The following is a 72,089-nucleotide window of genomic DNA, read 5'->3' as shown; positions in this document are numbered from 1 at the left end:
GGCATTAAAACCGTCTTGTTAAGCTACTGTGACCTCCACGTCTCTTCTGAGGGGCATTAAAACCGTCTTGTTAAGCTACTCTGACCTCCACCACTTTTCCAAGGGGCATTAAAACCGTCTTGTTAAGCTTCTGCGACCTCCACCACTTTACCAAGGGGCATTAAAACCGTCTTGTTAAGCTACTGTGACCTCCACGTCTCTTCCGAGGGGCATTAAAACCGTTTTGTTAAGCTACTGTGACCTCCACGTCTCTTCCGAGGGCATTAAAATCGTCTTGTTAAGCTACTGTGACCTCCACGTCTCTTCCGAGGGGCATTAAAACCGTCTTGTTAAGCTACTGTGACCTCCACGTCTCTTCCGAGGGGCATTAAAACCGTCTTGTTAAGCTACTGTGACCTCCACGTCTCTTCCGAGGGGCATTAAAACCGTCTTGTTAAGCTACTGTGACCTCCACGTCTCTTCCGAGGGGCATTAAAACCGTCTTGTTAAGCTACTGTGACCTCCACGTCTATTTTGAGGGGCATTAAAGCCGTCTTGTTAAGCTACTGTGACCTCCACGTCTCTTCCGAAGGGCATTAAAAACGTCTTGTTAAGCTACTGTGACCTCCACGTCTCTTCCAAGGGGCATTAAAACCATCTTGTTAGACTACTGTGACCTCCACGTCTCTTCTGAGGGGCATTAAAACCATCTTGTTAAGCTACTGTGTCCTCCACGTCTCTTCCGAGGGGCATTAAAACCGTCTTGTTAAGCTACTGTGACCTCCATGTCTCTTCTGAGCGGCATTAAAACCGTCTTGTTAAGCTACTGTGACCTCCACCACCTTTCCAAGGGGCATTAAAACCGTCTTGTTAAGCTTATGCGACCTCCACCACTTTACCAAGGGGCATTAAAACAGTCTTGTTAAGCTACTGTGACCTCCACGTCTCTTCCGAGGGGCATTAAAACCGTTTTATTAAGCTACTGTGACCTCCACGTCTCTTCCGAGGGGCATTAAAATCGTTTTGCTAAGCTACTGTGACCTCCACGTCTCTTCCGAGGGGCAGTAAAACCGTCTTGTTAAGCTACTGTGACCTACACGTCTATTTTGAGGGGCATTAAAGCCGTCTTCTTAAGCTACTGTGACCTCCACGTCTCTTCCGAGGGGCATTAAAACCGTCTTGTTAAGCTACTGTGACCTTCACGTCTCTTCTGAGGGGCATTAAAACCGTCTTGTTAAGCTACTGTGACCTCCACCACTTTTCCAAGGGGCATTAAAAGCATCTTGTTAAGCTTCTGCGACCTCCACCACTTTACCAAGGGGCGTTAAAACCGTCTTGTTAAGCTACTGTGACCTCCACGTCTCTTCCGAGGGGCATTAAAACCGTTTTATTAAGCTACTGTGACCTCCACGTCTCTTCCGAGGGGCGTTAAAATCGTCTTGTTAAGCTACTGTGACCTCCACGTCTCTTCCGAGGGGCATTAAAACCGTCTTGTTAAGCTACTGTGACCTCCACATCTCTTCCGAGGGGCATTAAAACCGTCTTGTTAAGCTACTGTGACTTCCACGTCTCTTCTTAGGGGCATTAAAACCGTCTTGTTAAGCTACTGTGACCTCCACGTCTCTTCCAAGGGGCATTAAAACCATCTTGTTTAACTACTGTGACCTACATGTCTCTTCTGAGGGGCATTAAAACCATCTTGTTAAGCTACTGTGTCCTCCACGTCTCTTTCGAGGGGAATTAAAACCATATTGTTAAGCTACTGTGACCTCCACCACTTTTCAAAGGGGCATTAAAACCATCTTGTTAAGCTTCTGTGACCTCCACGTCTCTTCCGAGGGGCATTAAAACCGTCTTGTTAAGCTACTGTGACCTCCACGTCTCTTCCGAGGGGCATTAAAACCGTCCTGTTAAGCTACTGTGACCTCTACGTCTCTTTCGAGGGGAATTAAACCATCTTGTTAAGCTACTGTGACCTCCACCACTTTTCCAAGGGGCATTAAAACCATCTTGTTAAGCTACTGTGACCTCCACGTCTCTTCCGAGGGGCATTAAAACCGTCTTGTTAAGCTACTGTGACCACCACGTCTCTTCCGAGGGGAATTAAAACCATCTTGTTAAGCTACTGTGACCGCCACGTCTCTTCCGAGGGGCATTAAAACCGTCTTGTTAAGCTACTGTCACCTCCACGTCTCTTTCGAGGGGCATTAAAACCGTCTTGTTAAGCTACTGTGACCACCACTTTTCCAAGCGGCATTAAAACCGTCTTGTTAAGCTACTGTGACCTCCACGTCTCTTCCGAGGGGCACTAAAACCGTCCTGTTAAGCTACTGTGACCTCCACGTCTCTTTCGAGGGGAATTAAAACCGTCTTGTTAAGCTACTGTGACCTCCACCACTTTTCCAAGGAGCATTAAAATAGTCTTGTTAAGCTACTGTGACCTCCACGTCTCTTCCCAGGGGCATTAAAACCGTCTTGTTAAGCTACTGTGACCTTCACGTCTCTTCCGAGGGGTATTAAAACCATCTTGTTAAGCTACTGTGACCGCCACGTCTCTTCCGAGGGGCATTAAAACCGTCTTGTTAAGCTACTGTGACCTCCACGTCTCTTTCGAGGTGCATTAAAACCGTCTTGTTAAGCTACTGTGACCACCACTTTTCCAAGGGGCATTAAAACCGTCTTGTTAAGCTACTGGGACCTCCAAGTTTCTTCCGAGGGGCATTAAAACTGTCTTGTTAAGCTACTGTGACCTCCACCACTTTTCCGAGGGGCATTAAAACCGTCTTGTTAAGCTTCTGCGACCTCCACCTCTTTACCAAGGGGCATTAAGACTGTCTTTTTAAGCTACTGTGACCTCCACGTCTCTTCCGAGGGGCATTAAAACCGTTTTGTTATCTACTGTGACCTCCACGTCTCTTCGGAGGGGTATTAAAACCGACTTGTTAAGCTACTTTGACCTCCACGTCTCTTCCGAGGGGCATTAAAACCGTCTTGTTAAGCTACTGTGACCTTCATGTCTCTTTTGAGGGGCATTAAAACCATCTTGTTAAGCTACTGTGACCTCCACGTCTCTTCCGAGGGGCATTAAAAGCATCTTGTTAAGCTACTGTGACCTCCATGTCTCTTCCAAGGGGCACTAAAACCGTCCTGTTAAGTTACTGTGACCTCCACGTCTCTTTCGAGGGGAATTAAAACTGTCTTGTTAAGCTACTGTGACCTCCATGTCTCTTCCAAGGGGCACTAAAACCGTCCTGTTAAGCTACTGTGACCTCCACGTCTCTTCCGAGGGGCATTAAAACCATCTTGTTAAGCTACTGTCACCTCCACGTCTCTTTCGAGGGGCATTAAAACCGTCTTGTTAAGCTACTGTGACCACCACTTTTCCAAGGGGCATTAAAACCGTCTTGTTAAGCTACTGTGACCTCCACGTCGCTTCCGAGGGGCACTAAAACCGTACTGTTAAGCTACTGTGACCTCCACGTCTCTTTCGAGGGGAATTAAAACCGTCTTGTTAAGCTACTGTGACCTCCACCACTTTTCCAAGGAGCATTAAAATCGTCTTGTTAAGCTACTGTGACCTCCACGTCTCTTCCGAGGGGCATTAAAACCGTCTTTTTAAGCTACTGTGACCTCCACGTCTCTTCCGAGGGGCATTAAAACTGTCTTGTTAAGCTACAGTGACCTCCACGTCTCTTCCGAGGGGACTTAAAACCGTCTTGTTAAGCTACTGTGACCTCCACGTCTCTTCCGAAGGGCATGAAAACCATCTTGTTAAGCTACTGTGACCTCCACGTCTCTTCCGAGGGGCATTAAAACCGTCTTGTTAATCTACTGTGTCCTCCACATCTCTTTCGAAGGGCATTAAAACAGTCTTGATAAGATACTGTGACCTCTACCACTTTTCCAACGGGCATGAAAACCGTCTTGTTAAGCTTCTGTGACCTCCACCACTTTACCAAGGGGCATTAAAACCGTCTTGTTAAGCTACTGTGACCTCCACGTCTCTTCCGAGGGGCATTAAAACCGTCTTGTTAAGCTACTTTGACCTCCACATCTCTTCCGAGGGGCATTAAAACCGTCTTGTTAAGCTACTGTGACCTCCACGTCTCTTCCGAGGGGTATTAAAACTGTCTTGTTAAGCTACTGTGACCTCCACGTCTCTTCCAAGGGGCATTGAAAGCATCTTGTTAAACTACTGTGAACTCCACGTCTCTTCTGAGGGGCATTAAAACCATCTTGTTAAGCTACTGTGTCCTCCACGTATCTTTCGAGGGGAATTAAAACCGTCGTGTTAAGCTACTGTGACCTCCACCACTTTTCCAAGGGGCATTAAAACCATCTTGTTAAGCTACTGTGACCTCCTCGTCTCTTCCGAGGGGCATTAAAACCGTTTTGTTAAGCTAGTGTCCTCCACATCTCTTTCGAGGGGCATTAAAACAGTCTTGTTAAGCTACTGTGACCTCTACCACTTTTCCAAGGGGTATTAAAAGCGTCTTGTTAAGCTTCTGCGACCTCCACCACTTTACCAAGGGGCATTAAAACCATCTTGTTAAGCTACTGTGACCTCCACGTCTCTTCTGAGGGGCATTAAAACCGTCTTGTTAAGCTTCTGTGACCTCCACATCTCTTCCGAGGGGCATTAAAACCGTCTTGTTAAGCTACTGTGACCTCCACGTCTCTTCCGAGGGGCATTAAAACCGTCTTGTTAAGCTACTGTGACCTCCACGTCTATTTTGAGGGGCATTAAAGCCGTCTTGTTAAGCTACTGTGACCTCCACGTCTCTTCCGAAGGGCATTAAAAACGTCTTGTTAAGCTACTGTGACCTCCACGTCTCTTCCAAGGGGCATTAAAACCATCTTGTTAGACTACTGTGACCTCCACGTCTCTTCTGAGGGGCATTAAAACCATCTTGTTAAGCTACTGTGTCCTCCACGTCTCTTCCGAGGGGCATTAAAACCGTCTTGTTAAGCTACTGTGACCTCCATGTCTCTTCTGAGCGGCATTAAAACCGTCTTGTTAAGCTACTGTGACCTCCACCACCTTTCCAAGGGGCATTAAAACCGTCTTGTTAAGCTTATGCGACCTCCACCACTTTACCAAGGGGCATTAAAACAGTCTTGTTAAGCTACTGTGACCTCCAAGTCTCTTCCGAGGGGCATTAAAATCGTTTTGCTAAGCTACTGTGACCTCCACGTCTCTTCCGAGGCGCAGTAAAACCGTCTTGTTAAGCTACTGTGACCTACACGTCTATTTTGAGGGGCATTAAAGCCGTCTTCTTAAGCTACTGTGACCTCCACGTCTCTTCCGAGGGGCATTAAAACCGTCTTGTTAAGCTACTGTGACCTCCACGTCTCTTCTGAGGGGCATTAAAACCGTCTTGTTAAGCTACTGTGACCTCCACCACTTTTCCAAGGGGCATTAAAAGCATCTTGTTAAGCTTCTGCGACCTCCACCACTTTACCAAGGGGCGTTAAAACCGTCTTGTTAAGCTACTGTGACCTCCACGTCTCTTCCGAGGGGCATTAAAACCGTTTTATTAAGCTACTGTGACCTCCACGTCTCTTCCGAGGGGCGTTAAAATCGTCTTGTTAAGCTACTGTGACCTCCACGTCTCTTCCGAGGGGCATTAAAACCGTCTTGTTAAGCTACTGTGACCTCCACATCTCTTCCGAGGGGCATTAAAACCGTCTTGTTAAGCTACTGTGACTTCCACGTCTCTTCTTAGGGGCATTAAAACCGTCTTGTTAAGCTACTGTGACCTCCACGTCTCTTCCAAGGGGCATTAAAACCATCTTGTTTAACTACTGTGACCTACATGTCTCTTCTGAGGGGCATTAAAACCATCTTGTTAAGCTACTGTGTCCTCCACGTCTCTTTCGAGGGGAATTAAAACCATATTGTAAGCTACTGTGACCTCCACCACTTTTCAAAGGGGCATTAAAACCATCTTGTTAAGCTTCTGTGACCTCCACGTCTCTTCCGAGGGGCATTAAAACCGTCTTGTTAAGCTAATGTGACCTCCACGTCTCTTCCGAGGGGCATTAAAACCGTCCTGTTAAGCTACTGTGACCTCTACGTCTCTTTCGAGGGGAATTAAACCATCTTGTTAAGCTACTGTGACCTCCACCACTTTTCCAAGGGGCATTAAAACCATCTTGTTAAGCTACTGTGACCTCCACGTCTCTTCCGAGGGGCATTAAAACCGTCTTGTTAAGCTACTGTGACCTCCACGTCTCTTCCGAGGGGAATTAAAACCATCTTGTTAAGCTACTGTGACCGCCACGTCTCTTCCGAGGGGCATTAAAACCGTCTTGTTAAGCTACTGTCACCTCCACGTCTCTTTCGAGGGGCATTAAAACCGTCTTGTTAAGCTACTGTGACCACCACTTTTCCAAGCGGCATTAAAACCGTCTTGTTAAGCTACTGTGACCTCCACGTCTCTTCCGAGGGGCACTAAAACCGTCCTGTTAAGCTACTGTGACCTCCACGTCTCTTTCGAGGGGAATTAAAACCGTCTTGTTAAGCTACTGTGACCTCCACCACTTTTCCAAGGAGCATTAAAATAGTCTTGTTAAGCTACTGTGACCTCCACGTCTCTTCCCAAGGGCATTAAAACCGTCTTGTTAAGCTACTGTGACCTTCACGTCTCTTCCGAGGGGTATTAAAACCATCTTGTTAAGCTACTGTGACCGCCACGTCTCTTCCGAGGGGCATTAAAACCGTCTTGTTAAGCTACTGTGACCTCCACGTCTCTTTCGAGGTGCATTAAAACCGTCTTGTTAAGCTACTGTGACCACCACTTTTCCAAGGGGCATTAAAACCGTCTTGTTAAGCTACTGGGACCTCCAAGTTTCTTCCGAGGGGCATTAAAACTGTCTTGTTAAGCTACTGTGACCTCCACCACTTTTCCGAGGGGCATTAAAACCGTCTTGTTAAGCTTCTGCGACCTCCACCTCTTTACCAAGGGGCATTAAGACTGTCTTTTTAAGCTACTGTGACCTCCACGTCTCTTCCGAGGGGCATTAAAACCGTTTTGTTAATCTACTGTGACCTCCACGTCTCTTCAGAGGGGTATTAAAACCGACTTGTTAAGCTACTTTGACCTCCACGTCTCTTCCGAGGGGCATTAAAACCGTCTTGTTAAGCTACTGTGACCTCCATGTCTCTTTTGAGGGGCATTAAAACCATCTTGTTAAGCTACTGTGACCTCCACGTCTCTTCCGAGGGGCATTAAAAGCATCTTGTTAAGCTACTGTGACCTCCATGTCTCTTCCAAGGGGCACTAAAACCGTCCTGTTAAGTTACTGTGACCTCCACGTCTCTTTCGAGGGGAATTAAAACTGTCTTGTTAAGCTACTGTGACCTCCATGTCTCTTCCAAGGGGCACTAAAACCGTCCTGTTAAGCTACTGTGACCTCCACGTCTCTTCCGAGGGGCATTAAAACCATCTTGTTAAGCTACTGTCACCTCCACGTCTCTTTCGAGGGGCATTAAAACCGTCTTGTTAAGCTACTGTGACCACCACTTTTCCAAGGGGCATTAAAACCGTCTTGTTAAGCTACTGTGACCTCCACGTCGCTTCCGAGGGGCACTAAAACCGTACTGTTAAGCTACTGTGACCTCCACGTCTCTTTCGAGGGGAATTAAAACCGTCTTGTTAAGCTACTGTGACCTCCACCACTTTTCCAAGGAGCATTAAAATCGTCTTGTTAAGCTACTGTGACCTCCACGTCTTTTCCGAGGGGCATTAAAACCGTCTTTTTAAGCTACTGTGACCTCCACGTCTCTTCCGAGGGGCATTAAAACTGTCTTGTTAAGCTACAGTGACCTCCACGTCTCTTCCGAGGGGACTTAAAACCGTCTTGTTAAGCTACTGTGACCTCCACGTCTCTTCCGAAGGGCATGAAAACCATCTTGTTAAGCTACTGTGACCTCCACGTCTCTTCCGAGGGGCATTAAAACCGTCTTGTTAATCTACTGTGTCCTCCACATCTCTTTCGAAGGGCATTAAAACAGTCTTGATAAGATACTGTGACCTCTACCACTTTTCCAACGGGCATGAAAACCGTCTTGTTAAGCTTCTGTGACCTCCACCACTTTACCAAGGGGCATTAAAACCGTCTTGTTAAGCTACTGTGACCTCCACGTCTCTTCCGAGGGGCATTAAAACCGTCTTGTTAAGCTACTTTGACCTCCACATCTCTTCCGAGGGGCATTAAAACCGTCTTGTTAAGCTACTGTGACCTCCACGTCTCTTCCGAGGGGTATTAAAACTGTCTTGTTAAGCTACTGTGACCTCCACGTCTCTTCCAAGGGGCATTGAAAGCATCTTGTTAAACTACTGTGAACTCCACGTCTCTTCTGAGGGGCATTAAAACCATCTTGTTAAGCTACTGTGTCCTCCACGTATCTTTCGAGGGGAATTAAAACCGTCGTGTTAAGCTACTGTGACCTCCACCACTTTTCCAAGGGGCATTAAAACCATCTTGTTAAGCTACTGTGACCTCCTCGTCTCTTCCGAGGGGCATTAAAACCGTCTTGTTAAGCTAGTGTCCTCCACATCTCTTTCGAGGGGCATTAAAACAGTCTTGTTAAGCTACTGTGACCTCTACCACTTTTCCAAGGGGTATTAAAAGCGTCTTGTTAAGCTTCTGCGACCTCCACCACTTTACCAAGGGGCATTAAAACCGTCTTGTTAAGCTACTGTGACCTCCACGTCTCTTCTGAGGGGCATTAAAACCGTCTTGTTAAGCTACTGTGACCTCCACATCTCTTCCGAGGGGCATTAAAACCGTCTTGTTAAGCTACTGTGACCTCCACGTCTCTTCCGAGGGGCATTAAAACCGTCTTGTTAAGCTACTGTGACCTCCACGTCTCTTCCAAGGGGCATTAAAACCATCTTGTTAAACGACTGTTACCTCCACGTCTCTTCTGAGGGGCAATAAAACCATCTTGTTAAGCTACTGTGTCCTCCACGTCTCTTTCGAGGGGAATTAAAACCGTCTTGTTAAGCTACTGTGACCTCCACGTCTCTTCCGAGGCTCATTAGAACCGTCTTGTTAAGCTACTGTGATCTCCACGTCTCTTCTGAGGGGCATTAAAACCATCTTGTTAAGCTACTGTGACCTCCACCACTTTTCCAAGGGGCATTAAAACCGTCTTGTTAAGCTTCTGTGACCTCCACCACTTTTCCAAGGGGCATTAAAACCATCTTGTTAAGCTACTGTGACCTCCACGTCTCTTCCCAGGGGCATTAAAATCGTCTTGTTAAGCTACTGTGACCTCCACGTCTCTTCCGAGGGGCATTAAAACCGTCTTGTTAAGCTACTGTGACCTCCACGTCTCTTCCGAGTGGCATTAAAATCGTCTTGTTAAGCTACTGTGACCTCCACGTCTCTTCCGAGGGGCATTAAAACCGTCTTGTTAAGCTACTGTGACCTCCACGTCTCTTCCGAGGGACATTAAAACTGTCTTGTTAAGCTACTGTGACCTCCACGTCTATTTTGAGGGGCATTAAAGAAGTCTTGTCAAGCTACTGTGACCTCCACGTCTCTTCCGAGGGGCATTAAAACCGTCTTGTTAAGCTACTGTGACCTCCACGTCTCTTTCGAGGGGCATTAAAACAGTCTTGTTAAGCTACTGTGACCTCTACCACTTTTCCAAGGGCATTAAAACCGTCTTGTTAAGCTTCTGCGACCACCACCACTTTACCAAGGGTCATTAAAACCGTCTTGTTAAGCTACTGTGACCTCCACGTCTCTTCCGAGGGGCATTAAAACCGTCTTCTTAAGCTACTGTGAGCTCCACATCTCTTCCGAGGGGCATTAAAACCGTCTTGTTAAGCTACTGTGACCTCCACGTCTCTTCCGAGGGGCATTAAAAGCGTCTTGTTAAGCTACTGTGACCTCCATGTCTCTTCCAAGGGGCATTAAAACCGTCCTGTTAAGTTACTGTGACCTCCACGTCTCTTTCGAGGGGAATTAAAACTGTCTTGTTAAGCTACTGTGAACTCCACCACTTTTCCAAGGGGCATTAAAACCGTCTTGTTAAGCTTCTGTGACCTCCACCACTTTTCCAAGGGGCATTAAAACCATCTTGTTAAGCTACTGTGACCTACATGTCTCTTCTGAGGGGCATTAAAACCATCTTGTTAAGCTACTGTGTCCTCCACGTCTCTTTCGAGGGGAATTAAAACCGTCTTGTTAAGCTACTGTGACCTCCACGTCTCTTCCGAGGCTCATTAGAACCGTCTTGTTAAGCTACTGTGATCTCCACGTCTCTTCTGAGGGGCATTAAAACCATCTTGTTAAGCTACTTGTGACCTCCACCACTTTTCCAAGGGGCATTAAAACCGTCTTGTTAAGCTTCTGTGACCTCCACCACTTTTCCAAGGGGCATTAAAACCATCTTGTTAAGCTACTGTGACCTCCACGTCTCTTCCCAGGGGCATTAAAATCGTCTTGTTAAGCTACTGTGACCTCCACGTCTCTTCCGAGGGGCATTAAAACCGTCTTGTTAAGCTACTGTGACCTCCACGTCTCTTCCGAGTGGCATTAAAATCGTCTTGTTAAGCTACTGTGACCTCCACGTCTCTTCCGAGGGACATTAAAACTGTCTTGTTAAGCTACTGTGACCTCCACGTCTATTTTGAGGGGCATTAAAGAAGTCTTGTTAAGCTACTGTGACCTCCACGTCTCTTCCGAGGGGCATTAAAACCGTCTTGTTAAGCTACTGTGACCTCCACGTCTCTTTCGAGGGGCATTAAAACAGTCTTGTTAAGCTACTGTGACCTCTACCACTTTTCCAAGGGCATTAAAACCGTCTTGTTAAGCTTCTGCGACCACCACCACTTTACCAAGGGTCATTTAAACCGTCTTGTTAAGCTACTGTGACCTCCACGTCTCTTCCGAGGGGCATTAAAACCGTCAGCTTAAGCTACTGTGAGCTCCACATCTCTTCCGAGGGGCATTAAAACCGTCTTGTTAAGCTACTGTGACCTCCACGTCTCTTCCGAGGGACATTAAAACTGTCTTGTTAAGCTACTGTGACCTCCACGTCTATTTTGAGGGGCATTAAAGAAGTCTTGTCAAGCTACTGTGACCTCCACGTCTCTTCCGAGGGGCATTAAAACCGTCTTGTTAAGCTACTGTGACCTCCACGTCTCTTTCGAGGGGCATTAAAACAGTCTTGTTAAGCTACTGTGACCTCTACCACTTTTCCAAGGGCATTAAAACCGTCTTGTTAAGCTTCTGCGACCACCACCACTTTACCAAGGGTCATTAAAACCGTCTTGTTAAGCTACTGTGACCTCCACGTCTCTTCCGAGGGGCATTAAAACCGTCTTCTTAAGCTACTGTGAGCTCCACATCTCTTCCGAGGGGCATTAAAACCGTCTTGTTAAGCTACTGTGACCTCCACGTCTCTTCCGAGGGGCATTAAAAGCGTCTTGTTAAGCTACTGTGACCTCCATGTCTCTTCCAAGGGGCATTAAAACCGTCCTGTTAAGTTACTGTGACCTCCACGTCTCTTTCGAGGGGAATTAAAACTGTCTTGTTAAGCTACTGTGAACTCCACCACTTTTCCAAGGGGCATTAAAACCGTCTTGTTAAGCTTCTGTGACCTCCACCACTTTTCCAAGGGGCATTAAAACCATCTTGTTAAGCTACTGTGACCTACATGTCTCTTCTGAGGGGCATTAAAACCATCTTGTTAAGCTACTGTGTCCTCCACGTCTCTTTCGAGGGGAATTAAAACCGTCTTGTTAAGCTACTGTGACCTCCACGTCTCTTCCGAGGCTCATTAGAACCGTCTTGTTAAGCTACTGTGATCTCCACGTCTCTTCTGAGGGGCATTAAAACCATCTTGTTAAGCTACTTGTGACCTCCACCACTTTTCCAAGGGGCATTAAAACCGTCTTGTTAAGCTTCTGTGACCTCCACCACTTTTCCAAGGGGCATTAAAACCATCTTGTTAAGCTACTGTGACCTCCACGTCTCTTCCCAGGGGCATTAAAATCGTCTTGTTAAGCTACTGTGACCTCCACGTCTCTTCCGAGGGGCATTAAAACCGTCTTGTTAAGCTACTGTGACCTCCACGTCTCTTCCGAGTGGCATTAAAATCGTCTTGTTAAGCTACTGTGACCTCCACGTCTCTTCCGAGGGACATTAAAACTGTCTTGTTAAGCTACTGTGACCTCCACGTCTATTTTGAGGGGCATTAAAGAAGTCTTGTTAAGCTACTGTGACCTCCACGTCTCTTCCGAGGGGCATTAAAACCGTCTTGTTAAGCTACTGTGACCTCCACGTCTCTTTCGAGGGGCATTAAAACAGTCTTGTTAAGCTACTGTGACCTCTACCACTTTTCCAAGGGCATTAAAACCGTCTTGTTAAGCTTCTGCGACCACCACCACTTTACCAAGGGTCATTTAAACCGTCTTGTTAAGCTACTGTGACCTCCACGTCTCTTCCGAGGGGCATTAAAACCGTCAGCTTAAGCTACTGTGAGCTCCACATCTCTTCCGAGGGGCATTAAAACCGTCTTGTTAAGCTACTGTGACCTCCACGTCTCTTCCGAGGGGCATTAAAAGCGTCTTGTTAAGCTACTGTGACCTCCATGTCTCTTCCAAGGGGCATTAAAACCGTCCTGTTAAGTTACTGTGACCTCCACGTCTCTTTCGAGGGGAATTAAAACTGTCTTGTTAAGCTACTGTGAACTCCACCACTTTTCCAAGGGGCATTAAAATCATCTTGTTAAGCTACTGTGACCTCCACGTCTCTTCCGAGGGGCATTAAAACCGTCTTGTTAAGCTACTGTGACCTCGACATCTCTTCCGAGGGGCATTAAAACCGTCTTGTTAAGCTACTGTGACTTCCACGTCTCTTCTTAGGGGCATTAAAACCGTCTTGTTAAGCTACTGTGACCTCCACGTCTCTTCCAAGGGGCATTAAAACCATCTTGTTTAACTACTGTGACCTACATGTCTCTTCTGAGGGGCATTAAAACCATCTTGTTAAGCTACTGTGTCCTCCACGTCTCTTTCGAGGGGAATTAAAACCATATTGTTAAGCTACTGTGACCTCCACCACTTTTCAAAGGGGCATTAAAACCATCTTGTTAAGCTTCTGTGACCTCCACGTCTCTTCCGAGGGGCATTAAAACCGTCTTGTTAAGCTACTGTGACCTCCACGTCTCTTCCGAGGGGCATTAAAACCGTCCTGTTAAGCTACTGTGACCTCTACGTCTCTTTCGAGGGGAATTAAACCATCTTGTTAAGCTACTGTGACCTCCACCACTTTTCCAAGGGGCATTAAAACCATCTTGTTAAGCTACTGTGACCTCCACGTCTCTTCCGAGGGGCATTAAAACCGTCCTGTTAAGCTACTGTGACCTCTACGTCTCTTTCGAGGGGAATTAAACCATCTTGTTAAGCTACTGTGACCTCCACCACTTTTCCAAGGGGCATTAAAACCATCTTGTTAAGCTACTGTGACCTCCACGTCTCTTCCGAGGGGCATTAAAACCGTCTTGTTAAGCTACTGTGACCTCCACGTCGCTTCCGAGGGGCACAAAAACCGTCCTGTTAAGCTACTGTGACCTCCACGTCTCTTTCGAGGGGAATTAAAACCGTCTTGTTAAGCTACTGTGACCTCCACCACTTTTCCAAGGAGCATTAAAATCGTCTTGTTAAGCTACTGTGACCTCCACGTCTCTTCCGAGGGGCATTAAAACCGTCTTTTTAAGCTACTGTGACCTCCACGTCTCTTCCGAGGGGCATTAAAACTGTCTTGTTAAGCTACAGTGACCTCCACGTCTCTTCCGAGGGGACTTAAAACCGTCTTGTTAAGGTACTGTGACCTCCACGTCTCTTCCGAGGGGCATGAAAACCGTCTTGTTAAGCTACTGTGACCTCCACGTCTCTTCCGAGGGGCATTAAAACCGTCTTGTTAATCTACTGTGTCCTCCACATCTCTTTCGAAGGGCATTAAAACAGTCTTGATAAGATACTGTGACCTCTACCACTTTTCCAACGGGCATGAAAACCGTCTTGTTAAGCTTCTGTGACCTCCACCACTTTACCAAGGGGCATTAAAACCGTCTTGTTAAGCTACTGTGACCTCCACGTCTCTTCCGAGGGGCATTAAAACCGTCTTGTTAAGCTACTTTGACCTCCACATCTCTTCCGAGGGGCATTAAAACCGTCTTGTTAAGCTACTGTGACCTCCACGTCTCTTCCGAGGGGCATGAAAACCATCTTGTTAAGCTACTGTGACCTCCACGTCTCTTCCGAGGGGCATTAAAACCGTCTTGTTAATCTACTGTGTCCTCCACATCTCTTTCGAAGGGCATTAAAACAGTCTTGTTAAGCTTCTGTGACCTCCACCACTTTACCAAGGGGCATTAAAACCGTCTTGTTAAGCTACTGTGACCTCCACGTCTCTTCCGAGGGGCATTAAAACCGTCTTGTTAAGCTACTTTGACCTCCACATCTCTTCCGAGGGGCATTAAAACCGTCTTGTTAAGCTACTGTGACCTCCACGTCTCTTCCGAGGGGTATTAAAACTGTCTTGTTAAGCTACTGTGACCTCCACGTCTCTTCCAAGGGGCATTGAAAGCATCTTATTAAACTACTGTGAACTCCACGTCTCTTCTGAGGGGCATTAAAACCATCTTGTTAAGCTACTGTGTCCTCCACGTATCTTTCGAGGGGAATTAAAACCGTCGTGTTAAGCTACTGTGACCTCCACCACTTTTCCAAGGGGCATTAAAACCATCTTGTTAAGCTACTGTGACCTCCTCGTCTCTTCCGAGGGGCATTAAAACCGTCTTGTTAAGCTAGTGTCCTCCACATCTCTTTCGAGGGGCATTAAAACAGTCTTGTTAAGCTACTGTGACCTCTACCACTTTTCCAAGGGGTATTAAAAGCGTCTTGTTAAGCTTCTGCGACCTCCACCACTTTACCAAGGGGCATTAAAACCGTCTTGTTAAGCTACTGTGACCTCCACGTCTCTTCTGAGGGGCATTAAAACCGTCTTGTTAAGCTACTGTGACCTCCACATCTCTTCCGAGGGGCATTAAAACCGTCTTGTTAAGCTACTGTGACCTCCACGTCTCTTCCGAGGGGCATTAAAACCGTCTTGTTAAGCTACTGTGACCTCCACGTCTCTTCCAAGGGGCATTAAAACCATCTTGTTAAACTACTGTTACCTCCACGTCTCTTCTGAGGGGCAATAAAACCATCTTGTTAAGCTACTGTGTCCTCCACGTCTCTTTCGAGGGGAATTAAAACCGTCTTGTTAAGCTACTGTGACCTCCACGTCTCTTCCGAGGCTCATTAGAACCGTCTTGTTAAGCTACTGTGATCTCCACGTCTCTTCTGAGGGGCATTAAAACCATCTTGTTAAGCTACTGTGACCTCCACCACTTTTCCAAGGGGCATTAAAACCGTCTTGTTAAGCTTCTGTGACCTCCACCACTTTTCCAAGGGGCATTAAAACCATCTTGTTAAGCTACTGTGACCTCCACGTCTCTTCCCAGGGGCATTAAAATCGTCTTGTTAAGCTACTGTGACCTCCACGTCTCTTCCGAGGGGCATTAAAACCGTCTTGTTAAGCTACTGTGACCTCCACGTCTCTTCCGAGTGGCATTAAAATCGTCTTGTTAAGCTACTGTGACCTCCACGTCTCTTCCGAGGGGCATTAAAACCGTCTTGTTAAGCTACTGTGACCTCCACGTCTCTTCCGAGGGACATTAAAACTGTCTTGTTAAGCTACTGTGACCTCCACGTCGCTTCCGAGGGGCACTAAAACCGTACTGTTAAGCTACTGTGACCTCCACGTCTCTTTCGAGGGGAATTAAAACCGTCTTGTTAAGCTACTGTGACCTCCACCACTTTTCCAAGGAGCATTAAAATCGTCTTGTTAAGCTACTGTGACCTCCACGTCTCTTCCGAGGGGCATTAAAACCGTCTTTTTAAGCTACTGTGACCTCCACGTCTCTTCCGAGGGGCATTAAAACTGTCTTGTTAAGCTACAGTGACCTCCACGTCTCTTCCGAGGGGACTTAAAACCGTCTTGTTAAGCTACTGTGACCTCCACGTCTCTTCCGAGGGGCATGAAAACCATCTTGTTAAGCTACTGTGACCTCCACGTCTCTTCCGAGGGGCATTAAAACCGTCTTGTTAAGCTACTGTGACCACCACTTTTCCAAGGGGCATTAAAACCGTCTTGTTAAGCTACTGTGACCTCCACGTCGCTTCCGAGGGGCACTAAAACCGTACTGTTAAGCTACTGTGACCTCCACGTCTCTTTCGAGGGGAATTAAAACCGTCTTGTTAAGCTACTGTGACCTCCACCACTTTTCCAAGGAGCATTAAAATCGTCTTGTTAAGCTACTGTGACCTCCACGTCTCTTCCGAGGGGCATTAAAACCGTCTTTTTAAGCTACTGTGACCTCCACGTCTCTTCCGAGGGGCATTAAAACTGTCTTGTTAAGCTACAGTGACCTCCACGTCTCTTCCGAGGGGACTTAAAACCGTCTTGTTAAGCTACTGTGACCTCCACGTCTCTTCCGAGGGGCATGAAAACCATCTTGTTAAGCTACTGTGACCTCCACGTCTCTTCCGAGGGGCATTAAAACCGTCTTGTTAATCTACTGTGTCCTCCACATCTCTTTCGAAGGGCATTAAAACAGTCTTGATAAGATACTGTGACCTCTACCACTTTTCCAACGGGCATGAAAACCGTCTTCTTAAGCTTCTGTGACCTCCACCACTTTACCAAGGGGCATTAAAACCGTCTTGTTAAGCTACTGTGACCTCCACGTCTCTTCCGAGGGGCATTAAAACCGTCTTGTTAAGCTACTTTGACCTCCACATCTCTTCCGAGGGGCATTAAAACCGTCTTGTTAAGCTACTGTGACCTCCACGTCTCTTCCGAGGGGTATTAAAACTGTCTTGTTAAGCTACTGTGACCTCCACGTCTCTTCCAAGGGGCATTGAAAGCATCTTGTTAAACTACTGTGAACTCCACGTCTCTTCTGAGGGGCATTAAAACCATCTTGTTAAGCTACTGTGTCCTCCACGTATCTTTCGAGGGGAATTAAAACCGTCGTGTTAAGCTACTGTGACCTCCACCACTTTTCCAAGGGGCATTAAAACCATCTTGTTAAGCTACTGTGACCTCCTCGTCTCTTCCGAGGGGCATTAAAACCGTCTTGTTAAGCTAGTGTCCTCCACATCTCTTTCGAGGGGCATTAAAACAGTCTTGTTAAGCTACTGTGACCTCTACCACTTTTCCAAGGGGTATTAAAAGCGTCTTGTTAAGCTTCTGCGACCTCCACCACTTTACCAAGGGGCATTAAAACCGTCTTGTTAAGCTACTGTGACCTCCACGTCTCTTCTGAGGGGCATTAAAACCGTCTTGTTAAGCTACTGTGACCTCCACATCTCTTCCGAGGGGCATTAAAACCGTCTTGTTAAGCTACTGTGACCTCCACGTCTCTTCCGAGGGGCATTAAAACCGTCTTGTTAAGCTACTGTGACCTCCACGTCTCTTCCAAGGGGCATTAAAACCATCTTGTTAAACTACTGTTACCTCCACGTCTCTTCTGAGGGGCAATAAAACCATCTTGTTAAGCTACTGTGTCCTCCACGTCTCTTTCGAGGGGAATTAAAACCGTCTTGTTAAGCTACTGTGACCTCCACGTCTCTTCCGAGGCTCAATAGAACCGTCTTGTTAAGCTACTGTGATCTCCACGTCTCTTCTGAGGGGCATTAAAACCATCTTGTTAAGCTACTGTGACCTCCACCACTTTTCCAAGGGGCATTAAAACCGTCTTGTTAAGCTTCTGTGACCTCCACCACTTTTCCAAGGGGCATTAAAACCATCTTGTTAAGCTACTGTGACCTCCACGTCTCTTCCCAGGGGCATTAAAATCGTCTTGTTAAGCTACTGTGACCTCCACGTCTCTTCCGAGGGGCATTAAAACCGTCTTGTTAAGCTACTGTGACCTCCACGTCTCTTCCGAGTGGCATTAAAATCGTCTTGTTAAGCTACTGTGACCTCCACGTCTCTTCCGAGGGGCATTAAAACCGTCTTGTTAAGCTACTGTGACCTCCACGTCTCTTCCGAGGGACATTAAAACTGTCTTGTTAAGCTACTGTGACCTCCACGTCTATTTTGAGGGGCATTAAAGAAGTCTTGTCAAGCTACTGTGACCTCCACGTCTCTTCCGAGGGGCATTAAAACCGTCTTGTTAAGCTACTGTGACCTCCACGTCTCTTTCGAGGGGCATTAAAACAGTCTTGTTAAGCTACTGTGACCTCTACCACTTTTCCAAGGGCATTAAAACCGTCTTGTTAAGCTTCTGCGACCACCACCACTTTACCAAGGGTCATTAAAACCGTCTTGTTAAGCTACTGTGACCTCCACGTCTCTTCCGAGGGGCATTAAAACCGTCTTCTTAAGCTACTGTGAGCTCCACATCTCTTCCGAGGGGCATTAAAACCGTCTTGTTAAGCTACTGTGACCTCCACGTCTCTTCCGAGGGGCATTAAAAGCGTCTTGTTAAGCTACTGTGACCTCCATGTCTCTTCCAAGGGGCATTAAAACCGTCCTGTTAAGTTACTGTGACCTCCACGTCTCTTTCGAGGGGAATTAAAACTGTCTTGTTAAGCTACTGTGAACTCCACCACTTTTCCAAGGGGCATTAAAATCATCTTGTTAAGCTACTGTGACCTCCACGTCTCTTCCGAGGGGCATTAAAACCGTCTTGTTAAGCTACTGTGACTTCCACGTCTCTTCTTAGGGGCATTAAAACCGTCTTGTTAAGCTACTGTGACCTCCACGTCTCTTCCAAGGGGCATTAAAACCATCTTGTTTAACTACTGTGACCTACATGTCTCTTCTGAGGGGCATTAAAACCATCTTGTTAAGCTACTGTGTCCTCCACGTCTCTTTCGAGGGGAATTAAAACCGTCTTGTTAAGCTACTGTGACCTCCACGTCTCTTCCGAGGCTCATTAGAACCGTCTTGTTAAGCTACTGTGATCTCCACGTCTCTTCTGAGGGGCATTAAAACCATCTTGTTAAGCTACTGTGACCTCCACCACTTTTCCAAGGGGCATTAAAACCGTCTTGTTAAGCTTCTGTGACCTCCACCACTTTTCCAAGGGGCATTAAAACCATCTTGTTAAGCTACTGTGACCTCCACGTCTCTTCCCAGGGGCATTAAAATCGTCTTGTTAAGCTACTGTGACCTCCACGTCTCTTCCGAGGGGCATTAAAACCGTCTTGTTAAGCTACTGTGACCTCCACGTCTCTTCCGAGTGGCATTAAAATCGTCTTGTTAAGCTACTGTGACCTCCACGTCTCTTCCGAGGGACATTAAAACTGTCTTGTTAAGCTACTGTGACCTCCACGTCTATTTTGAGGGGCATTAAAGAAGTCTTGTTAAGCTACTGTGACCTCCACGTCTCTTCCGAGGGGCATTAAAACCGTCTTGTTAAGCTACTGTGACCTCCACGTCTCTTTCGAGGGGCATTAAAACAGTCTTGTTAAGCTACTGTGACCTCTACCACTGTTCCAAGGGCATTAAAACCGTCTTGTTAAGCTTCTGCGACCACCACCACTTTACCAAGGGTCATTTAAACCGTCTTGTTAAGCTACTGTGACCTCCACGTCTCTTCCGAGGGGCATTAAAACCGTCTTCTTAAGCTACTGTGAGCTCCACATCTCTTCCGAGGGGCATTAAAACCGTCTTGTTAAGCTACTGTGACCTCCACGTCTCTTCCGAGGGGCATTAAAAGCGTCTTGTTAAGCTACTGTGACCTCCATGTCTCTTCCAAGGGGCATTAAAACCGTCCTGTTAAGTTACTGTGACCTCCACGTCTCTTTCGAGGGGAATTAAAACTGTCTTGTTAAGCTACTGTGAACTCCACCACTTTTCCAAGGGGTATTAAAATCATCTTGTTAAGCTACTGTGACCTCCACGTCTCTTCCGAGGGGCATTAAAACCGTCTTGTTAAGCTACTGTGACCTCGACATCTCTTCCGAGGGGCATTAAAACCGTCTTGTTAAGCTACTGTGACTTCCACGTCTCTTCTTAGGGGCATTAAAACCGTCTTGTTAAGCTACTGTGACCTCCACGTCTCTTCCAAGGGGCATTAAAACCATCTTGTTTAACTACTGTGACCTACATGTCTCTTCTGAGGGGCATTAAAACCATCTTGTTAAGCTACTGTGTCCTCCACGTCTCTTTCGAGGGGAATTAAAACCATATTGTTAAGCTACTGTGACCTCCACCACTTTTCAAAGGGGCATTAAAACCATCTTGTTAAGCTTCTGTGACCTCCACGTCTCTTCCGAGGGGCATTAAAACCGTCTTGTTTAGCTACTGTGACCTCCACGTCTCTTCCGAGGGGCATTAAAACCGTCCTGTTAAGCTACTGTGACCTCTACGTCTCTTTCGAGGGGAATTAAACCATCTTGTTAAGCTACTGTGACCTCCACCACTTTTCCAAGGGGCATTAAAACCATCTTGTTAAGCTACTGTGACCTCCACGTCTCTTCCGAGGGGCATTAAAACCGTCCTGTTAAGCTACTGTGACCTCTACGTCTCTTTCGAGGGGAATTAAACCATCTTGTTAAGCTACTGTGACCTCCACCACTTTTCCAAGGGGCATTAAAACCATCTTGTTAAGCTACTGTGACCTCCACGTCTCTTCCGAGGGGCATTAAAACCGTCTTGTTAAGCTACTGTGACCTCCACGTCGCTTCCGAGGGGCACTAAAACCGTCCTGTTAAGCTACTGTGACCTCCACGTCTCTTTCGAGGGGAATTAAAACCGTCTTGTTAAGCTACTGTGACCTCCACCACTTTTCCAAGGAGCATTAAAATCATCTTGTTAAGCTACTGTGACCTCCACGTCTCTTCCGAGGGGCATTAAAACCGTCTTTTTAAGCTACTGTGACCTCCACGTCTCTTCCGAGGGGCATTAAAACTGTCTTGTTAAGCTACAGTGACCTCCACGTCTCTTCCGAGGGGACTTAAAACCGTCTTGTTAAGCTACTGTGACCTCCACGTCTCTTCCGAGGGGCATGAAAACCGTCTTGTTAAGCTACTGTGACCTCCACGTCTCTTCCGAGGGGCATTAAAACCGTCTTGTTAATCTACTGTGTCCTCCACATCTCTTTCGAAGGGCATTAAAACAGTCTTGATAAGATACTGTGACCTCTACCACTTTTCCAACGGGCATGAAAACCGTCTTGTTAAGCTTCTGTGACCTCCACCACTTTACCAAGGGGCATTAAAACCGTCTTGTTAAGCTACTGTGACCTCCACGTCTCTTCCGAGGGGCATTTAAACCGTCTTGTTAAGCTACTTTGACCTCCACATCTCTTCCGAGGGGCATTAAAACCGTCTTGTTAAGCTACTGTGACCTCCATGTCTCTTCCGAGGGGTATTAAAACTGTCTTGTTAAGCTACTGTGACCTCCACGTCTCTTCCAAGGGGCATTGAAAGCATCTTGTTAAACTACTGTGAACTCCACGTCTCTTCTGAGGGGCATTAAAACCATCTTGTTAAGCTACTGTGTCCTCCACGTATCTTTCGAGGGGAATTAAAACCGTCGTGTTAAGCTACTGTGACCTCCACCACTTTTCCAAGGGGCATTAAAACCATCTTGTAAAGCTACTGTGACCTCCTCGTCTCTTCCGAGGGGCATTAAAACCGTCTTGTTAAGCTAGTGTCCTCCACATCTCTTTCGAGGGGCATTAAAACAGTCTTGTTAAGCTACTGTGACCTCTACCACTTTTCCAAGGGGTATTAAAAGCGTCTTGTTAAGCTTCTGCGACCTCCACCACTTTACCAAGGGACATTAAAACCGTCTTGTTAAGCTACTGTGACCTCCACGTCTCTTCTGAGGGGCATTAAAACCGTCTTGTTAAGCTACTGTGACCTCCACATCTCTTCCGAGGGGCATTAAAACCGTCTTGTTAAGCTACTGTGACCTCCACGTCTCTTCCGAGGGGCATTAAAACCGTCTTGTTAAGCTACTGTGACCTCCACGTCTCTTCCAAGGGGCATTAAAACCATCTTGTTAAACTACTGTTACCTCCACGTCTCTTCTGAGGGGCAATAAAACCATCTTGTTAAGCTACTGTGTCCTCCACGTCTCTTTCGAGGGGAATTAAAACCGTCTTGTTAAGCTACTGTGACCTCCACGTCTCTTCCGAGGCTCATTAGAACCGTCATGTTAAGCTACTGTGATCTCCACGTCTCTTCTGAGGGGCATTAAAACCATCTTGTTAAGCTACTGTGACTCCACCACTTTTCCAAGGGGCATTAAAACCGTCTTGTTAAGCTTCTGTGACCTCCACCACTTTTCCAAGGGGCATTAAAACCATCTTGTTAAGCTACTGTGACCTCCACGTCTCTTCCCAGGGGCATTAAAATCGTCTTGTTAAGCTACTGTGACCTCCACGTCTCTTCCGAGGGGCATTAAAACCGTCTTGTTAAGCTACTGTGACCTCCACGTCTCTTCCGAGGGACATTAAAACTGTCTTGTTAAGCTACTGTGACCTCCACGTCTATTTTGAGGGGCATTAAAGAAGTCTTGTTAAGCTACTGTGACCTCCACGTCTCTTCCGAGGGGCATTAAAACCGTCTTGTTAAGCTACTGTGACCTCCACGTCTCTTTCGAGGGGCATTAAAACAGTCTTGTTAAGCTACTGTGACCTCTACCACTTTTCCAAGGGCATTAAAACCGTCTTGTTAAGCTTCTGCGACCACCACCACTTTACCAAGGGTCATTAAAACCGTCTTGTTAAGCTACTGTGACCTCCACGTCTCTTCCGAGGGGCATTAAAACCGTCCTGTTAAGCTACTGTGATCTCCACGTCTCTTCTGAGGGGCATTAAAACCATCTTGTTAAGCTACTGTGACCTCCACTACTTTTCCAAGGGGCATTAAAACCGTCTTGTTAAGCTTCTGTGACCTCCACCACTTTTCCAAGGGGCATTAAAACCATCTTGTTAAGCTACTGTGACCTCCACGTCTCTTCCCAGGGGCATTAAAATCGTCTTGTTAAGCTACTGTGACCTCCACGTCTCTTCCGAGGGACATTAAAACTGTCTTGTTAACCTACTGTGACCTCCACGTCTATTTTGAGGGGCATTAAAGAAGTCTTGTTAAGCTACTGTGACCTCCACGTCTCTTCCGAGGGGCATTAAAACCGTCTTGTTAAGCTACTGTGACCTCCACGTCTCTTTCGAGGGGCATTAAAACAGTCTTGTTAAGCTACTGTGACCTCTACCACTGTTCCAAGGGCATTAAAACCGTCTTGTTAAGCTTCTGCGACCACCACCACTTTACCAAGGGTCATTTAAACCGTCTTGTTAAGCTACTGTGACCTCCACGTCTCTTCCGAGGGGCATTAAAACCGTCTTCTTAAGCTACTGTGAGCTCCACATCTCTTCCGAGGGGCATTAAAACCGTCTTGTTAAGCTACTGTGACCTCCACGTCTCTTCCGAGGGGCATTAAAAGCGTCTTGTTAAGCTACTGTGACCTCCATGTCTCTTCCAAGGGGCATTAAAACCGTCCTGTTAAGTTACTGTGACCTCCACGTCTCTTTCGAGGGGAATTAAAACTGTCTTGTTAAGCTACTGTGAACTCCACCACTTTTCCAAGGGGTATTAAAATCATCTTGTTAAGCTACTGTGACCTCCACGTCTCTTCCGAGGGGCATTAAAACCGTCTTGTTAAGCTACTGTGACCTCGACATCTCTTCCGAGGGGCATTAAAACCGTCTTGTTAAGCTACTGTGACTTCCACGTCTCTTCTTAGGGGCATTAAAACCGTCTTGTTAAGCTACTGTGACCTCCACGTCTCTTCCAAGGGGCATTAAAACCATCTTGTTTAACTACTGTGACCTACATGTCTCTTCTGAGGGGCATTAAAACCATCTTGTTAAGCTACTGTGTCCTCCACGTCTCTTTCGAGGGGAATTAAAACCATATTGTTAAGCTACTGTGACCTCCACCACTTTTCAAAGGGGCATTAAAACCATCTTGTTAAGCTTCTGTGACCTCCACGTCTCTTCCGAGGGGCATTAAAACCGTCTTGTTTAGCTACTGTGACCTCCACGTCTCTTCCGAGGGGCATTAAAACCGTCCTGTTAAGCTACTGTGACCTCTACGTCTCTTTCGAGGGGAATTAAACCATCTTGTTAAGCTACTGTGACCTCCACCACTTTTCCAAGGGGCATTAAAACCATCTTGTTAAGCTACTGTGACCTCCACGTCTCTTCCGAGGGGCATTAAAACCGTCCTGTTAAGCTACTGTGACCTCTACGTCTCTTTCGAGGGGAATTAAACCATCTTGTTAAGCTACTGTGACCTCCACCACTTTTCCAAGGGGCATTAAAACCATCTTGTTAAGCTACTGTGACCTCCACGTCTCTTCCGAGGGGCATTAAAACCGTCTTGTTAAGCTACTGTGACCTCCACGTCGCTTCCGAGGGGCACTAAAACCGTCCTGTTAAGCTACTGTGACCTCCACGTCTCTTTCGAGGGGAATTAAAACCGTCTTGTTAAGCTACTGTGACCTCCACCACTTTTCCAAGGAGCATTAAAATCGTCTTGTTAAGCTACTGTGACCTCCACGTCTCTTCCGAGGGGCATTAAAACCGTCTTTTTAAGCTACTGTGACCTCCACGTCTCTTCCGAGGGGCATTAAAACTGTCTTGTTAAGCTACAGTGACCTCCACGTCTCTTCCGAGGGGACTTAAAACCGTCTTGTTAAGCTACTGTGACCTCCACGTCTCTTCCGAGGGGCATGAAAACCGTCTTGTTAAGCTACTGTGACCTCCACGTCTCTTCCGAGGGGCATTAAAACCGTCTTGTTAATCTACTGTGTCCTCCACATCTCTTTCGAAGGGCATTAAAACAGTCTTGATAAGATACTGTGACCTATACCACTTTTCCAACGGGCATGAAAACCGTCTTGTTAAGCTTCTGTGACCTCCACCACTTTACCAAGGGGCATTAAAACCGTCTTGTTAAGCTACTGTGACCTCCACGTCTCTTCCGAGGGGCATTTAAACCGTCTTGTTAAGCTACTTTGACCTCCACATCTCTTCCGAGGGGCATTAAAACCGTCTTGTTAAGCTACTGTGACCTCCATGTCTCTTCCGAGGGGTATTAAAACTGTCTTGTTAAGCTACTGTGACCTCCACGTCTCTTCCAAGGGGCATTGAAAGCATCTTGTTAAACTACTGTGAACTCCACGTCTCTTCTGAGGGGCATTAAAACCATCTTGTTAAGCTACTGTGTCCTCCACGTATCTTTCGAGGGGAATTAAAACCGTCGTGTTAAGCTACTGTGACCTCCACCACTTTTCCAAGGGGCATTAAAACCATCTTGTAAAGCTACTGTGACCTCCTCGTCTCTTCCGAGGGGCATTAAAACCGTCTTGTTAAGCTAGTGTCCTCCACATCTCTTTCGAGGGGCATTAAAACAGTCTTGTTAAGCTACTGTGACCTCTACCACTTTTCCAAGGGGTAATAAAAGCGTCTTGTTAAGCTTCTGCGACCTCCACCACTTTACCAAGGGACATTAAAACCGTCTTGTTAAGCTACTGTGACCTCCACGTCTCTTCTGAGGGGCATTAAAACCGTCTTGTTAAGCTACTGTGACCTCCACATCTCTTCCGAGGGGCATTAAAACCGTCTTGTTAAGCTACTGTGACCTCCACGTCTCTTCCGAGGGGCATTAAAACCGTCTTGTTAAGCTACTGTGACCTCCACGTCTCTTCCAAGGGGCATTAAAACCATCTTGTTAAACTACTGTTACCTCCACGTCTCTTCTGAGGGGCAATAAAACCATCTTGTTAAGCTACTGTGTCCTCCACGTCTCTTTCGAGGGGAATTAAAACCGTCTTGTTAAGCTACTGTGACCTCCACGTCTCTTCCGAGGCTCATTAGAACCGTCATGTTAAGCTACTGTGATCTCCACGTCTCTTCTGAGGGGCATTAAAACCATCTTGTTAAGCTACTGTGACTCCACCACTTTTCCAAGGGGCATTAAAACCGTCTTGTTAAGCTTCTGTGACCTCCACCACTTTTCCAAGGGGCATTAAAACCATCTTGTTAAGCTACTGTGACCTCCACGTCTCTTCCCAGGGGCATTAAAATCGTCTTGTTAAGCTACTGTGACCTCCACGTCTCTTCCGAGGGGCATTAAAACCGTCTTGTTAAGCTACTGTGACCTCCACGTCTCTTCCGAGGGACATTAAAACTGTCTTGTTAAGCTACTGTGACCTCCACGTCTATTTTGAGGGGCATTAAAGAAGTCTTGTTAAGCTACTGTGACCTCCACGTCTCTTCCGAGGGGCATTAAAACCGTCTTGTTAAGCTACTGTGACCTCCACGTCTCTTTCGAGGGGCATTAAAACAGTCTTGTTAAGCTACTGTGACCTCTACCACTTTTCCAAGGGCATTAAAACCGTCTTGTTAAGCTTCTGCGACCACCACCACTTTACCAAGGGTCATTAAAACCGTCTTGTTAAGCTACTGTGACCTCCACGTCTCTTCCGAGGGGCATTATAACCGTCCTGTTAAGCTACTGTGACCTCTACGTCTCTTTCGAGGGGAATTAAACCATCTTGTTAAGCTACTGTGACCTCCACCACTTTTCCAAGGGGCATTAAAACCATCTTGTTAAGCTACTGTGACCTCCACGTCTCTTCCGAGGGGCATTAATACCGTCTTGTTAAGCTACTGTGACCTCCACGTCGCTTCCGAGGGGCACTAAAACCGTCCTGTTAAGCTACTGTGACCTCCACGTCTCTTTCGAGGGGAATTAAAACCGTCTTGTTAAGCTACTGTGACCTCCACCACTTTTCCAAGGAGCATTAAAATCGTCTTGTTAAGCTACTGTGACCTCCACGTCTCTTCCGAGGGGCATTAAAACCGTCTTTTTAAGCTACTGTGACCTCCACGTCTCTTCCGAGTGGCATTAAAATCGTCTTGTTAAGCTACTGTGACATCCACGTTTCTTCCGAGGGGCATTAAAACCGTCTTGTTAAGCTACTGTGACCTCCACGTCTCTTCCGAGGGACATTAAAACTGTCTTGTTAAGCTACTGTGACCTCCACGTCTATTTTGAGGGGCATTAAAGAAGTCTTGTTAAGCTACTGTGACCTCCACGTCTCTTCCGAGGGGCATTAAAACCGTCTTGTTAAGCTACTGTGACCTCCACGTCTCTTTCGAGGGGCATTAAAACAGTCTTGTTAAGCTACTGTGACCTCTACCACTTTTCCAAGGGCATTAAAACCGTCTTGCTAAGCTTCTGCGACCACCACCACTTTACCAAGGGTCATTAAAACCGTCTTGTTAAGCTACTGTGACCTCCACGTCTCTTCCGAGGGGCATTAAAACCGTCTTCTTAAGCTACTGTGAGCTCCACATCTCTTCCGAGGGGCATTAAAACCGTCTTGTTAAGCTACTGTGACCTCCACGTCTCTTCCGAGGGGCATTAAAAGCGTCTTGTTATGCTACTGTGACCTCCATGTCTCTTCCAAGGGGCATTAAAACCGTCCGTTCAGTTACTGTGACCTCCACGTCTCTTTCGAGGGGAATTAAAACTGTCTTGTTAAGCTACTGTGAACTCCACCACTTTTCCAAGGGGCATTAAAATCATCTTGTTAAGCTACTGTGACCTCCACGTCTCTTCCGAGGGGCATTAAAACCGTCTTGTTAAGCTACTGTGACCTCCACATCTCTTCCGAGGGGCATTAAAACCGTCTTGTTAAGCTACTGTGACTTCCACGTCTCTTCTTAGGGGCATTAAAACCGTCTTGTTAAGCTACTGTGACCTCCACGTCTCTTTCGAGGGGAATTAAAACCATATTGTTAAGCTACTGTGACCTCCACCACTTTTCAAAGGGGCATTAAAACCATCTTGTTAAGCTTCTGTGACCTCCACGTCTTTTCCGAGGGGCATTAAAACCGTCTTGTTAAGCTACTGTGACCTCCACGTCTCTTCCGAGGGGCATTAAAACCGTCCTGTTAAGCTACTGTGACCTCTACGTCTCTTTCGAGGGGAATTAAACCATCTTGTTAAGCTACTGTGACCTCCACCACTTTTCCAAGGGGCATTAAAACCATCTTGTTAAGCTACTGTGACCTCCACGTCTCTTCCGAGGGGCATTAAAACCGTCCTGTTAAGCTACTGTGACCTCTACGTCTCTTTCGAGGGGAATTAAACCATCTTGTTAAGCTACTGTGACCTCCACCACTTTTCCAAGGGGCATTAAAACCATCTTGTTAAGCTACTGTGACCTCCACGTCTCTTCCGAGGGGCATTAAAACCGTCTTGTTAAGCTACTGTGACCTCCACGTCGCTTCCGAGGGGCACTAAAACCGTCCTGTTAAGCTACTGTGACCTCCACGTCTCTTTCGAGGGGAATTAAAACCGTCTTGTTAAGCTACTGTGACCTCCACCACTTTTCCAAGGAGCATTAAAATCGTCTTGTTAAGCTACTGTGACCTCCACGTCTCTTCCGAGGGGCATTAAAACCGTCTTTTTAAGCTGCTGTGACCTCCACGTCTCTTCCGAGGGGCATTAAAACTGTCTTGTTAAGCTACAGTGACCTCCACGTCTCTTCCGAGGGGACTTAAAACCGTCTTGTTAAGCTACTGTGACCTCCACGTCTCTTCCGAGGGGCATGAAAACCGTCTTGTTAAGCTACTGTGACCTCCACGTCTCTTCCGAGGGGCATTAAAACCGTCTTGTTAATCTACTGTGTCCTCCACATCTCTTTCGAAGGGCATTAAAACAGTCTTGATAAGATACTGTGACCTCTACCACTTTTCCAACGGGTATGAAAACCGTCTTGTTAAGCTTCTGTGACCTCCACCACTTTACCAAGGGGCATTAAAACCGTCTTGTTAAGCTACTGTGACCTCCACGTCTCTTCCGAGGGGCATTAAAACCGTCTTGTTAAGCTACTTTGACCTCCACATCTCTTCCGAGGGGCATTAAAACCGTCTTGTTAAGCTACTGTGACCTCCACGTCTCTTCCGAGGGGTATTAAAACTGTCTTGTTAAGCTACTGTGACCTCCACGTCTCTTCCAAGGGGCATTGAAAGCATCTTGTTAAACTACTGTGAACTCCACGTCTCTTCTGAGGGGCATTAAAACCATCTTGTTAAGCTACTGTGTCCTCCACGTATCTTTCGAAGGGAATTAAAACCGTCGTGTTAAGCTACTGTGACCTCCACCACTTTTCCAAGGGGCATTAAAACCATCTTGTTAAGCTACTGTGACCTCCTCGTCTCTTCCGAGGGGCATTAAAACCGTCTTGTTAAGCTAGTGTCCTCCACATCTCTTTCGAGGGGCATTAAAACAGTCTTGTTAAGCTACTGTGACCTCTACCACTTTTCCAAGGGGTATTAAAAGCGTCTTGTTAAGCTTCTGCGACCTCCACCACTTTACCAAGGGGCATTAAAACCGTCTTGTTAAGCTACTGTGACCTCCACGTCTCTTCTGAGGGGCATTAAAACCGTCTTGTTAAGCTACTGTGACCTCCACATCTCTTCCGAGGGGCATTAAAACCGTCTTGTTAAGCTACTGTGACCTCCACGTCTCTTCCGAGGGGCATTAAAACCGTCTTGTTAAGCTACTGTGACCTCCACCACTTTTCCAAGGGGCATTAAAACCGTCTTGTTAAGCTTCTGTGACCTCCACCACTTTTCCAAGGGGCATTAAAACCATCTTGTTAAGCTACTGTGACCTCCACGTCTCTTCCCAGGGGCATTAAAACCGTCTTGTTAAGCTACTGTGACCTCCACGTCTCTTCCGAGGGGCATTAAAACCGTCTTGTTAAGCTACTGTGACCTCCACGTCTCTTCCGAGTGGCATTAAAATCGTCTTGTTAAGCTACTGTGACCTCCACGTCTCTTCCGAGGGGCATTAAAGCCGTCTTGTTAAGCTACTGTGACCTCCACGTCTCTTCCGAGGGACATTAAAACTGTCTTGTTAAGCTACTGTGACCTCCACGTCTATTTTGAGGGGCATTAAAGAAGTCTTGTTAAGCTACTGTGACCTCCACGTCTCTTCCGAGGGGCATTAAAACCGTCTTGTTAAGCTACTGTGACCTCCTTGTCTCTTTCGAAGGGCATTAAAACAGTCTTGTTAAGCTACTGTGACCTCTACCACTTTTCCAAGGGCATTAAAACCGTCTTGTTAAGCTTCTGCGACCACCACCACTTTACCAAGGGTCATTAAAACCGTCTTGTTAAGCTACTGTGACCTCCACGTCTCTTCAGAGGGGCATTAAAACCGTCCTGTTAAGCTACTGTGACCTCTACGTCTCTTTCGAGGGGAATTAAACCATCTTGTTAAGCTACTGTGACCTCCACCACTTTTCCAAGGGGCATTAAAACCATCTTGTTAAGCTACTGTGACCTCCACGTCTCTTCCGAGGGGCATTAAAACCGTCTTGTTAAGCTACTGTGACCTCCACGTCGCTTCCGAGGGGAACTAAAACCGTCCTGTTAAGCTACTGTGACCTCCACGTCTCTTTCGAGGGGAATTAAAACCGTCTTGTTAAGCTACTGTGACCTCCACCACTTTTCCAAGGAGCATTAAAATCGTCTTGTTAAGCTACTGTGACCTCCACGTCTCTTCCGAGGGGCATTAAAACCGTCTTTTTAAGCTACTGTGACCTCCACGTCTCTTCCGAGTGGCATTAAAATCGTCTTGTTAAGCTACTGTGACCTCCACGTCTCTTCCGAGGGGCATTAAAACCGTCTTGTTAAGCTACTGTGACCTCCACGTCTCTTCCGAGGGACATTAAAACTGTCTTGTTAAGCTACTGTGACCTCCACGTCTATTTTGAGGGGCATTAAAGAAGTCTTGTTAAGCTACTGTGACCTCCACGTCTCTTCCGAGGGGCATTAAAACCGTCTTGTTAAGCTACTGTGACCTCCACGTCTCTTTCGAGGGGCATTAAAACAGTCTTGTTAAGCTACTGTGACCTCTACCACTTTTCCAAGGGCATTAAAACCGTCTTGCTAAGCTTCTGCGACCACCACCACTTTACCAAGGGTCATTAAAACCGTCTTGTTAAGCTACTGTGACCTCCACGTCTCTTCCGAGGGGCATTAAAACCGTCTTCTTAAGCTACTGTGAGCTCCACATCTCTTCCGAGGGGCATTAAAACCGTCTTGTTAAGCTACTGTGACCTCCACGTCTCTTACGAGGGGCATTAAAAGCGTCTTGTTAAGCTACTGTGACCTCCATGTCTCTTCCAAGTGGCATTAAAACCGTCCTGTTCAGTTACTGTGACCTCCACGTCTCTTTCGAGGGGAATTAAAACTGTCTTGTTAAGCTACTGTGAACTCCACCACTTTTCCAAGGGGCATTAAAATCATCTTGTTAAGCTACTGTGACCTCCACGTCTCTTCCGAGGGTCATTAAAACCGTCTTGTTAAGCTACTGTGACCTCCACATCTCTTCCGAGGGGCATTAAAACCGTCTTGTTAAGCTACTGTGACTTCCACGTCTCTTCTTAGGGGCATTAAACCGTCTTGTTAAGCTACTGTGACCTCCACGTCTCTTTCGAGGGGAATTAAAACCATATTGTTAAGCTACTGTGACCTCCACCACTTTTCAAAGGGGCATTAAAACCATCTTGTTAAGCTTCTGTGACCTCCACGTCTCTTTCGAGGGGCATTAAAATAGTCTTGTTAAGCTACTGTGACCTCTACCACTTTTCCAAGGGCATTAAAACCGTCTTGTTAAGCTTCTGCTACCTCCACCACTTTACCAAGGGTCATTAAAACCGTCTTGTTAAGCTTCTGTGACCTCCACGTCTCTTCCGAGGGGCATTAAAACCGTCCTGTTAAGCTACTGTGACCTCCACGTCTCTTTCGACGGGAATTAAAACCGTCTTGTTAAGCTACTGTGACCTCCACGTCTCTTCCGAGGGGCATTAAAACTGTCTTGTTAAGCTACTGTGACCTCCACGTCTATTTTGAGGGGCATTAAAGCCGTCTTGTTAAGCTACTGTGACCTCCACGTCTCTTCCGAGGGGCATTAAAACCGTCTTGTTAAGCTACTGTGTCCTCCACATCTCTTTCGAGGGGCATTAAAACAGTCTTGTTAAGCTACTGTGACCTCTACCACTTTTCCAAGGGCATTAAAACCGTCTTGTTAAGCTTCTGCGACCTCCACCACTTTACCAAGGGTCATTAAAACCGTCTTGTTAAGCTACTGTGACCTCCACGTCTCTTCCGAGGGGCATTAAAACCGTCTTGTTAAGCTACTGTGACCTCCACATCTCTTCCGAGGGGCATTAAAACCGTCTTGTTAAGCTACTGTGACTTCCACGTCTCTTCTTAGGGGCATTAAAACCGTCTTGTTAAGCTACTGTGACCTCCACGTCTCTTCCAAGGGGCATTAAAACCATCTTGTTAGACTACTGTGACCTCCATGTCTCTTCTGAGGGGCATTAAAACCATCTTGTTAAGCTACTGTGTCCTCCACGTCTCTTTCGAGGGGAATTAAAACCGTCTTGTTAAGCTACTGTGACCTCCACCACTTTTCAAAGGGGCATTTAAACCATCTTGTTAAGCTACTGTGACCTCCACGTCTCTTCCGAGGGGCATTAAAACCGTCTTGTTAAGCTACTGTGACCTCCACGTCTCTTCCGAGGGGCATTAAAACCGTCCTGTTAAGCTACTGTGACCTCCACGTCTCTTTCGAGGGGAATTAAACCGTCTTGTTAAGCTACTGTGACCTCCACCACTTTTCCAAGGGGCATTAAAACCATCTTGTTAAGCTACTGTGACCTCCACGTCTCTTCCAAGGGGCATTAAAACCGTCTTGTTAAGCTACTGTGACCTCCACCACTTTTCCAAGGGGCATTAAAACCATCTTGTTAAGCTACTGTGACCTCCACGTCTCTTCCGAGGGGCATTAAAACCGTCTTGTTAAGCTACTGTGACCTCCACGTCTCTTCCGAGGGGCATTAAAAGCGTACTGTTAAACTACTGTGACCTCCACGTCTCTTTCGAGGGGAATTAAAACCGTCTTGTTAAGCTACTGTGACCTCCACCACTTTTCCAAGGGGCATTAAAACCATCTTGTTAAGCTACTGTGACTAGTGTTGAGCCACCCCCGTAGTGTTCGGGTTCGGCTCGGTTCGTCGAACACCGGGATGTTCGAGGAACTGTTCGTCAAACTGTTCGTCGAACACCTTAGAACACCGTCGAACACCGTTAAAACCAATGGCAGGCAAACAAAAACACATAGGAACACATAGAAAACACCATCAAAGGTGTCCAAAAGCTGACAAACTGCTCAGAAGACGCTTTCTTTAAAAAAGCCGGCCGGCAATTCAGCAGCGGCATACACCGGTACCCGACAATTTAGACATGAAGGAATAGAGCATCACACATAGATTAGATAGATAGAAACATGTCAGTCACATATATATGTAGTACAGTGACAGTGTTGCTTACTGTACTTGTCTAAAGGATTTATTAAAAAATATAATAGTGTTTTCGTGCACCGTCTCTTTAAAAAAGCCGGCCGGCAATTCAGCAGCGGTACCCGACAATTTATAACAGACAGAATAGAGCTTCACACATAGATTAGATAGATAGAAACATGTCAGTCACATATATATGAAGTACTGTGACAGTGTTGCTTACTGTACTTGTCATTTACTGCAAAGAATTTATTTAAAAAAATAATAGTGTTTTCATGCACCGTCTTTTTAAAAAAGCCGGCTGGCAATTCAGCATCTGTACCCGACAATTTAGAATAGAAGGAATAGAGAATCACACATAGATTAGATAGATAGAAACATGTCAGCCACATATATACGAAGTACAGTGACAGTGTTGCTTACTGTACTTGTCATTTAGTGTAAAGGATTTATTAAAAAATATAATAGTGTTTTCGTGCACCGTCTCTTTAAAAAAGCCGGCCGGCAATTCAGCAGCGGTACCCGACAATTTATAACAGACAGAATAGAGCTTCACACATAGATTAGATAGATAGAAATATGTCAGTCACATATATATGAAGTACTGTGACAGTGTTGCTTACTGTACTTGTCATTTACTGCAAAGGATTTATTAAAAAAAATAATAGTGTTTTCATGCACCGTCTCTTTAAAAAAGCCGGCCGGCAATTCAGCATCTGTACCCGACAATTTATAACAGACAGAATAGAGCTTCACACATAGATTAGATAGATAGAAACATGTCAGTCACATATATAATAAGTACAGTGACAGTGTTGGTTACTGTACTTGTCATTTAGTATTAAAATAAAGGATTTATTATTAAAAAAAATTGGCGTGGGGTTCCCCGTAATTTTAGTCTCTAGCGGAGGTTAAGCAGACAGCTGGGGCAGATGTTTGAAGCCTGGGAAGGGGGTAATACCCACGGAGCTTCCCAGGCTACTAATATCAGCCCCCAGCTGAATACCTAGCCTTTACTAGCTATTAAAATGGAGGACCCCCCCAAAAAAATGACGTTGGGTCCCCCCTAATTTAATAGCTAGCAAAGGCTAGGCAGACAGCTGGGGGCTGATATTAATAGCCCAGGAAGGGAACCATGAATATTGGCCCCCTCCCAGGCTAGAAACACCAGCCCTCAGCCGCCCCAGAAATGGCGCATCCATAGGATGCGCCAATTCTGGCACTTAGCCTCGCTCTTCCACGCTGCCCTGGTGCGGTGGCAGGGGGTAATAGGGTTGGGGTTGATGTCAGCTTATAATGCCAGCTGACATCAAGCCCAGGTTAGTAATGGAGAGGCGTCTATAAGACACCCCCATTACTAACCCCATAGTCAAAGTTAAAAAAAAAACACAAACACCCAGAATAAAGTCCTTTAATTGAAATAAAGACACAATTCTTTATTGTTCTAAATTAAACCATACTTACCATCACGCCCATTCCAGCTGAAGCCAACGATCTCCTGCAATAAAAGAAAAATAATAAAGCAACCTCATCCTTACCTTTCCATGGTTCCCAGGACAGCTCCAGCTCTGCTACATCGAGATGACAGGCTGGACCGCAGCAGAACGCTGCCATCCAGCTTACCATGCCGCACACACTGAGAAGCGCAGGCATGCTTGCGCTCCTCAGTGTCTGACTGTGACGGCATCCAGATGAGCCGACAATGAACTCGGCTCACCTCATGTACGTCACTGACAGCGTGGGAAAATTCTCCTGCACTCAGCGCTTCAGCGTGAGAATTTTCCCACGCTGTCAGTGACGTGCATGAGGTGAGCTGAGTTCATTGGACATGACCTCGGCTCATCTGGATGCCGTCACAGCCAGACACTGAGTAGCGCAAGCATGCCTGCGCTTCTCAGTGTCTGCGGGATGACAGGCTGGATGGCAGCGTTCTGCTGCGGTCCAGCCTGTCATCTCGATGTAGCAGAGCTGAAGCTGTCGTGGGAGCCATGGAAAGGTAAGGATGATGTTGCTTTATTATTTTACTTTTATTGCAGGAGATCATTGGCTTCAGCTGGAATGGGCGTGGCGGTAAGTATGGTTTAATTTAGAACAATAAAGAATTGTGTGTTTATTTCAATTAAAGGACTTTTTTCTGGGTGTTTGTGTTTTTTTTAAATACTTTACTAGAAATTCATGGTGGTCATGTCTAATATTGGCGTGACCCCATGAATTTCGGGCTTAGGGCCAGCTGATAATGCCAAGCTGGCCTTAACCCCTTTATTACCCAGTGAGCCACCGCACCAGGGCCCTGGATGAGTTGGGTACAGCGCCAGAAGATGGCGCTTCTATGAATGCGCCATTTTCCGGGGCGGCTGCGGACTGCAATTTGCAGCGGGTGGGGCCCAGAAAGCTTGGGCCTCCCTGCGCTGCAGATTCCAGCCCCCAGCTGCCTAGTTGTACCTGGCTGGACACAAAAATAGGGCGAAGCTCCACGTATTTTTTTTTTAAATTCATGAAATTCATGGAATAATTAAGAAAAAAAGGGCTTCCCTATATTGTTGTGTCCGGCTAGGTACAAATAGGCAGCTGGTGGTTGGGAGCAGCCCGTTCCTGCCTGCTGTACCTGACTGGACACAAATATAGGGCGAAGCCCCACATCAATTTTTTTTTCATTATTTCATGAATTTCCTGAAATAATTTAAAAAAAATTGACGTGGGGCTTCGCCCTATATTTGTGTCCAGTCAGGTACAGCAGGCAGGAACGGGCTGCCCCCAACCACCAGCTGCCTATTTGTACCTGGCCAGACACAACAATATAGGGAAGCCCTTTTTTAAAAAAATTATTTCATGAAATAATTAAAAAAAAATTGACGTGGGGCTTCGCACTATATTTGTGTCCAGCCAGGTACAGCAGGCAGGGACGGGCTGCCCCCAACCACCAGCTGCCTATTTGTACCTGGTTGGACACAACAATATAGGGAAGCCCTTTTTTTCTTAATTATTCCATGAATTTCATGAAATAATTTAAAAAAAAAATGCGTGGGGCTTCGCCCTATTTTTGTGCCCAGCCAGGTACAACTAGGCAGCTGGGGGCTGGAATCTGCAGCGCAGGGAGGCCCAAGCTTTCTGGACCCCACCCGCTGCATATTGCAGTCCGCAGCCGCCCCGGAAAATGGCGCGTTCATAGAAGTGCCATCTTCTGGCGCTGTACCCAACTCATCCAGGGCCCTGGTGCGGTGGCTCACTGGGTAATAAAGGGGTTAAGGCCAGCTTGGCATTATCAGCTGGCCCTAAGCCCGAAATTCATGGGGTCACGTCAATATTAGACATGACCACCATGAATTTCTAGTAAAGTATTTAAAAAAACACAACACCCAGAATAAAGTCCTTTAATTGAAATAAACACACAATTCTTTATTGTTCTAAATTAAACCATACTTACCGTCACGCCCATTCCAGCTGAAGCCAATGTCTTGTGCAATAAAAGTAAAATAATAAAGCAACCTCATCCTTACCTTTCTATGGTTCCCACGACAGCTTCAGCTCTGCTACATCGAGATGACAGGCTGGACCGCAGCAGAACGCTGCCATCCAGCCTGTCATCCCGCGGACACTCAGAAGCGCAGGCATGCTTGCGCTCCTCAGTGTCTCGCTGTGACGGCATAAAGATGAGACAAGCTCATGTCCAATGAACTCGGCGCACCTCATGCACATCACTGACAGCGTGGGAGAATTCTCCTGCACTCAGCACTTCAGCGTGAAAATTCTCCCACGCTGTCAGTGACGTACATGAGGTCAGCTGAGTTCATTGGACATGAATGAGCTCACCTCATGCACTTCACTGACAGCGTGGGAAAATTCTCACGCTGAAGCGCTGAGTGCAGGAGAATTTTCCCACGCTGTCAGTGACGTGCATGAGGTGAGCTCATTCATGTCCAATGATCTCAGCTCACCTCATGCACGTCACTGACAGCGTGGGAAAATTCTCCTGCACTCAGCGCTACAGCGTGAGAATTCTCCCACGCTGTCAGTGACGTGCATGAGGTGAGCTCATTCATGTCCAATGAACTCAGCTGACCTCATGCACGTCACTGACAGCGTGGGAGAATTCTCACGCTGAAGTGCTGAGTGCAGGAGAATTCTCCCACGCTGTCAGTGACGTGCATGAGGTGCGCCGAGTTCATTGGACATGAACTCGTCTCATCTTTATGCTGTCACAGCCAGACACTGCAGAGCGCAAGCATGCCTGCGCTTCTCAGTGTCTGCGGGATGACAGGCTGGATGGCAGCGTTCTGCTGCGGTCCAGCCTGTTATCTCGATGTAGCAGAGCTGAAGCTGTCGTGGGAACCATGGAAAGGTAAGGATGAGGTTGCTTTATTATTTTTCTTTTATTGCAGGAGATCGTTGGCTTCAGCTGGAATGGGCGTGACGGTAAGTATGGTTTAATTTAGAACAATAAAGGAATGTGTCTTTATTTCAATTAAAGGACTTTATTCTGGGTGTTTGTGTTTTCTTTTAACTTTGACTATGGGGTTAGTAATGGGGGTGTCTTATAGACGCCTCTCCATTACTAACCTGGGCTTGATGTCAGCTGGCATTATAAGCTGACATCAACCCCAACCCTATTACCCCCTGCCACCGCACCAGGGCAGCGTGGAAGAGCGAGGCTAAGTGCCAGAATTGGCGCATCCTATGGATGCGCCATTTCTGGGGCGGCTGACGGCTGGTGTTTCTAGCCTGGGAGGGGGCCAATATTCATGGTTCCCTTCCTGGGCTATTAATATCAGCCCCCAGCTGTCTGCCTAGCCTTTGCTAGCTATTAAATTAGGGGGGACCCCACGTCATTTTTTTGGGGGGTCCCCCATTTTAATAGCTAGTAAAGGCTAGGTATTCAGCTGGGGGCTGATATTAGTAGTCTGGGAAGCTCCGTGGGTATTACCCCCTTCCCAGGCTTCAAACATCTGCCCCAGCTGTCTGCTTAACCTCCGCTAGAGACTAAAATTACGGGGAACCCCACGCCAATTTTTTTTAATAATAAATCCTTTATTTTAATACTAAATGACAAGTACAGTAACCAACACTGTCACTGTACTTATTATATATGTGACTGACATGTTTCTATCTATCTAATCTATGTGTGAAGCTCTATTCTGTCTGTTATAAATTGTCGGGTACAGATGCTGAATTGCCGGCCGGCTTTTTTAAAGAGACGGTGCATGAAAACACTATTATTTTTTTTAATAAATCCTTTGCAGTAAATGACAAGTACAGTAAGCAACACTGTCACAGTACTTCATATATATGTGACTGACATGTTTCTATCTATCTAATCTATGTGTGAAGCTCTATTCTGTCTGTTATAAATTGTCGGGGACCGCTGCTGAATTGCCGGCCGGCTTTTTTAAAGAGACGGTGCACGAAAACACTATTATATTTTTTAATAAATCCTTTACACTAAATGACAAGTACAGTAAGCAACACTGTCACTGTACTTCGTATATATGTGGCTGACATGTTTCTATCTATCTAATCTATGTGTGATTCTCTATTCCTTCTATTCTAAATTGTCGGGTACAGATGCTGAATTGCCGGCAGGCTTTTTTAAAGAGACGGTGCATGAAAACACTATTATATTTTTTAATAAATCCTTTACACTAAATGACAAGTACAGTAAGCAACACTGTCACTGTGCTTCTTATATGTGTGACTGACATGTTTCTATCTATCTAATCTATGTGTGATTCTCTATTCTTTCTGTTCTAAATTGTCGGGTACCGGTGTATGCCGCTGCTGAATTGCCGGCTTTTCATGTTTCACTGTGAGCACTGTTCCCATCGATTTGGGCAATCACTGTAATGCCACAACCACCATGGCTGTGGCATTACAGTGAGTGGCAGACAATCCCTGCATGATTGGTGCTCTAAATAGCGCCAGACATGCAGGACACGCTTTTGGTGCACGAACAGTTATCGAACATAACCTCGAACAGCCGAATTTTTTGCAAATCGTTCGGGTTCGTCGAACAACTCGAACACCGCCCAAAACAGCTCGAATTTGAGATTGGTGAACAGTTCTAGTCGAACACCGCTCATCTCTAACTGTGACCTCCACGTCTCTTCCCAGGGGCATTAAAATCGTCTTGTTAAGCTACTGTGACCTCCACGTCTCTTCCGAGGGGCATTAAAACCGTCTTGTTAAGCTACTGTGACCTCCACGTCTCTTCCGAGGGGCATTAAAATCGTCTTGTTAAGCTACTGTGACCTCCACGTCTCTTCCGAGGGGCATTAAAACCGTCTTGTTAAGCTACTGTGACCTCCACGTCTCTTCCGAGGGGCATTAAAACTGTCTTGTTAAGCTACAGTGACCTCCACGTCTATTTTGAGGGGCATTAAAGCCGTCTTGTTAAGCTACTGTGACCTCCACGTCTCTTCCTAGGGGCATTAAAACCGTCTTGTTAAGCTACTGTGTCCTCCACATCTCTTTCGAGGGGCATTAAAATAGTCTTGTTAAGCTACTGTGACCTCTACCACTTTTCCAAGGGCATTAAAACCGTCTTGTTAAGCTTCTGCGACCTCCACCACTTTACCAAGGGTCATTAAAACCGTCTTGTTAAGCTTCTGTGACCTCCACGTCTCTTCCGAGGGGCATGAAAACCGTCTTGTTAAGCTACTGTGAGCTCCACATCTCTTCCGAGGGGCATTAAAACCGTCTTGTTAAGCTACTGTGACCTCCACATCTCTTCCGAGGGGCATTAAAAGCGTCTTGTTAAGCTACTGTGACCTCCACGTCTCTTACAAGGGGCATTAAAACCGTCCTGTTAAGTTACTGTGACCTCCACGTCTCTTTCGAGGGGAATTAAAACTGTCTTGTTAAGCTACTGTGAACTCCACCACTTTTCCAAGGGGCATAAAAAACATCTTGTTAAGCTACTGTGACCTCCACGTCTCTTCCGAGGGGCATTAAAACCGTCTTGTTAAGCTACTGTGACCTCCACATCTCTTCCGACGGGCATTAAAACCGTCTTGTTAAGCTACTGTGACTTCCACGTCTCTTCTTAGGGGCATTAAAACCGTCTTGTTAAGCTACTGTGACCTCCACGTCTCTTCCAAGGGGCATTAAAACCATCTTGTTAAACTACTGTGACCTCCATGTCTCTTCTGAGGGGCATTAAAACCATCTTGTTAAGCTACTGTGTCCTCCACGTCTCTCTCGAGGGGAATTAAAACCGTCTTGTTAAGCTACTGTGACCTCCACCACTTTTCAAAGGGGCATTAAAACCATCTTGTTAAGCTACTGTGACCTCCATGTCTCTTCCGAGGGGCATTAAAACCGTCTTGTTAAGCTACTGTGACCTCCACGTCTCTTCCAAGGGGCATTAAAACCATCCTGTTAAGCTACTGTGACCTCCACGTCTCTTTCGAGGGGAATTAAACAGTCTTGTTAAGCTACTGTGACCTCCACCACTTTTCCAAGGGGCATTAAAACCGTCTTCTTAAGCTTCTGTGACCTCCACCACTTTTCCAAGGGGCATTAAAACCATCTTGTTAAGCTACTGTGACCTCCACGTCTCTTCCCAGGGGCATTAAAATCGTCTTGTTAAGCTACTGTGACCTCCACGTCTCTTCCGAGGGGCATTAAAACCGTCTTGTTAAGCTACTGTGACCTCCACGTCTCTTCCGAGTGGCATTAAAATCGTCTTGTTAAGCTACTGTGACCTCCACGTCTCTTCCGAGGGGCATTAAAACCGTCTTGTTAAGCTACTGTGACCTCCACGTCTCTTCCGAGGGACATTAAAACTGTCTTGTTAAGCTACTGTGACCTCCACGTCTATTTTGAGGGGCATGAAAGAAGTCTTGTTAAGCTACTGTGACCTCCACGTCTCTTCCGAGGGGCATTAAAACCGTCTTGTTAAGCTACTGTGACCTCCACGTCTCTTTCGAGGGGCATTAAAACAGTCTTGTTAAGCTACTGTGACCTCTACCACTTTTCCAAGGGCATTAAATCCGTCTTGTTAAGCCTCTGCGACCACCACCACTTTACCAAGGGTCATTAAAACCGTCTTGTTAAGCTACTGTGACCTCCACGTCTCTTCCGAGGGGCATTAAAACCGTCTTCTTAAGCTACTGTGAGCTCCACATCTCTTCCGAGGGGCATTAAAACCGTCTTGTTAAGCTACTGTGACCTCCACGTCTCTTCCGAGGGGCATTAAAAGCGTCTTGTTAAGCTACTGTGACCTCCATGTCTCTTCCAAGGGGCATTAAAACCGTCCTGTTAAGTTACTGTGACCTCCACGTCTCTTTCGAGGGGAATTAAAAATGTCTTGTTAAGCTACTGTGAACTCCACCACTTTTCCAATGGGCATTAAAATCATCTTGTTAAGCTACTGTGACCTCCACGTCTCTTCCGAGGGGCATTAAAACCGTCTTGTTAAGCTACTGTGACCTCCACATCTCTTCCGAGGGGCATTAAAACCATCTTGTTAAGCTGCTGTGACTTCCACGTCTCTTCTTAGGGGCATTAAAACCGTCTTGTTAAGCTACTGTGACCTCCACGTCTCTTCCAAGGGGCATTAAAACCATCTTGTTTAACTACTGTGACCTACATGTCTCTTCTGAGGGGCATTAAAACCATCTTGTTAAGCTACTGTGTCCTCCACGTCTCTTTCGAGGGGAATTAAAACCATATTGTTAAGCTACTGTGACCTCCACCACTTTTCAAAGGGGCATTAAAACCATCTTGTTAAGCTTCTGTGACCTCCACGTCTCTTTCGAGGGGCATTAAAATAGTCTTGTTAAGCTACTGTGACCTCTACCACTTTTCCAAGGGCATTAAAACCGTCTTGTTAAGCTTCTGCTACCTCCACCACTTTACCAAGGGTCATTAAAACCGTCTTGTTAAGCTTCTGTGACCTCCACGTCTCTTCCGAGGGGCATGAAAACCGTCTTGTTAAGCTACTGTGAGCGCCACATCTCTTCCGAGGGGCATTAAAACCGTCTTGTTAAGCTACTGTGACCTCCACATCTCTTCCGAGGGGCATTAAAAGCGTCTTGTTAAGCTACTGTGACCTCCACGTCTCTTACAAGGGGCCTTAAAACCGTCCTGTTAAGTTACTGTGACCTCCACGTCTCTTTCGAGGGGAATTAAAACTGTCTTGTTAAGCTACTGTGAACTCCACCACTTTTCCAAGGGGCATTAAAACCATCTTGTTAAGCTACTGTGACCTCCACGTCTCTTCCGAGGGGCATTAAAACCGTCTTGTTAAGCTACTGTGACCTCCACATCTCTTCCGAGGGGCATTAAAACCGTCTTGTTAAGCTACTGTGACTTCCACGTCTCTTCTTAGGGGCATTAAAACCGTCTTGTTAAGCTACTGTGACCTCCACGTCTCTTCCAAGGGGCATTAAAACCATCTTGTTAAACTACTGTGACCTCCATGTCTCTTCTGAGGGGCATTAAAACCATCTTGTTAAGCTACTGTGTCCTCCACGTCTCTCTCGAGGGGAATTAAAACCGTCTTGTTAAGCTACTGTGACCTCCACCACTTTTCAAAGGGGCATTAAAACCATCTTGTTAAGCTACTGTGACCTCCACGTCTCTTCCGAGGGGCATTAAAACCGTCTTGTTAAGCTACTGTGACCTCCACGTCTCTTCCCAGGGGCATTAAAATCGTCTTGTTAAGCTACTGTGACCTCCACGTCTCTTCCGAGGGGCATTAAAACCGTCTTGTTAAGCTACTGTGACCTCCACGTCTCTTCCGAGTGGCATTAAAATCGTCTTGTTAAGCTACTGTGACCTCCACGTCTCTTCCGAGGGGCATTAAAACCGTCTTGTTAAGCTACTGTGACCTCCACGTCTCTTCCGAGGGGCATTAAAACCGTCTTGTTAAGCTACTGTGACCTCCACGTCTCTTCCGAGGGGCATTAAAACCGTCTTGTTAAGCTACTGTGACCTCCACGTCTCTTCCAAGGGGCATTAAAACCGTCCTGTTAAGCTACTGTGACCTCCACGTCTCTTTCGAGGGGAATTAAACCGTCTTGTTAAGCTACTGTGACATCCACCACTTTTCCAAGGGGCATTAAAACCGTCTTCTTAAGCTTCTGTGACCTCCACCACTTTTCCAAGGGGCATTAAAACCATCTTGTTAAGCTACTGTGACCTCCACGTCTCTTCCCAGGGGCATTAAAATCGTCTTGTTAAGCTACTGTGACCTCCACGTCTCTTCCGAGGGGCATTAAAACCGTCTTGTTAAGCTACTGTGACCTCCACGTCTCTTCCAAGGGGCATTAAAACCGTCCTGTTAAGCTACTGTGACCTCCACGTCTCTTTCGAGGGGAATTAAACAGTCTTGTTAAGCTACTGTGACCTCCACCACTTTTCCAAGGGGCATTAAAACCGTCTTCTTAAGCTTCTGTGACCTCCACCACTTTTCCAAGGGGCATTAAAACCATCTTGTTAAGCTACTGTGACCTCCACGTCTCTTCCCAGGGGCATTAAAATCGTCTTGTTAAGCTACTGTGACCTCCACGTCTCTTCCGAAGGGCATTAAAACCGTCTTGTTAAGCTACTGTGACCTCCACGTCTCTTCCGAGTGGCATTAAAATCGTCTTGTTAAGCTACTGTGACCTCCACGTCTCTTCCGAGGGGCATTAAAACCGTCTTGTTAAGCTACTGTGACCTCCACGTCTCTTCCGAGGGACATTAAAACTGTCTTGTTAAGCTACTGTGACCTCCACGTCTATTTTGAGGGGCATGAAAGAAGTCTTGTTAAGCTACTGTGACCTCCACGTCTCTTCCGAGGGGCATTAAAACCGTCTTGTTAAGCTACTGTGACCTCCACGTCTCTTTCGAGGGGCATTAAAACAGTCTTGTTAAGCTACTGTGACCTCTACAACTTTTCCAAGGGCATTAAATCCGTCTTGTTAAGCCTCTGCGACCACCACCACTTTACCAAGGGTCATTAAAACCGTCTTGTTAAGCTACTGTGACCTCCACGTCTCTTCCGAGGGGCATTAAAACCGTCTTCTTAAGCTACTGTGAGCTCCACATCTCTTCCGAGGGGCATTAAAACCGTCTTGTTAAGCTACTGTGACCTCCACGTCTCTTCCGAGGGGCATTAAAAGCGTCTTGTTAAGCTACTGTGACCTCCATGTCTCTTCCAAGGGGCATTAAAACCGTCCTGTTAAGTTACTGTGACCTCCACGTCTCTTTCGAGGGGAATTAAAACTGTCTTGTTAAGCTACTGTGAACTCCACCACTTTTCCAATGGGCATTAAAATCATCTTGTTAAGCTACTGTGACCTCCACGTCTCTTCCGAGGGGCATTAAAACCGTCTTGTTAAGCTACTGTGACCTCCACATCTCTTCCGAGGGGCATTAAAACCATCTTGTTAAGCTACTGTGACTTCCACGTCTCTTCTTAGGGGCATTAAAACCGTCTTGTTAAGCTACTGTGACCTCCACGTCTCTTCCAAGGGGCACTAAAACCATCTTGTTTAACTACTGTGACCTACATGTCTCTTCTGAGGGGCATTAAAACCATCTTGTTAAGCTACTGTGTCCTCCACGTCTCTTTGGAGGGGAATTAAAACCATATTGTTAAGCTACTGTGACCTCCACCACTTTTCAAAGGGGCATTAAAACCATCTTGTTAAGCTTCTGTGACCTCCACGTCTCTTTCGAGGGGCATTAAAATAGTCTTGTTAAGCTACTGTGACCTCTACCACTTTTCCAAGGGCATTAAAACCGTCTTGTTAAGCTTCTGCTACCTCCACCACTTTACCAAGGGTCATTAAAACCGTCTTGTTAAGCTTCTGTGACCTCCACGTCTCTTCCGAGGGGCATGAAAACCGTCTTGTTAAGCTACTGTGAGCGCCACATCTCTTCCGAGGGGCATTAAAACCGTCTTGTTAAGCTACTGTGACCTCCACATCTCTTCCGAGGGGCATTAAAAGCGTCTTGTTAAGCTACTGTGACCTCCACGTCTCTTACAAGGGGCCTTAAAACCGTCCTGTTAAGTTACTGTGACCTCCACGTCTCTTTCGAGGGGAATTAAAACTGTCTTGTTAAGCTACTGTGAACTCCACCACTTTTCCAAGGGGCATTAAAACCATCTTGTTAAGCTACTGTGACCTCCACGTCTCTTCCGAGGGGCATTAAAACCGTCTTGTTAAGCTACTGTGACCTCCACATCTCTTCCGAGGGGCATTAAAACCGTCTTGTTAAGCTACTGTGACTTCCACGTCTCTTCTTAGGGGCATTAAAACCGTCTTGTTAAGCTACTGTGACCTCCACGTCTCTTCCAAGGGGCATTAAAACCATCTTGTTAAACTACTGTGACCTCCATGTCTCTTCTGAGGGGCATTAAAACCATCTTGTTAAGCTACTGTGTCCTCCACGTCTCTCTCGAGGGGAATTAAAACCGTCTTGTTAAGCTACTGTGACCTCCACCACTTTTCAAAGGGGCATTAAAACCATCTTGTTAAGCTACTGTGACCTCCACGTCTCTTCCGAGGGGCATTAAAACCGTCTTGTTAAGCTACTGTGACCTCCACGTCTCTTCCCAGGGGCATTAAAATCGTCTTGTTAAGCTACTGTGACCTCCACGTCTCTTCCGAGGGGCATTAAAACCGTCTTGTTAAGCTACTGTGACCTCCACGTCTCTTCCGAGTGGCATTAAAATCGTCTTGTTAAGCTACTGTGACCTCCACGTCTCTTCCGAGGGGCATTAAAACCGTCTTGTTAAGCTACTGTGACCTCCACGTCTCTTCCGAGGGACATTAAAACTGTCTTGTTAAGCTACTGTGACCTCCACGTCTATTTTGAGGGGCATGAAAGAAGTCTTGTTAAGCTACTGTGACCTCCACGTCTCTTCCGAGGGGCATTAAAACCGTCTTGTTAAGCTACTGTGACCTCCACGTCTCTTTCGAGGGGCATTAAAACAGTCTTGTTAAGCTACTGTGACCTCTACCACTTTTCCAAGGGCATTAAATCCGTCTTGTTAAGCCTCTGCGACCACCACCACTTTACCAAGGGTCATTAAAACCGTCTTGTTAAGCTACTGTGACCTCCACGTCTCTTCCGAGGGGCATTAAAACCGTCTTCTTAAGCTACTGTGAGCTCCACATCTCTTCCGAGGGGCATTAAAACCGTCTTGTTAAGCTACTGTGACCTCCACGTCTCTTCCGAGGGGCATTAAAAGCGTCTTGTTAAGCTACTGTGACCTCCATGTCTCTTCCAAGGGGCATTAAAACCGTCCTGTTAAGTTACTGTGACCTCCACGTCTCTTTCGAGGGGAATTAAAACTGTCTTGTTAAGCTACTGTGAACTCCACCACTTTTCCAATGGGCATTAAAATCATCTTGTTAAGCTACTGTGACCTCCACGTCTCTTCCGAGGGGCATTAAAACCGTCTTGTTAAGCTACTGTGACCTCCACATCTCTTCCGAGGGGCATTAAAACCATCTTGTTAAGCTACTGTGACTTCCACGTCTCTTCTTAGGGGCATTAAAACCGTCTTGTTAAGCTACTGTGACCTCCACGTCTCTTCCAAGGGGCATTAAAACCATCTTGTTTAACTACTGTGACCTACATGTCTCTTCTGAGGGGCATTAAAACCATCTTGTTAAGCTACTGTGTCCTCCACGTCTCTTTCGAGGGGAATTAAAACCATATTGTTAAGCTACTGTGACCTCCACCACTTTTCAAAGGGGCATTAAAACCATCTTGTTAAGCTTCTGTGACCTCCACGTCTCTTTCGAGGGGCATTCAAATAGTCTTGTTAAGCTACTGTGACCTCTACCACTTTTCCAAGGGCATTAAAACCGTCTTGTTAAGCTTCTGCGACCTCCACCACTTTACCAAGGGTCATTAAAACCGTCTTGTTAAGCTTCTGTGACCTCCACGTCTCTTCCGAGGGGCATGAAAACCGTCTTGTTAAGCTACTGTGAGCTCCACATCTCTTCCGAGGGGCATTAAAACCGTCTTGTTAAGCTACTGTGACCTCCACATCTCTTCCGAGGGGCATTAAAAGCGTCTTGTTAAGCTACTGTGACCTCCACGTCTCTTACAAGGGGCCTTAAAACCGTCCTGTTAAGTTACTGTGACCTCCACGTCTCTTTCGAGGGGAATTAAAACTGTCTTGTTAAGCTACTGTGAACTCCACCACTTTTCCAAGGGGCATTAAAACCATCTTGTTAAGCTACTGTGACCTCCACGTCTCTTCCGAGGGGCATTAAAACCGTCTTGTTAAGCTACTGTGACCTCCACATCTCTTCCGAGGGGCATTAAAACCGTCTTGTTAAGCTACTGTGACTTCCACGTCTCTTCTTAGGGGCATTAAAACCGTCTTGTTAAGCTACTGTGACCTCCACGTCTCTTCCAAGGGGCATTAAAACCATCTTATTAAACTACTGTGACCTCCATGTCTCTTCTGAGGGGCATTAAAACCATCTTGTTAAGCTACTGTGTCCTCCAGTCTCTCTCGAGGGGAATTAAAACCGTCTTGTTAAGCTACTGTGACCTCCACCACTTTTCAAAGGGGCATTAAAACCATCTTGTTAAGCTACTGTGACCTCCACGTCTCTTCCGAGGGGCATTAAAACCGTCTTGTTAAGCTACTGTGACCTCCACGTCTCTTCCAAGGGGCATTAAAACCGTCCTGTTAAGCTACTGTGACCTCCACGTCTCTTTCGAGGGGAATTAAACCGTCTTGTTAAGCTACTGTGACATCCACCACTTTTCCAAGGGGCATTAAAACCGTCTTCTTAAGCTTCTGTGACCTCCACCACTTTTCCAAGGGGCATTAAAACCATCTTGTTAAGCTACTGTGACCTCCACGTCTCTTCCCAGGGGCATTAAAATCGTCTTGTTAAGCTACTGTGACCTCCACGTCTCTTCCGAGGGGCATTAAAACCGTCTTGTTAAGCTACTGTGACCTCCACGTCTCTTCCAAGGGGCATTAAAACCGTCCTGTTAAGCTACTGTGACCTCCACGTCTCTTTCGAGGGGAATTAAACAGTCTTGTTAAGCTACTGTGACCTCCACCACTTTTCCAAGGGGCATTAAAACCGTCTTCTTAAGCTTCTGTGACCTCCACCACTTTTCCAAGGGGCATTAAAACCATCTTGTTAAGCTACTGTGACCTCCACGTCTCTTCCCAGGGGCATTAAAATCGTCTTGTTAAGCTACTGTGACCTCCACGTCTCTTCCGAAGGGCATTAAAACCGTCTTGTTAAGCTACTGTGACCTCCACGTCTCTTCCGAGTGGCATTAAAATCGTCTTGTTAAGCTACTGTGACCTCCACGTCTCTTCCGAGGGGCATTAAAACCGTCTTGTTAAGCTACTGTGACCTCCACGTCTCTTCCGAGGGACATTAAAACTGTCTTGTTAAGCTACTGTGACCTCCACGTCTATTTTGAGGGGCATGAAAGAAGTCTTGTTAAGCTACTGTGACCTCCACGTCTCTTCCGAGGGGCATTAAAACCGTCTTGTTAAGCTACTGTGACCTCCACGTCTCTTTCGAGGGGCATTAAAACAGTCTTGTTAAGCTACTGTGACCTCTACCACTTTTCCAAGGGCATTAAATCCGTCTTGTTAAGCCTCTGCGACCACCACCACTTTACCAAGGGTCATTAAAACCATCTTGTTAAGCTACTGTGACCTCCACGTCTCTTCCGAGGGGCATTAAAACCGTCTTCTTAAGCTACTGTGAGCTCCACATCTCTTCCGAGGGGCATTAAAACCGTCTTGTTAAGCTACTGTGACCTCCACGTCTCTTCCGAGGGGCATTAAAAGCGTCTTGTTAAGCTACTGTGACCTCCATGTCTCTTCCAAGGGGCATTAAAACCGTCCTGTTAAGTTACTGTGACCTCCACGTCTCTTTCGAGGGGAATTAAAACTGTCTTGTTAAGCTACTGTGAACTCCACCACTTTTCCAATGGGCATTAAAATCATCTTGTTAAGCTACTGTGACCTCCACGTCTCTTCCGAGGGGCATTAAAACCGTCTTGTTAAGCTACTGTGACCTCCACATCTCTTCCGAGGGGCATTAAAACCATCTTGTTAAGCTACTGTGACTTCCACGTCTCTTCTTAGGGGCATTAAAACCGTCTTGTTAAGCTACTGTGACCTCCACGTCTCTTCCAAGGGGCACTAAAACCATCTTGTTTAACTACTGTGACCTACATGTCTCTTCTGAGGGGCATTAAAACCATCTTGTTAAGCTACTGTGTCCTCCACGTCTCTTTGGAGGGGAATTAAAACCATATTGTTAAGCTACTGTGACCTCCACCACTTTTCAAAGGGGCATTAAAACCATCTTGTTAAGCTTCTGTGACCTCCACGTCTCTTCCGAGGGGCATTAAAACCGTCTTGTTAAGCTACTGTGACCTCCACGTCTCTTCCGAGTGGCATTAAAATCGTCTTGTTAAGCTACTGTGACCTCCACGTCTCTTCCGAGGGGCATTAAAACCGTCTTGTTAAGCTACTGTGACCTCCACGTCTCTTCCGAGGGACATTAAAACTGTCTTGTTAAGCTACTGTGACCTCCACGTCTATTTTGAGGGGCATGAAAGAAGTCTTGTTAAGCTACTGTGACCTCCACGTCTCTTCCGAGGGGCATTAAAACCGTCATGTTAAGCTACTGTGACCTCCACGTCTCTTTCGAGGGGCATTAAAACAGTCTTGTTAAGCTACTGTGACCTCTACCACTTTTCCAAGGGCATTTAAACCGTCTTGTTAAGCCTCTGCGACCACCACCACTTTACCAAGGGTCTTTAAAACCGTCTTGTTAAGCTACTGTGACCTCCACGTCTCTTCCGAGGGGCATTAAAACCGTCTTCTTAAGCTACTGTGAGCTCCACATCTCTTCCGAGGGGCATTAAAACCGTCTTGTTAAGCTACTGTGACCTCCACGTCTCTTCCGAGGGGCATTAAAAGCGTCTTGTTAAGCTACTGTGACCTCCATGTCTCTTCCAAGGGGCATTAAAACCGTCCTGTTAAGTTACTGTGACCTCCACGTCTCTTTCGAGGGGAATTAAAACTGTCTTGTTAAGCTACTGTGAACTCCATCACTTTTCCAATGGGCATTAAAATCATCTTGTTAAGCTACTGTGACCTCCACGTCTCTTCCGAGGGGCATTAAAACCGTCTTGTTAAGCTACTGTGACCTCCACATCTCTTCCGAGGGGCATTAAAACCATCTTGTTAAGCTACTGTGACTTCCACGTCTCTTCTTAGGGGCATTAAAACCGTCTTGTTAAGCTACTGTGACCTCCACGTCTCTTCCAAGGGGCATTAAAACCATCTTGTTTAACTACTGTGACCTACATGTCTCTTCTGAGGGGCATTAAAACCATCTTGTTAAGCTACTGTGTCCTCCACGTCTCTTTCGAGGGGAATTAAAACCATATTGTTAAGCTACTGTGACCTCCACCACTTTTCAAAGGGGCATTAAAACCATCTTGTTAAGCTTCTGTGACCTCCACGTCTCTTCCGAGGGGCATTAAAACCGTCTTGTTAAGCTACTGTGACCTCCACGTCTCTTCCGAGGGGCATTGAAACCGTCCTGTTAAGCTACTGTGACCTCTACGTCTCTTTCGAGGGGAATTAAACCATATTGTTAAGCTACTGTGACCTCCACCACTTTTCCAAGGGGCATTAAAACCATCTTGTTAAGCTACTGTGACCTCCACGTCTCTTCCGAGGGGCATTAAAACCGTCTTGTTAAGCTACTGTGACCTCCACGTCTCTTCCGAGGGGCATTAAAACCATCTTGTTAAGCTACTGTGACCGCCACGTCTCTTCCGAGGGGCATTAAAACCGTCTTGTTAAGCTACTGTCACCTCCACGTCTCTTTCGAGGGGCATTAAAACCGTCTTGTTAAGCTACTGTGACCACCACTTTTCCAAGCGGCATTAAAACCGTCTTGTTAAGCTACTGTGACCTCCACGTCTCTTCCGAGGGGCACTAAAACCGTCCTGTTAAGCTACTGTGACCTCCACGTCTCTTTCGAGGGGAATTAAAACCGTCTTGTTAAGCTACTGTGACCTCCACCACTTTTCCAAGGAGCATTAAAATAGTCTTGTTAAGCTACTGTGACCTCCACGTCTCTTCCCAGGGGCAATAAAACCGTCTTGTTAAGCTACTGTGACCTTCACGTCTCTTCCGAGGGGCATTAAAACCATCTTGTTAAGCTACTGTGACCGCCACGTCTCTTCCGAGGGGCATTAAAACCGTCTTGTTAAGCTACTGTGACCTCCACGTCTCTTTCGAGGTGCATTAAAACCGTCTTGTTAAGCTACTGTGACCACCACTTTTCCAAGGGGCATTAAAACCGTCTTGTTAAGCTACTGGGACCTCCAAGTTTCTTCCGAGGTGCATTAAAACTGTCTTGTTAAGCTACTGTGACCTCCACCACTTTTCCGAGGGGCATTAAAACCGTCTTGTTAAGCTTCTGCGACCTCCACCTCTTTACCAAGGGGCATTAAGACTGTCTTTTTAAGCTACTGTGACCTCCACGTCTCTTCCGAGGGGCATTAAAACCGTTTTGTTAATCTACTGTGACCTCCACGTCTCTTCGGAGGGGTATTAAAACCGTCTTGTTAAGCTACTTTGACCTCCACGTCTCTTCCGAGGGGCATTAAAACCGTCTTGTTAAGCTACTGTGACCTCCATGTCTCTTTCGAGGGGCATTAAAACCATCTTGTTAAGCTACTGTGACCTCCACGTCTCTTCCGAGGGGCATTAAAACCATCTTGTTAAGCTACTGTGACCTCCATGTCTCTTCCAAGGGGCACTAAAACCGTCCTGTTAAGTTACTGTGACCTCCACGTCTCTTTCGAGGGGAATTAAAACTGTCTTGTTAAGCTACTGTGAACTCCACCAGTTTTCCAAGGGGCATTAAAATCATCTTGTTAAGCTACTGTGACCTCCACGTCTCCTCCGAGGGGCATTAAAAACGTCTTGTTAAGCTACTGTGACCTCCACATCTCTTCCGAGGGGCATTAAAACCGTCTTGTTAAGCTACTGTGACTTCCACGTCTCTTCTTAGGGGCATTAAAACCGTCTTGTTAAGCTACTGTGACCTCCACGTCTCTTCCAAGGGGCATTAAAACCATCTTGTTTAACTACTGTGACCTCCATGTCTCTTCTGAGGGGCATTAAAACCATCTTATTAAGCTACTGTGTCCTCCACGTCTCTTTCGAGGGGAATTAAAACCATATTGTTAAGCTACTGTGACCTCCACCACTTTTCAAAGGGGCATTAAAACCATCTTGTTAAGCTTCTGTGACCTCCACGTCTCTTCCGAGGGGCATTAAAACCGTCTTGTTAAGCTACTGTGACCTCCACGTCTCTTCCGAGGGGCATTAAAACCGTCCTGTTAAGCTACTGTGACCTCTACGTCTCTTTCGAGGGGAATTAAACCATCTTGTTAAGCTACTGTGACCTCCACCACTTTTCCAAGGGGCATTAAAACCATCTTGTTAAGCTACTGTGACCTCCACGTCTCTTCCGAGGGGCATTAAAACCGTCTTGTTAAGCTACTGTGACCTCCACGTCTCTTCCGAGGGGCATTAAAACCATCTTGTTAAGCTACTGTGACCGCCACGTCTCTTCCGAGGGGCATTAAAACTGTCTTGTTAAGCTACTGTCACCTCCACGTCTCTTTCGAGGGGCATTAAAACCGTCTTGTTAAGCTACTGTGACCACCACTTTTCCAAGGGGCATTAAAACCGTCTTGTTAAGCTACTGTGACCTCCACGTCTCTTCCGAGGGGCACTAAAACCGTCATGTTAAGCTACTGTGACCTCCACGTCTCTTTCGAGGGGAATTAAAACCGTCTTGTTAAGCTACTGTGACCTCCACCACTTTTCCAAGGAGCATTAAAACCGTCTTGTTAAGCTTCTGCGACCTCCACCTCTTTACCAAGGGGCATTAAGACTGTCTTTTTAAGCTACTGTGACCTCCACGTCTCTTCCGAGGGGCATTTAAACCGTTTTGTTAATCTACTGTGACCTCCACGTCTCTTCGGAGGGGTATTAAAACCGTCTAGTTAAGCTACTTTGACCTCCACGTCTCTTCCGAGGGGCATTAAAACCGTCTTGTTAAGCTACTGTGACCTCCATGTCTCTTTCGAGGGGCATTAAAACCATCTTGTTAAGCTACTGTGACCTCCACGTCTCTTCCAAGGGGCATTAAAACCGTCTTGTTGAGCTACTGGGACCTCCACGTCTCTTCCGAGGGGCATTAAAACCGTCTTGTTAAGCTACTGTGACCTCTACGTCTTTTCTAAGGGGCATTAAAACCGTCTTGTTAAGCTAATGTGACCTCCACCACATTTCCAAGGGGCATTAAAACCGTCTTGTTAAGCTTCTGCGACCTCCACCACTTTACCAAGGGGCAATAAAACCGTCTTGTTAAGCTACTGTGACCTCCGCGTCTCTTCCTAGGGGCATTAAAACCGTTTTGTTAAGCTACTGTGACCTCCACGTCTCTTCCGAGGGGCATTAAAATCGTCTTGTTAAGCTACTGTGACCTCCACGTCTCTTCCGAGGGGCATTAAAACCGTCTTGTTAAGCTACTGTGACCTCCACGTCTCTTCCGAGGGGCATTAAAACCGTCTTGTTAAGCTACTGTGACCTCCACGTCTCTTCCGAGGGGCATTAAAACCGTCTTGTTAAGCTACTGTGACCTCCACGTCTCTTCTGAGGGGCATTAAAACCGTCTTGTTAAGCTACTCTGACCTCCACCACTTTTCCAAGGGGCATTAAAACCGTCTTGTTAAGCTTCTGCGACCTCCACCACTTTACCAAGGGGCATTAAAACCGTCTTGTTAAGCTACTGTGACCTCCACGTCTCTTCCGAGGGGCATTAAAACCGTTTTGTTAAGCTACTGTGACCTCCACGTCTCTTCCGAGGGCATTAAAATCGTCTTGTTAAGCTACTGTGACCTCCACGTCTCTTCCGAGGGGCATTAAAACCGTCTTGTTAAGCTACTGTGACCTCCACGTCTCTTCCGAGGGGCATTAAAACCGTCTTGTTAAGCTACTGTGACCTCCACGTCTCTTCCGAGGGGCATTAAAACCGTCTTGTTAAGCTACTGTGACCTCCACGTCTCTTCCGAGGGGCATTAAAACCGTCTTGTTAAGCTACTGTGACCTCCACGTCTATTTTGAGGGGCATTAAAGCCGTCTTGTTAAGCTACTGTGACCTCCACGTCTCTTCCGAAGGGCATTAAAAACGTCTTGTTAAGCTACTGTGACCTCCACGTCTCTTCCAAGGGGCATTAAAACCATCTTGTTAGACTACTGTGACCTCCACGTCTCTTCTGAGGGGCATTAAAACCATCTTGTTAAGCTACTGTGTCCTCCACGTCTCTTCCGAGGGGCATTAAAACCGTCTTGTTAAGCTACTGTGACCTCCATGTCTCTTCTGAGCGGCATTAAAACCGTCTTGTTAAGCTACTGTGACCTCCACCACCTTTCCAAGGGGCATTAAAACCGTCTTGTTAAGCTTATGCGACCTCCACCACTTTACCAAGGGGCATTAAAACAGTCTTGTTAAGCTACTGTGACCTCCAAGTCTCTTCCGAGGGGCATTAAAATCGTTTTGCTAAGCTACTGTGACCTCCACGTCTCTTCCGAGGGGCAGTAAAACCGTCTTGTTAAGCTACTGTGACCTACACGTCTATTTTGAGGGGCATTAAAGCCGTCTTCTTAAGCTACTGTGACCTCCACGTCTCTTCCAAGGGGCATTAAAACCATCTTGTTTAACTACTGTGACCTACATGTCTCTTCTGAGGGGCATTAAAACCATCTTGTTAAGCTACTGTGTCCTCCACGTCTCTTTCGAGGGGAATTAAAACCATATTGTTAAGCTACTGTGACCTCCACCACTTTTCAAAGGGGCATTAAAACCATCTTGTTAAGCTTCTGTGACCTCCACGTCTCTTTCGAGGGGCATTAAAATAGTCTTGTTAAGCTACTGTGACCTCTACCACTTTTCCAAGGGCATTAAAACCGTCTTGTTAAGCTTCTGCGACCTCCACCACTTTACCAAGGGTCATTAAAACCGTCTTGTTAAGCTTCTGTGACCTCCACGTCTCTTCCGAGGGGCATGAAAACCGTCTTGTTAAGCTACTGTGAGCTCCACATCTCTTCCGAGGGGCATTAAAACCGTCTTGTTAAGCTACTGTGACCTCCACATCTCTTCCGAGGGGCATTAAAAGCGTCTTGTTAAGCTACTGTGACATCCACGTCTCTTACAAGGGGCCTTAAAACCGTCCTGTTAAGTTACTGTGACCTCCACGTCTCTTTCGAGGGGAATTAAAACTGTCTTGTTAAGCTACTGTGAACTCCACCACTTTTCCAAGCGGCATTAAAACCATCTTGTTAAGCTACTGTGACCTCCACGTCTCTTCCGAGGGGCATTAAAACCGTCTTGTTAAGCTACTGTGACCTCCACATCTCTTCCGAGGGGCATTAAAACCGTCTTGTTAAGCTACTGTGACTTCCACGTCTCTTCTTAGGGGCATTAAAACCGTCTTGTTAAGCTACTGTGACCTCCACGTCTCTTCCAAGGGGCATTAAAACCATCTTGTTAAACTACTGTGACCTCCATGTCTCTTCTGAGGGGCATTAAAACCATCTTGTTAAGCTACTGTGTCCTCCAGTCTCTCTCGAGGGGAATTAAAACCGTCTTGTTAAGCTACTGTGACCTCCACCACTTTTCAAAGGGGCATTAAAACCATCTTGTTAAGCTACTGTGACCTCCACGTCTCTTCCGAGGGGCATTAAAACCGTCTTGTTAAGCTACTGTGACCTCCACGTCTCTTCCAAGGGGCATTAAAACCGTCCTGTTAAGCTACTGTGACCTCCACGTCTCTTTCGAGGGGAATTAAACCGTCTTGTTAAGCTACTGTGACATCCACCACTTTTCCAAGGGGCATTAAAACCGTCTTCTTAAGCTTCTGTGACCTCCACCACTTTTCCAAGGGGCATTAAAACCATCTTGTTAAGCTACTGTGACCTCCACGTCTCTTCCCAGGGGCATTAAAATCGTCTTGTTAAGCTACTGTGACCTCCACGTCTCTTCCGAGGGGCATTAAAACCGTCTTGTTAAGCTACTGTGACCTCCACGTCTCTTCCGAGTGGCATTAAAATCGTCTTGTTAAGCTACTGTGACCTCCACGTCTCTTCCGAGGGGCATTAAAACCGTCTTGTTAAGCTACTGTGACCTCCACGTCTCTTCCGAGGGACATTAAAACTGTCTTGTTAAGCTACTGTGACCTCCACGTCTATTTTGAGGGGCATGAAAGAAGTCTTGTTAAGCTACTGTGACCTCCACGTCTCTTCCGAGGGGCATTAAAACCGTCATGTTAAGCTACTGTGACCTCCACGTCTCTTTCGAGGGGCATTAAAACAGTCTTGTTAAGCTACTGTGACCTCTACCACTTTTCCAAGGGCATTTAAACCGTCTTGTTAAGCCTCTGCGACCACCACCACTTTACCAAGGGTCTTTAAAACCGTCTTGTTAAGCTACTGTGACCTCCACGTCTCTTCCGAGGGGCATTAAAACCGTCTTCTTAAGCTACTGTGAGCTCCACATCTCTTCCGAGGGGCATTAAAACCGTCTTGTTAAGCTACTGTGACCTCCACGTCTCTTCCGAGGGGCATTAAAAGCGTCTTGTTAAGCTACTGTGACCTCCATGTCTCTTCCAAGGGGCATTAAAACCGTCCTGTTAAGTTACTGTGACCTCCACGTCTCTTTCGAGGGGAATTAAAACTGTCTTGTTAAGCTACTGTGAACTCCATCACTTTTCCAATGGGCATTAAAATCATCTTGTTAAGCTACTGTGACCTCCACGTCTCTTCCGAGGGGCATTAAAACCGTCTTGTTAAGCTACTGTGACCTCCACATCTCTTCCGAGGGGCATTAAAACCATCTTGTTAAGCTACTGTGACTTCCACGTCTCTTCTTAGGGGCATTAAAACCGTCTTGTTAAGCTACTGTGACCTCCACGTCTCTTCCAAGGGGCATTAAAACCATCTTGTTTAACTACTGTGACCTACATGTCTCTTCTGAGGGGCATTAAAACCATCTTGTTAAGCTACTGTGTCCTCCACGTCTCTTTCGAGGGGAATTAAAACCATATTGTTAAGCTACTGTGACCTCCACCACTTTTCAAAGGGGCATTAAAACCATCTTGTTAAGCTTCTGTGACCTCCACGTCTCTTCCGAGGGGCATTAAAACCGTCTTGTTAAGCTACTGTGACCTCCACGTCTCTTCCGAGGGGCATTGAAACCGTCCTGTTAAGCTACTGTGACCTCTACGTCTCTTTCGAGGGGAATTAAACCATATTGTTAAGCTACTGTGACCTCCACCACTTTTCCAAGGGGCATTAAAACCATCTTGTTAAGCTACTGTGACCTCCACGTCTCTTCCGAGGGGCATTAAAACCGTCTTGTTAAGCTACTGTGACCTCCACGTCTCTTCCGAGGGGCATTAAAAATATCTTGTTAAGGTACTGTGACCGCCACGTCTCTTCCGAGGGGCATTAAAACCGTCTTGTTAAGCTACTGTCACCTCCACGTCTCTTTCGAGGGGCATTAAAACCGTCTTGTTAAGCTACTGTGACCACCACTTTTCCAAGCGGCATTAAAACCGTCTTGTTAAGCTACTGTGACCTCCACGTCTCTTCCGAGGGGCACTAAAACCGTCCTGTTAAGCTACTGTGACCTCCACGTCTCTTTCGAGGGGAATTAAAACCGTCTTGTTAAGCTACTGTGACCTCCACCACTTTTCCAAGGAGCATTAAAATAGTCTTGTTAAGCTACTGTGACCTCCACGTCTCTTCCCAGGGGCATTAAAACCGTCTTGTTAAGCTACTGTGACCTTCACGTCTCTTCCGAGGGGCATTAAAACCATCTTGTTAAGCTACTGTGACCGCCACGTCTCTTCCGAGGGGCATTAAAACCGTCTTGTTAAGCTACTGTGACCTCCACGTCTCTTTCGAGGTGCATTAAAACCGTCTTGTTAAGCTACTGTGACCACCACTTTTCCAAGGGGCATTAAAACCGTCTTGTTAAGCTACTGGGACCTCCAAGTTTCTTCCGAGGTGCATTAAAACTGTCTTGTTAAGCTACTGTGACCTCCACCACTTTTCCGAGGGGCATTAAAACCGTCTTGTTAAGCTTCTGCGACCTCCACCTCTTTACCAAGGGGCATTAAGACTGTCTTTTTAAGCTACTGTGACCTCCACGTCTCTTCCGAGGGGCATTAAAACCGTTTTGTTAATCTACTGTGACCTCCACGTCTCTTCGGAGGGGTATTAAAACCGTCTTGTTAAGCTACTTTGACCTCCACGTCTCTTCCGAGGGGCATTAAAACCGTCTTGTTAAGCTACTGTGACCTCCATGTCTCTTTCGAGGGGCATTAAAACCATCTTGTTAAGCTACTGTGACCTCCACGTCTCTTCCGAGGGGCATTAAAACCATCTTGTTAAGCTACTGTGACCTCCATGTCTCTTCCAAGGGGCACTAAAACCGTCCTGTTAAGTTACTGTGACCTCCACGTCTCTTTCGAGGGGAATTAAAACTGTCTTGTTAAGCTACTGTGAACTCCACCAGTTTTCCAAGGGGCATTAAAATCATCTTGTTAAGCTACTGTGACCTCCACGTCTCCTCCAAGGGGCATTAAAAACGTCTTGTTAAGCTACTGTGACCTCCACATCTCTTCCGAGGGGCATTAAAACCGTCTTGTTAAGCTACTGTGACTTCCACGTCTCTTCTTAGGGGCATTAAAACCGTCTTGTTAAGCTACTGTGACCTCCACGTCTCTTCCAAGGGGCATTAAAACCATCTTGTTTAACTACTGTGACCTCCATGTCTCTTCTGAGGGGCATTAAAACCATCTTATTAAGCTACTGTGTCCTCCACGTCTCTTTCGAGGGGAATTAAAACCATATTGTTAAGCTACTGTGACCTCCACCACTTTTCAAAGGGGCATTAAAACCATCTTGTTAAGCTTCTGTGACCTCCACGTCTCTTCCGAGGGGCATTAAAACCGTCTGGTTAAGCTACTGTGACCTCCACGTCTCTTCCGAGGGGCATTAAAACCGTCCTGTTAAGCTACTGTGACCTCTACGTCTCTTTCGAGGGGAATTAAACCATCTTGTTAAGCTACTGTGACCTCCACCACTTTTCCAAGGGGCATTAAAACCATCTTGTTAAGCTACTGTGACCTCCACGTCTCTTCCGAGGGGCATTAAAACCGTCTTGTTAAGCTACTGTGACCTCCACGTCTCTTCCGAGGGGCATTAAAACCATCTTGTTAAGCTACTGTGACCGCCACGTCTCTTCCGAGGGGCATTAAAACTGTCTTGTTAAGCTACTGTCACCTCCACGTCTCTTTCGAGGGGCATTAAAACCGTCTTGTTAAGCTACTGTGACCACCACTTTTCCAAGGGGCATTAAAACCGTCTTGTTAAGCTACTGTGACCTCCACGTCTCTTCCGAGGGGCACTAAAACCGTCATGTTAAGCTACTGTGACCTCCACGTCTCTTTCGAGGGGAATTAAAACCGTCTTGTTAAGCTACTGTGACCTCCACCACTTTTCCAAGGAGCATTAAAACCGTCTTGTTAAGCTTCTGCGACCTCCACCTCTTTACCAAGGGGCATTAAGACTGTCTTTTTAAGCTACTGTGACCTCCACGTCTCTTCCGAGGGGCATTTAAACCGTTTTGTTAATCTACTGTGACCTCCACGTCTCTTCGGAGGGGTATTAAAACCGTCTAGTTAAGCTACTTTGACCTCCACGTCTCTTCCGAGGGGCATTAAAACCGTCTTGTTAAGCTACTGTGACCTCCATGTCTCTTTCGAGGGGCATTAAAACCATCTTGTTAAGCTACTGTGACCTCCACGTCTCTTCCAAGGGGCATTAAAACCGTCTTGTTGAGCTACTGGGACCTCCACGTCTCTTCCGAGGGGCATTAAAACCGTCTTGTTAAGCTACTGTGACCTCTACGTCTTTTCTAAGGGGCATTAAAACCGTCTTGTTAAGCTAATGTGACCTCCACCACATTTCCAAGGGGCATTAAAACCGTCTTGTTAAGCTTCTGCGACCTCCACCACTTTACCAAGGGGCAATAAAACCGTCTTGTTAAGCTACTGTGACCTCCGCGTCTCTTCCTAGGGGCATTAAAACCGTTTTGTTAAGCTACTGTGACCTCCACGTCTCTTCCGAGGGGCATTAAAATCGTCTTGTTAAGCTACTGTGACCTCCACGTCTCTTCCGAGGGGCATTAAAACCGTCTTGTTAAGCTACTGTGACCTCCACGTCTCTTCCGAGGGGCATTAAAACCGTCTTGTTAAGCTACTGTGACCTCCACGTCTCTTCCGAGGGGCATTAAAACCGTCTTGTTAAGCTACTGTGACCTCCACGTCTCTTCTGAGGGGCATTAAAACCGTCTTGTTAAGCTACTCTGACCTCCACCACTTTTCCAAGGGGCATTAAAACCGTCTTGTTAAGCTTCTGCGACCTCCACCACTTTACCAAGGGGCATTAAAACCGTCTTGTTAAGCTACTGTGACCTCCACGTCTCTTCCGAGGGGCATTAAAACCGTTTTGTTAAGCTACTGTGACCTCCACGTCTCTTCCGAGGGCATTAAAATCGTCTTGTTAAGCTACTGTGACCTCCACGTCTCTTCCGAGGGGCATTAAAACCGTCTTGTTAAGCTACTGTGACCTCCACGTCTCTTCCGAGGGGCATTAAAACCGTCTTGTTAAGCTACTGTGACCTCCACGTCTCTTCCGAGGGGCATTAAAACCGTCTTGTTAAGCTACTGTGACCTCCACGTCTCTTCCGAGGGGCATTAAAACCGTCTTGTTAAGCTACTGTGACCTCCACGTCTATTTTGAGGGGCATTAAAGCCGTCTTGTTAAGCTACTGTGACCTCCACGTCTCTTCCGAAGGGCATTAAAAACGTCTTGTTAAGCTACTGTGACCTCCACGTCTCTTCCAAGGGGCATTAAAACCATCTTGTTAGACTACTGTGACCTCCACGTCTCTTCTGAGGGGCATTAAAACCATCTTGTTAAGCTACTGTGTCCTCCACGTCTCTTCCGAGGGGCATTAAAACCGTCTTGTTAAGCTACTGTGACCTCCATGTCTCTTCTGAGCGGCATTAAAACCGTCTTGTTAAGCTACTGTGACCTCCACCACCTTTCCAAGGGGCATTAAAACCGTCTTGTTAAGCTTATGCGACCTCCACCACTTTACCAAGGGGCATTAAAACAGTCTTGTTAAGCTACTGTGACCTCCAAGTCTCTTCCGAGGGGCATTAAAATCGTTTTGCTAAGCTACTGTGACCTCCACGTCTCTTCCGAGGGGCAGTAAAACCGTCTTGTTAAGCTACTGTGACCTACACGTCTATTTTGAGGGGCATTAAAGCCGTCTTCTTAAGCTACTGTGACCTCCACGTCTCTTCCGAGGGGCATTAAAACCGTCTTGTTAAGCTACTGTGACCTTCACGTCTCTTCTGAGGGGCATTAAAACCGTCTTGTTAAGCTACTGTGACCTCCACCACTTTTCCAAGGGGCATTAAAAGCATCTTGTTAAGCTTCTGCGACCTCCACCACTTTACCAAGGGGCGTTAAAACCGTCTTGTTAAGCTACTGTGACCTCCACGTCTCTTCCGAGGGGCATTAAAACCGTTTTATTAAGCTACTGTGACCTCCACGTCTCTTCCGAGGGGCGTTAAAATCGTCTTGTTAAGCTACTGTGACCTCCACGTCTCTTCCGAGGGGCATTAAAACCGTCTTGTTAAGCTACTGTGACCTCCACATCTCTTCCGAGGGGCATTAAAACCGTCTTGTTAAGCTACTGTGACTTCCACGTCTCTTCTTAGGGGCATTAAAACCGTCTTGTTAAGCTACTGTGACCTCCACGTCTCTTCCAAGGGGCATTAAAACCATCTTGTTTAACTACTGTGACCTACATGTCTCTTCTGAGGGGCATTAAAACCATCTTGTTAAGCTACTGTGTCCTCCACGTCTCTTTCGAGGGGAATTAAAACCATATTGTTAAGCTACTGTGACCTCCACCACTTTTCAAAGGGGCATTAAAACCATCTTGTTAAGCTTCTGTGACCTCCACGTCTCTTCCGAGGGGCATTAAAACCGTCTTGTTAAGCTACTGTGACCTCCACGTCTCTTCCGAGGGGCATTAAAACCGTCCTGTTAAGCTACTGTGACCTCTACGTCTCTTTCGAGGGGAATTAAACCATCTTGTTAAGCTACTGTGACCTCCACCACTTTTCCAAGGGGCATTAAAACCATCTTGTTAAGCTACTGTGACCTCCACGTCTCTTCCGAGGGGCATTAAAACCGTCTTGTTAAGCTACTGTGACCTCCACGTCTCTTCCGAGGGGAATTAAAACCATCTTGTTAAGCTACTGTGACCGCCACGTCTCTTCCGAGGGGCATTAAAACCGTCTTGTTAAGCTACTGTCACCTCCACGTCTCTTTCGAGGGGCATTAAAACCGTCTTGTTAAGCTACTGTGACCACCACTTTTCCAAGCGGCATTAAAACCGTCTTGTTAAGCTACTGTGACCTCCACGTCTCTTCCGAGGGGCACTAAAACCGTCCTGTTAAGCTACTGTGACCTCCACGTCTCTTTCGAGGGGAATTAAAACCGTCTTGTTAAGCTACTGTGACCTCCACCACTTTTCCAAGGAGCATTAAAATAGTCTTGTTAAGCTACTGTGACCTCCACGTCTCTTCCCAGGGGCATTAAAACCGTCTTGTTAAGCTACTGTGACCTTCACGTCTCTTCCGAGGGGTATTAAAACCATCTTGTTAAGCTACTGTGACCGCCACGTCTCTTCCGAGGGGCATTAAAACCGTCTTGTTAAGCTACTGTGACCTCCACGTCTCTTTCGAGGTGCATTAAAACCGTCTTGTTAAGCTACTGTGACCACCACTTTTCCAAGGGGCATTAAAACCGTCTTGTTAAGCTACTGGGACCTCCAAGTTTCTTCCGAGGGGCATTAAAACTGTCTTGTTAAGCTACTGTGACCTCCACCACTTTTCCGAGGGGCATTAAAACCGTCTTGTTAAGCTTCTGCGACCTCCACCTCTTTACCAAGGGGCATTAAGACTGTCTTTTTAAGCTACTGTGACCTCCACGTCTCTTCCGAGGGGCATTAAAACCGTTTTGTTATCTACTGTGACCTCCACGTCTCTTCGGAGGGGTATTAAAACCGACTTGTTAAGCTACTTTGACCTCCACGTCTCTTCCGAGGGGCATTAAAACCGTCTTGTTAAGCTACTGTGACCTTCATGTCTCTTTTGAGGGGCATTAAAACCATCTTGTTAAGCTACTGTGACCTCCACGTCTCTTCCGAGGGGCATTAAAAGCATCTTGTTAAGCTACTGTGACCTCCATGTCTCTTCCAAGGGGCACTAAAACCGTCCTGTTAAGTTACTGTGACCTCCACGTCTCTTTCGAGGGGAATTAAAACTGTCTTGTTAAGCTACTGTGACCTCCATGTCTCTTCCAAGGGGCACTAAAACCGTCCTGTTAAGCTACTGTGACCTCCACGTCTCTTCCGAGGGGCATTAAAACCATCTTGTTAAGCTACTGTCACCTCCACGTCTCTTTCGAGGGGCATTAAAACCGTCTTGTTAAGCTACTGTGACCACCACTTTTCCAAGGGGCATTAAAACCGTCTTGTTAAGCTACTGTGACCTCCACGTCGCTTCCGAGGGGCACTAAAACCGTACTGTTAAGCTACTGTGACCTCCACGTCTCTTTCGAGGGGAATTAAAACCGTCTTGTTAAGCTACTGTGACCTCCACCACTTTTCCAAGGAGCATTAAAATCGTCTTGTTAAGCTACTGTGACCTCCACGTCTCTTCCGAGGGGCATTAAAACCGTCTTTTTAAGCTACTGTGACCTCCACGTCTCTTCCGAGGGGCATTAAAACTGTCTTGTTAAGCTACAGTGACCTCCACGTCTCTTCCGAGGGGACTTAAAACCGTCTTGTTAAGCTACTGTGACCTCCACGTCTCTTCCGAAGGGCATGAAAACCATCTTGTTAAGCTACTGTGACCTCCACGTCTCTTCCGAGGGGCATTAAAACCGTCTTGTTAATCTACTGTGTCCTCCACATCTCTTTCGAAGGGCATTAAAACAGTCTTGATAAGATACTGTGACCTCTACCACTTTTCCAACGGGCATGAAAACCGTCTTGTTAAGCTTCTGTGACCTCCACCACTTTACCAAGGGGCATTAAAACCGTCTTGTTAAGCTACTGTGACCTCCACGTCTCTTCCGAGGGGCATTAAAACCGTCTTGTTAAGCTACTTTGACCTCCACATCTCTTCCGAGGGGCATTAAAACCGTCTTGTTAAGCTACTGTGACCTCCACGTCTCTTCCGAGGGGTATTAAAACTGTCTTGTTAAGCTACTGTGACCTCCACGTCTCTTCCAAGGGGCATTGAAAGCATCTTGTTAAACTACTGTGAACTCCACGTCTCTTCTGAGGGGCATTAAAACCATCTTGTTAAGCTACTGTGTCCTCCACGTATCTTTCGAGGGGAATTAAAACCGTCGTGTTAAGCTACTGTGACCTCCACCACTTTTCCAAGGGGCATTAAAACCATCTTGTTAAGCTACTGTGACCTCCTCGTCTCTTCCGAGGGGCATTAAAACCGTTTTGTTAAGCTAGTGTCCTCCACATCTCTTTCGAGGGGCATTAAAACAGTCTTGTTAAGCTACTGTGACCTCTACCACTTTTCCAAGGGGTATTAAAAGCGTCTTGTTAAGCTTCTGCGACCTCCACCACTTTACCAAGGGGCATTAAAACCATCTTGTTAAGCTACTGTGACCTCCACGTCTCTTCTGAGGGGCATTAAAACCGTCTTGTTAAGCTTCTGTGACCTCCACATCTCTTCCGAGGGGCATTAAAACCGTCTTGTTAAGCTACTGTGACCTCCACGTCTCTTCCGAGGGGCATTAAAACCGTCTTGTTAAGCTACTGTGACCTCCACGTCTATTTTGAGGGGCATTAAAGCCGTCTTGTTAAGCTACTGTGACCTCCACGTCTCTTCCGAAGGGCATTAAAAACGTCTTGTTAAGCTACTGTGACCTCCACGTCTCTTCCAAGGGGCATTAAAACCATCTTGTTAGACTACTGTGACCTCCACGTCTCTTCTGAGGGGCATTAAAACCATCTTGTTAAGCTACTGTGTCCTCCACGTCTCTTCCGAGGGGCATTAAAACCGTCTTGTTAAGCTACTGTGACCTCCATGTCTCTTCTGAGCGGCATTAAAACCGTCTTGTTAAGCTACTGTGACCTCCACCACCTTTCCAAGGGGCATTAAAACCGTCTTGTTAAGCTTATGCGACCTCCACCACTTTACCAAGGGGCATTAAAACAGTCTTGTTAAGCTACTGTGACCTCCAAGTCTCTTCCGAGGGGCATTAAAATCGTTTTGCTAAGCTACTGTGACCTCCACGTCTCTTCCGAGGCGCAGTAAAACCGTCTTGTTAAGCTACTGTGACCTACACGTCTATTTTGAGGGGCATTAAAGCCGTCTTCTTAAGCTACTGTGACCTCCACGTCTCTTCCGAGGGGCATTAAAACCGTCTTGTTAAGCTACTGTGACCTCCACGTCTCTTCTGAGGGGCATTAAAACCGTCTTGTTAAGCTACTGTGACCTCCACCACTTTTCCAAGGGGCATTAAAAGCATCTTGTTAAGCTTCTGCGACCTCCACCACTTTACCAAGGGGCGTTAAAACCGTCTTGTTAAGCTACTGTGACCTCCACGTCTCTTCCGAGGGGCATTAAAACCGTTTTATTAAGCTACTGTGACCTCCACGTCTCTTCCGAGGGGCGTTAAAATCGTCTTGTTAAGCTACTGTGACCTCCACGTCTCTTCCGAGGGGCATTAAAACCGTCTTGTTAAGCTACTGTGACCTCCACATCTCTTCCGAGGGGCATTAAAACCGTCTTGTTAAGCTACTGTGACTTCCACGTCTCTTCTTAGGGGCATTAAAACCGTCTTGTTAAGCTACTGTGACCTCCACGTCTCTTCCAAGGGGCATTAAAACCATCTTGTTTAACTACTGTGACCTACATGTCTCTTCTGAGGGGCATTAAAACCATCTTGTTAAGCTACTGTGTCCTCCACGTCTCTTTCGAGGGGAATTAAAACCATATTGTAAGCTACTGTGACCTCCACCACTTTTCAAAGGGGCATTAAAACCATCTTGTTAAGCTTCTGTGACCTCCACGTCTCTTCCGAGGGGCATTAAAACCGTCTTGTTAAGCTAATGTGACCTCCACGTCTCTTCCGAGGGGCATTAAAACCGTCCTGTTAAGCTACTGTGACCTCTACGTCTCTTTCGAGGGGAATTAAACCATCTTGTTAAGCTACTGTGACCTCCACCACTTTTCCAAGGGGCATTAAAACCATCTTGTTAAGCTACTGTGACCTCCACGTCTCTTCCGAGGGGCATTAAAACCGTCTTGTTAAGCTACTGTGACCTCCACGTCTCTTCCGAGGGGAATTAAAACCATCTTGTTAAGCTACTGTGACCGCCACGTCTCTTCCGAGGGGCATTAAAACCGTCTTGTTAAGCTACTGTCACCTCCACGTCTCTTTCGAGGGGCATTAAAACCGTCTTGTTAAGCTACTGTGACCACCACTTTTCCAAGCGGCATTAAAACCGTCTTGTTAAGCTACTGTGACCTCCACGTCTCTTCCGAGGGGCACTAAAACCGTCCTGTTAAGCTACTGTGACCTCCACGTCTCTTTCGAGGGGAATTAAAACCGTCTTGTTAAGCTACTGTGACCTCCACCACTTTTCCAAGGAGCATTAAAATAGTCTTGTTAAGCTACTGTGACCTCCACGTCTCTTCCCAAGGGCATTAAAACCGTCTTGTTAAGCTACTGTGACCTTCACGTCTCTTCCGAGGGGTATTAAAACCATCTTGTTAAGCTACTGTGACCGCCACGTCTCTTCCGAGGGGCATTAAAACCGTCTTGTTAAGCTACTGTGACCTCCACGTCTCTTTCGAGGTGCATTAAAACCGTCTTGTTAAGCTACTGTGACCACCACTTTTCCAAGGGGCATTAAAACCGTCTTGTTAAGCTACTGGGACCTCCAAGTTTCTTCCGAGGGGCATTAAAACTGTCTTGTTAAGCTACTGTGACCTCCACCACTTTTCCGAGGGGCATTAAAACCGTCTTGTTAAGCTTCTGCGACCTCCACCTCTTTACCAAGGGGCATTAAGACTGTCTTTTTAAGCTACTGTGACCTCCACGTCTCTTCCGAGGGGCATTAAAACCGTTTTGTTAATCTACTGTGACCTCCACGTCTCTTCAGAGGGGTATTAAAACCGACTTGTTAAGCTACTTTGACCTCCACGTCTCTTCCGAGGGGCATTAAAACCGTCTTGTTAAGCTACTGTGACCTCCATGTCTCTTTTGAGGGGCATTAAAACCATCTTGTTAAGCTACTGTGACCTCCACGTCTCTTCCGAGGGGCATTAAAAGCATCTTGTTAAGCTACTGTGACCTCCATGTCTCTTCCAAGGGGCACTAAAACCGTCCTGTTAAGTTACTGTGACCTCCACGTCTCTTTCGAGGGGAATTAAAACTGTCTTGTTAAGCTACTGTGACCTCCATGTCTCTTCCAAGGGGCACTAAAACCGTCCTGTTAAGCTACTGTGACCTCCACGTCTCTTCCGAGGGGCATTAAAACCATCTTGTTAAGCTACTGTCACCTCCACGTCTCTTTCGAGGGGCATTAAAACCGTCTTGTTAAGCTACTGTGACCACCACTTTTCCAAGGGGCATTAAAACCGTCTTGTTAAGCTACTGTGACCTCCACGTCGCTTCCGAGGGGCACTAAAACCGTACTGTTAAGCTACTGTAACCTCCACGTCTCTTTCGAGGGGAATTAAAACCGTCTTGTTAAGCTACTGTGACCTCCACCACTTTTCCAAGGAGCATTAAAATCGTCTTGTTAAGCTACTGTGACCTCCACGTCTTTTCCGAGGGGCATTAAAACCGTCTTTTTAAGCTACTGTGACCTCCACGTCTCTTCCGAGGGGCATTAAAACTGTCTTGTTAAGCTACAGTGACCTCCACGTCTCTTCCGAGGGGACTTAAAACCGTCTTGTTAAGCTACTGTGACCTCCACGTCTCTTCCGAAGGGCATGAAAACCATCTTGTTAAGCTACTGTGACCTCCACGTCTCTTCCGAGGGGCATTAAAACCGTCTTGTTAATCTACTGTGTCCTCCACATCTCTTTCGAAGGGCATTAAAACAGTCTTGATAAGATACTGTGACCTCTACCACTTTTCCAACGGGCATGAAAACCGTCTTGTTAAGCTTCTGTGACCTCCACCACTTTACCAAGGGGCATTAAAACCGTCTTGTTAAGCTACTGTGACCTCCACGTCTCTTCCGAGGGGCATTAAAACCGTCTTGTTAAGCTACTTTGACCTCCACATCTCTTCCGAGGGGCATTAAAACCGTCTTGTTAAGCTACTGTGACCTCCACGTCTCTTCCGAGGGGTATTAAAACTGTCTTGTTAAGCTACTGTGACCTCCACGTCTCTTCCAAGGGGCATTGAAAGCATCTTGTTAAACTACTGTGAACTCCACGTCTCTTCTGAGGGGCATTAAAACCATCTTGTTAAGCTACTGTGTCCTCCACGTATCTTTCGAGGGGAATTAAAACCGTCGTGTTAAGCTACTGTGACCTCCACCACTTTTCCAAGGGGCATTAAAACCATCTTGTTAAGCTACTGTGACCTCCTCGTCTCTTCCGAGGGGCATTAAAACCGTCTTGTTAAGCTAGTGTCCTCCACATCTCTTTCGAGGGGCATTAAAACAGTCTTGTTAAGCTACTGTGACCTCTACCACTTTTCCAAGGGGTATTAAAAGCGTCTTGTTAAGCTTCTGCGACCTCCACCACTTTACCAAGGGGCATTAAAACCGTCTTGTTAAGCTACTGTGACCTCCACGTCTCTTCTGAGGGGCATTAAAACCGTCTTGTTAAGCTACTGTGACCTCCACATCTCTTCCGAGGGGCATTAAAACCGTCTTGTTAAGCTACTGTGACCTCCACGTCTCTTCCGAGGGGCATTAAAACCGTCTTGTTAAGCTACTGTGACCTCCACGTCTCTTCCAAGGGGCATTAAAACCATCTTGTTAAACGACTGTTACCTCCACGTCTCTTCTGAGGGGCAATAAAACCATCTTGTTAAGCTACTGTGTCCTCCACGTCTCTTTCGAGGGGAATTAAAACCGTCTTGTTAAGCTACTGTGACCTCCACGTCTCTTCCGAGGCTCATTAGAACCGTCTTGTTAAGCTACTGTGATCTCCACGTCTCTTCTGAGGGGCATTAAAACCATCTTGTTAAGCTACTGTGACCTCCACCACTTTTCCAAGGGGCATTAAAACCGTCTTGTTAAGCTTCTGTGACCTCCACCACTTTTCCAAGGGGCATTAAAACCATCTTGTTAAGCTACTGTGACCTCCACGTCTCTTCCCAGGGGCATTAAAATCGTCTTGTTAAGCTACTGTGACCTCCACGTCTCTTCCGAGGGGCATTAAAACCGTCTTGTTAAGCTACTGTGACCTCCACGTCTCTTCCGAGTGGCATTAAAATCGTCTTGTTAAGCTACTGTGACCTCCACGTCTCTTCCGAGGGGCATTAAAACCGTCTTGTTAAGCTACTGTGACCTCCACGTCTCTTCCGAGGGACATTAAAACTGTCTTGTTAAGCTACTGTGACCTCCACGTCTATTTTGAGGGGCATTAAAGAAGTCTTGTCAAGCTACTGTGACCTCCACGTCTCTTCCGAGGGGCATTAAAACCGTCTTGTTAAGCTACTGTGACCTCCACGTCTCTTTCGAGGGGCATTAAAACAGTCTTGTTAAGCTACTGTGACCTCTACCACTTTTCCAAGGGCATTAAAACCGTCTTGTTAAGCTTCTGCGACCACCACCACTTTACCAAGGGTCATTAAAACCGTCTTGTTAAGCTACTGTGACCTCCACGTCTCTTCCGAGGGGCATTAAAACCGTCTTCTTAAGCTACTGTGAGCTCCACATCTCTTCCGAGGGGCATTAAAACCGTCTTGTTAAGCTACTGTGACCTCCACGTCTCTTCCGAGGGGCATTAAAAGCGTCTTGTTAAGCTACTGTGACCTCCATGTCTCTTCCAAGGGGCATTAAAACCGTCCTGTTAAGTTACTGTGACCTCCACGTCTCTTTCGAGGGGAATTAAAACTGTCTTGTTAAGCTACTGTGAACTCCACCACTTTTCCAAGGGGCATTAAAACCGTCTTGTTAAGCTTCTGTGACCTCCACCACTTTTCCAAGGGGCATTAAAACCATCTTGTTAAGCTACTGTGACCTACATGTCTCTTCTGAGGGGCATTAAAACCATCTTGTTAAGCTACTGTGTCCTCCACGTCTCTTTCGAGGGGAATTAAAACCGTCTTGTTAAGCTACTGTGACCTCCACGTCTCTTCCGAGGCTCATTAGAACCGTCTTGTTAAGCTACTGTGATCTCCACGTCTCTTCTGAGGGGCATTAAAACCATCTTGTTAAGCTACTTGTGACCTCCACCACTTTTCCAAGGGGCATTAAAACCGTCTTGTTAAGCTTCTGTGACCTCCACCACTTTTCCAAGGGGCATTAAAACCATCTTGTTAAGCTACTGTGACCTCCACGTCTCTTCCCAGGGGCATTAAAATCGTCTTGTTAAGCTACTGTGACCTCCACGTCTCTTCCGAGGGGCATTAAAACCGTCTTGTTAAGCTACTGTGACCTCCACGTCTCTTCCGAGTGGCATTAAAATCGTCTTGTTAAGCTACTGTGACCTCCACGTCTCTTCCGAGGGACATTAAAACTGTCTTGTTAAGCTACTGTGACCTCCACGTCTATTTTGAGGGGCATTAAAGAAGTCTTGTTAAGCTACTGTGACCTCCACGTCTCTTCCGAGGGGCATTAAAACCGTCTTGTTAAGCTACTGTGACCTCCACGTCTCTTTCGAGGGGCATTAAAACAGTCTTGTTAAGCTACTGTGACCTCTACCACTTTTCCAAGGGCATTAAAACCGTCTTGTTAAGCTTCTGCGACCACCACCACTTTACCAAGGGTCATTTAAACCGTCTTGTTAAGCTACTGTGACCTCCACGTCTCTTCCGAGGGGCATTAAAACCGTCAGCTTAAGCTACTGTGAGCTCCACATCTCTTCCGAGGGGCATTAAAACCGTCTTGTTAAGCTACTGTGACCTCCACGTCTCTTCCGAGGGGCATTAAAAGCGTCTTGTTAAGCTACTGTGACCTCCATGTCTCTTCCAAGGGGCATTAAAACCGTCCTGTTAAGTTACTGTGACCTCCACGTCTCTTTCGAGGGGAATTAAAACTGTCTTGTTAAGCTACTGTGAACTCCACCACTTTTCCAAGGGGCATTAAAATCATCTTGTTAAGCTACTGTGACCTCCACGTCTCTTCCGAGGGGCATTAAAACCGTCTTGTTAAGCTACTGTGACCTCGACATCTCTTCCGAGGGGCATTAAAACCGTCTTGTTAAGCTACTGT

Source organism: Phyllobates terribilis, unplaced genomic scaffold, assembly GCF_046119375.1.
Source record: "Phyllobates terribilis strain yellow unplaced genomic scaffold, ASM4611937v1 Scaffold_1__5_contigs__length_1240528914, whole genome shotgun sequence".
NCBI classification, from domain to species: domain Eukaryota; kingdom Metazoa; phylum Chordata; class Amphibia; order Anura; family Dendrobatidae; genus Phyllobates; species Phyllobates terribilis.
This window is presented reverse-complemented; position numbering follows the sequence as displayed.